Genomic DNA, 56,275 nt, shown 5'->3' with positions numbered 1-56,275 from the left:
CACTTGCATGATAATGCCAACATGTAGATTTCTGGAAGGCAAAGCCATATGTGCAGACAATCCAAGGTTTTTAACTTTATTATAGAACTAATTTATTCTTTCCCATAGACCCAACTTAACTTTCATGGAGATTAATCAAATGGTTATGAAGACTTTGGCTCTCCTTTATTCTTTCCCTGTTGTAAGGGTTAGAGTCTCCCATTTGAAAAAGAAAAAAAAAAAGAAAAACCCTTAGATTTAGCAATTGATTCCATCCTATAAATAGTCCTACTTACGTGCATGCATTGCTCTCGAGTTCACTAGCATCATTAATATCAATTGCGACTAATTGACATGCATACAGAACTTTAAGCGGTAAAAGTTCCAAACATATCGTAAAAACTCGTCGTGCACAGTTAGAATGATTAAAATAAATTGAGAAAAAAATATTGAGTAAATTTTATATACACGGACAGTGTATACACTATCACCATTGGGCTCACGACACGTGTAAAAATTGGATTTCAAATGCTGATGATGTATACACTGTCAGTGTTGAAAAGATTAATCCAAATATATTAGGTTGGTTGTTGACTTTCTGCCTATGATTTAAAAGGGTTGTGATGCATCGATTCTACTCGATGGAAGCAACAGTGAGAAAACTGCAATACCAAATTTAAGTGTTAGGGGATATGATCTTATTGATGCGGCAAAGGCAGCTGTTGAGGGCATTTGCCCCGGTGTGGTCTCCTGTGCTGATATCATTTCAATGGCTGCTAGGGATGCGGTTTCCATGGTAAGAGCAACCAGTGAATAATCAACTGTTCGTTGCTTTATATATATACTAGGTATTCTGCCCTGACGCTATGCGTCAGGTAGGTAGGACTTGGTAATAGAAAAACAAGGGAAGGAAAAAACACTGGCTAGAGAAAAGCTAAGAAGAAGAATGAGGAACGGGAAAAACACACCGGGTAAAGAAGGCGAAGAAAAGAAAAAGTAACAGCTCCCAAAACTCTGAAGCGGTGCGCACTGGATTCAGCACAGAACCAAGAACAGAATGAGAGGAAATTGCTGACCACCAAAATGTTCCCATCTAAGAGGCCCACGCGGACAGAAGTGAATTTCCATCAAAACATTGCCGTCCAATGCCAAAAGACCAAAACACCCCTCAAGTTCACAAAAATCACAGTATAACCGGCCCACCAAACACAGCTTGATCAGAAGATCAATCAGGTGAGAAAGTAAAGACATCACCCTGCAAAACCAGAGACTGCTGCGGACACTATCCACCGCCTACTCACCATTGCAGCCAAAGCAACTACATTTCTGAAGCTACCAACGAAAACTAAAAAGAAGAAGAAAGCTAAAAGAGAAGAAAGGTTCCAGCAAAGCCAACTAAACAGTGAATCACTTCAAAAGCAAAAGAAAATTTTTCAAGTCATTTCTGAAGCTGCCAAAGAAAACTAAGAAGAAGGAGATAGCTAAAAGAGAAGAAAGAAAACTACTGACCGCCCACCGCCCACTAACCAGTAGAAATTATTAACTTCCAAAAGACAAGCAGAACCGGAGCCCGCATGGCAAGAGACCAAGCCTTGTCTGCATCAACGTGTCGCCAAGCTGCCCCGATATCATGCAACCAAAGAAATCATGCAACCAACAAACACCCCCAGAGTTCATGAAAATTACGGAGTAACCGAGCCATTTGCACAAGCGGACAGAAGTGAAATGCCAGCAGAGCCACTGCCACCCATCAACAAAAGACCAAAACGCCCCTCAAGCTCACGCTGTTCACAAACGATTCGTGCTTTATATACGTAAGATATACATATATACTAGTTTTGGGGTGACACGCCAATGCGTGGCACTGCCCAGGTTTGTGTTTAATATGTATATATAATTTTGGTGTTATTTATGAGAAGAGTGTTGTATGGTAATACTGATGCAATGGCGTGACAGGATTTAGTTATTATGGGCAACACATACAAAAGAAAAAATAAAAAACTAATAAATAGAAGAGAACCAGAAAGAAAGAAGAGAAGAAAGCTCCCTATAGCTTAACCGAAAGCGAAAAACAACAGAGTTAAAACTGACATCACAGTCACCCAGCGAACTCGGATCAATCCAGCATTTGCTCAACAATGACCAAACGTACCATGCAGCAGCCAGCTGGACAATGACTCAACGCACCATATACACAATATAGCGCCACGCAATCACCGACAACAGCACCCACTCACATGCACCCGATTCAATAAGCCCCACTAAGAGGCAATGGCTAGGTTTAAGCTTAGCATGTATAATTTTAGGGTTCTGTTTATAATGCAATGCATGTAATGGTATCCATATGGAAATTCATGTGCATGTGGTGCGAACATTTGTCTATAATAATGATATACGTGTTATTGAATCTGGAGTAAATATACTTACAGGGGAGATAATTAATTGTATTAGGTTTGTCATGCCTAAATGGTTTTTTGTTGATAATTTGGAAAGGATTATTTTGTTTTATTTTTTATTGTTCCTTTGATATGTTATAATTTCTTTTATGAGTTATCCTAATTTTTAGGCTCATATAATAACTTAGGTAGTAACTAAGTTAGTATAGTTAAATTCTGATTTTTTTAACAATCAATTGAATTCTAATTATCATCTACTATTAGCTAGTCAATAGTTTTAGTATAGTTAAATTAGTTAAATTTTTCATTTTGAATTCAAAATTTGATTTTATTATAGTTCAATTAGTTAGCTAGTCATCAGTTTTAGTATAGTTACATTAGTTAAATTCTAATTAAATTCTAATTAGCTAGTCAACACTCAATTAAATTCTAATTATCATCTACTATTAGCTAGTCAATAGTTTTAGTTTAGCATAGTTAATTTAGTTAAAATTTTCATTTTGAATTGAAATTTTGATTTTATTATAGTTAAATTAGTTAGCTAGTCAATAGTTAAAGTATAGTTAAATTAGTTAAATTTTTCATTTTGAATTGAAATTTTGATTTTTTTAACACTCTAATTGTAATTAGGAATGATTAGTTCCTTGAATTGGCCAATATTACACCAATAACCGGTCTAATGTGGCTAATATTACACCTATTTGATTTTATATCATATATTTCTAATTGTAATTAGGAAAATTTTGATTTTATTATAGTTAAATTAGTTAGCTAGTCAATAGTTTAAGTATAGTTAAATTAGTTAAAATTTTCATTTTGAATTGAAATTTTGATTTTTTTTAACACTATTCTTGTAATTAGGAACGATTAGTTCCTTGAATTGGCCAATATTACACCAATAACCGGTCTAGTGTGGCTAATATTACACCTATTTGATTTTATATCACATATTTCTAATTGTAATTAGGAACGATTAGTTCCTTGAATTGGCCAATATTACACCAATAACCGGTCTAATGTGGCTCCATTCAATCAGCCAATCACCAACAAATGAAGAATAGTTATTGGCTCCATTCAATTACCAACAAATGAACAATAGTTATTGGTACCACCGTAACCAAAGGGCCCTCAAATTGGTGTAATTTACTGCAATAACCCACTAAGACACCCTAACCAAAGGCCCCTCAAATTGATGAAAAAAGCAAATTATACAATAGTAAAAAATTCAATTTTAGAACGACGCCTAGCTAGCCAATTTGCATGGACAAAGATATCAGAAAAGAATCATATGCAACAGCCATTAAAGAAAAAATCGATTGCACGGAAGAATTTGGGAAGATTCTCTCAATGATAAAAACAACATAATCACTAATATGAAAAAAAAAAAAAACCTATCCCCATGCATGTAACAGATATAGAAGAAAAAATAGCAGACTAACATGCAACAATATATAAAGGTTGTGTATAAGACAAACCAATATCAAATAAATCGAAAACAAAGGAAAGCGCATCAAGGTTCATGCAATAGCAAGTTTACAACAAATTAAGATTTATCAAAGGCCGCGCAATACTAAGTCTGCAAAAATCTGTCCATTATCAAAAAAGATACTGGCTGATATGGTAAAAAGCAAAAAATAATCCCCATGCATGCAAAAATAATATGCAGAAGTAGAAGAGAACTTAAAAGAAAGAAGAAAAGAAAACTCCGTACAACCTAAGCGAAAACAAAAAACAACAAAATTAAAACTGACACCACACTAACACAGGTAACTCGCATCAATCCAGCATTTGAGAAAGAAGAGCAGAATACAAATAAGCCAAAGTCATCTGAGAAAAAGAAGAAATATACAAATGACCCAGAGTCTGAGCAGAGACCAACCAGAGCAAAAGGAAACAACAAAAGCAACTCTGAGTAGGGAAAAAACAGAGCAAGAAGAAAGCAGAACAAAACAAAACAACAAAAGCGACTGCAATTTTAGATAGAGCTCAGAGACCAACCAGAGCAAAAGGGAAGAACAAAAACAACTCTGAGCAGGAAGGAAATAGAGCACCAACAAAGCAGAACAAAAGGAAACAATAAAAACGACTGGAATTTTAGATAGATTTTAGATAGATATATACAAGCCAACGTCCACTACGTCCATTTAGATGGATGCAAGCCAACATCCACTACGTCGAGCCAGCTCAACAATGACCGAACGCAGCATATGCAATGTAGCGCCACGGAAGCACCAATAGCAGGACCCACTAAGAAGACTAAGAGCACAATGCACTAACAGCACTAAGCGCACCGACCGCAGAATAGTCACTGGCCCACCGTAGCAAAGGGCCCTAAAATTGCTGTAAATTACTGCAAGACCGTAACCAAAGAGCCCTCAGAGCACAACCCACCAAGACAGCCTAACCAAAGGCCCCTCAAATTGGTGTAAATTACCGCAATAACCGGACCACAATTGCTACAGTACCTTGAGCTTGGTACTTTTATATCTTGTAAGATATATATACGTAAGATATATATATATATATATATATATATAAATAGAAGGCATAATTTCATTGCCACTAATGGTAGAAAATACATTACTATGCCGCAGAAACTGAAAATCATAAAATACAATAGATCTGAAAAAAAAAAAATCATAAAAATAAAATTCTAAATACATTCTGAATTTGCTGTTCTTGGCAATCAGATTGTGAGTAACTGAACTTATTGTGTCTTTTGAATTTAGACCCTAGATAATGCCTTCCCTTCATTTGTTTATATCCATCTCATTACACTTGAGAAGAATTATTAACATGCCATTAGCTTTATTAGAAGAAATTGTCATTTTACTATAAAATCAATTCATTTGAGAAATTAATGGTAAACCGGCTTCCTTTCATTTCAATTTTTTACATGTCACTAACATCAACCACGAAATTGATTGTGAATGGTTCGATTAAACTATAAAAACATTTTTGAAATCTTATATTTCATAAAGAAACTAAAAACAGTCTTATAATCTGATATTTCATGGTAAGTACTCACGCCTTATATATTATTCTAATGGCAAAATCCTTTTTTTTTTTTAATTTAATGCAAATAGACTTAAAGTTATTCATTATTGGGAAAAAAAATCTTATTTTCCTAGGTGACTATAACTAATCTTAATTCTTGATTGAACCAAGGTGGGCACACCGTGGGAGTTGCTCATTGTTCCCTCTTCCAAGATCGCCTCTACAACTTCCAAAACAGTGGCCAACCAGACAATACCATGAGCCCTTTGCTGCGATCTTTCCTGAGAATCAGGTGACCTCAAAATGCTACAGTTGATAACACAGTCAATCTGGATCAGAACCCTTTGAGCTCTTTAATAGTTGACAACTCCTATTACAAGCAAACAAAATTGAACAGAGGAATTCTGCAAATTGATCAACAACTGGACCTGGAGACGAAGGACATTGTAACTGCAATAGCAACCAGGTTCGATTTCTCCACAAAGTTTGGTCAAGCCATGGTTAAAATGGGTGCTGTTGAAGTCCAAACAGGAAACCAGGGGGAGATTAGGGGTTCTTGCAGGGCAGTTAACAAAAAGGGCAAGGGACAATGACACCAATGGTAATCAAGAAAAAGGAATTAATAATGACGAAAATGGTAACACAGGAAGAAAATGGAGCAGTAAAGAGAATACAAAGCACTAGGAATAGAAACTATTGGTCAAGAACTGATTATCATTAAATGTGAATTTACTTGAACTACATATTAATCTTCATCTCACTATTTGTATGTTGTTAATCATTTGCAGTCCGTAGGGAGTTACAGTTCTTAGGTATCCATCCCACCAATGTGAATTACTTGTGTAATCATAAAATGGAAAAAGAAACAAAGTACTTTTGTCACTATGCTATTCTTTGTTGCCAAATTCATCCTTCACATCTAGAAGGTTAAAAAGAAAGAAAAATGGCATCGTTATTCTAGAAACAAAATAAAAAATTGAAAAATGATACTTAACTTTTCGCTAAGACCACTTCATTCTAATATTTTTACAATATACACAAAGGAGATAGAGTGCCATTAACAACAAGTAAAATCCTATACTAAGCGATATACGATTTAAACGAAAGAAACAAACTAATGGATAATCCACCTCTTTAATTTTATAAATTTTTATATTTGTGTCTATTGTTTGATAATGTCGCACTTTTTATAAGTGAATTCAACAACAATACAAGATTAATAATGTTGTTGTTACGCACTTTATTATGGCACATCACGTGTCAATAATAGGTCGACACAATATGTACAAAGGATCGAGATAGAGTATCATTACCAACTAGTAAAATCCTATACTAAACAGTCTACGATTTAAGGAAAAGAAACAAACTAATAGATTACCCACCTTCTTAATTTTATGAATTTTTATATTTGTGTCTATTGTTTGATGATGCCGCGCTTTTTGTGAGTGAATTCAACAACAAATAGAAGAGTATCACTAACAATGCTGTTGTTACGTACTTTATAATAGCACATTACAAGTCAATAACAGTTCCACAAATTCTACATCATCTATTTTTTTTTTCGGATAAACCATCATGATTTCATTAAATTGTGTTCTAACGGCAGAGGTTATATCATCAAACATACATAGATACTAAAAATCTGAAGATTTGACACTTCAAATTTAATGAATTGAAAAAATTATATGGTAAAAAGCTCCAAAAAAACTCAAACAAAAAAGATAACATACTTTTAGTCCCAAGAATCTCCATACGTCGATCATCTGATTTGTTGATTAATTGTTTCAAATCCAAATATTATGGTAAGATCTATCTAATAGATCTAAAAATTTCCAAATTTGACAACCAAATTTGAAAAAACTCAAATCTAATAAAAAAAATTAAAAAAATTACATAAAAATCCCACTAGTGAGTGAGTTTTCTTTCCAGATTATCTGATGAAAACTACTTGAATAATAGGTCCACAGATTCCGCAATAATACCATATCAACGTTAAGATTGCCTTGGTGCTTATTTTTGCAAGCCTTGCTACATCATCTTCGTATGCCAGCCAGCCGGCTAATTCCTTAAAATATACGTATAAAAAAAAATTATCCGTCAAATGCACGTCTGACTGAGGGGCTTTCTTATTCTATACGGGCCGTGCTGAGTCAGCACGGCCGAATCACAAAAAAATCTATCCGGTCAACATCTAGTTTGGGCTGAGCATTTGTGTCAGCGGACGTGCCCAGTCAGCACGTCCGCTGACACAAAGGTCTCTCGGATAACATTTAAAAAAAAAAAAGTTTTAGGCTTTAGGATTTTTAGAGTTAGGGTACTTTAATTTGGTACTTTAAAATTTGGTACTTTAATTTTCAAATTAACCTGATTAAACTAAATTTTAACCGTAATCCTAAATATACTTCATTTCATTAATATTTAAAATAAATACATTAACCTAACCTCATGATTCATGTCCCTAGATGCCTTTTCCACATGTATTATTATTAAATCATTATTAAATGCATAATAGTTGTTAATTAACGAACGATTCATGTATTCTAATAAACAGGAATTAATTATTATAATCACTTTGTGATTGTGATTGGCATACATAATAATACAACCAATTCGGATAATTATTTTTTCGAGACAACGTTTTTGCATCTATATTTTTATTATATTTTAACTACATTTTTAACTATATTTTGAATAATTATTTTAACTATATTTTTACCTTGCACGCAACATATATGATATCTTACAAAAGTCCTACTACGTACATGAATTATTCATCTACATCAATATCAATCCAAAAATTTTTTTATTAATATTTGCAAATTACTTCATTTTTTTATGCAATCCAAAAATTTCTTATGTTTAGTTAATTAATATATTTTATGCATGTAAAAAGCAATAATTTTAATTAGTTATTTCTAGTATTTCTATATGAATTATATTACATAGTAATTCGCCAAAAATTATACGATTAAACAATAAGTCGTAGTCGACAACACTATATCACTATATACACTAGTTAACTCTTTTTTAACACTTCAATATTGTAAAATTATAAATAAATTATCACACTTTACATTAACTATTAATTAATAAACTATAACAACAACACACAATGCAGAAAACAAGTTTAATTAATGTCATTTGATGACAGTATAATATAACATGTAAATACATAAATAATTAACATAATATAAATAATTAACATAATTATTTAACATGTTTAATTAACATAATATAAATAACTAACATAATTACTTAACATGTTTAATTAACATAATATAAATAATGTAATTAATAAATGCTGTAATAATAATTTAAATTACTAACCTGTATGAATCCGAAGCCAAACTGAAGGAACGAATGCAAGCAGAGGAGGAGCTGCTATGATATACATGAGACAAAGAAAGCGAGAGATTGAGGGACGTGCTGACAGGTTTGTGTCAGGTGCGGACGTGCCCAGTCAGCACATCCGCTGACACAAATGCTCAGCCCAAATTGGATGTTGACCGGGTAGATTTTTTTGTGATCCGGCCGTGCTGGCACATCCGCTGACACAAATGCTCAGCCCAAATTGGATGTTGACCGGGTAGATTTTTTTGTGATCCGGCCGTGCTGAGTCAGCACGGCCTGTATAGAATAAGAAAGTCCCTCCGTCAGACGTGCATTTGACGGATAATTTTTTTTTATACGTATATTTTAAGGAATTAGCCCAGCCACCCCTTGTCCATTTTTTTTTTTCAAAGGAGCCCTCTCGTCCAGTACTTTGTTGCATGCCAACACTTACGTTGAAATTTTTTTTTTAATGTAAATAGGAGAACTCGAATTTAAAATCTTTCATTCACACTCCCTTACTCTCGAACCACCTAATCTAACCCTCCCCTTAGGCCGAATTTTATAGCAAGGAGAAAACGGTAAAGGCAAATCTTTGTTAAATGTTCGGTTTAATGATTTATTACACATAACCTTCTTTAGCTGGCTTAATTCCTACAGTCCTTCCAACTTCAAGGGTACGGGATCGGTACACAGAGAACCGTGAATCTCCACGATCATCATTCTTCAGCAAAGATAATTAAGTCCCAATAAATCATTAAACAAAACCAATTTCTCCAGATTGATGACTTCCGGGAAAACCTGTCCCAGAAACAAATGATTCCTCAACTTCGTCGACTAGAATTACTTATAACATATTAGCATGGGTTAATGCTCCCTAATCCCGTGTACTTTCGTGCAACTAACCATCTTGTTGTCTGTTTACGTGAATGCACGTTCCATACATTATACTAATCAATTGATTCTTTCTTGACTTCATAGAAATGGTTGTGCCAGGCATGCATTCCAACCTACCTACATTTCCTCCACTCACTCTTTAAATAGATGGCATATCTCTGCATCCAAATTCGCAAAGGGAAAAAAAAAACAGGAATTACCAAAAAAGAAAAACTAAGAGCTGAAAAAAAAATGTCGAAAGTTGCCACTGTAGCATTGGCCCTCGGGTTCGTTTTTGTGGCATTCTCCGGCCAATGCTACGGGGCTTCACCACCACTTAAGGTTGGTTTCTACCAAGGAAAATGCAATGGTACGGTTGATGTTGAGGTGATTGTTGGTGGAGTTGTCAAAACATGGTTCTCTAGCGATTCTACAATTACTCCTGCTCTACTAAGGATGCAATTCCATGATTGTTTTGTAACTGTACGAAGTTTCTTCTTCTTTATTTACATTTTTTATCTTTTGGTAAATTTCTCATTAATTATGCTGGCAATTTAGAAAACATTGTGTTGATTGCTGACGTTCTGACTTTGTTTACAAGGGTTGTGATGCATCTCTTCTTCTGGATGGAAGCAACAGTGAGAAAACTGCAGTACCAAATTTAAGTGTTAGGGGATATGGTCTTATTGATGCGGCAAAGGCAGCTGTTGAGGCAATCTGCCCGGGTGTGGTCTCCTGTGCTGATATCATTTCAATGGCTACCAGAGATGCTGTATCCCTGGTAAATAGATATACGTACCCTCTCTCTTTAATTTTTCTATTTCTGAAAAGTTACATACCATGCATAATTCTCAATTAGACAAAACTAGAAAAGATTAACTAGAACCTTTTACCCTCTGTGATTTGATACTTTACCACGTAACATGACCTGGTTTAGCATGAAATCATCTCTCACCAAGCTCAACATAGGCAATATTGATCACTCAATTCAAAATTCCTGTAAATGCAGAGTGGAGGAGGGCGATACATTGTGCACACTGGAAGGAGAGACGGGACAGTTTCGCTTGCAAAGAATGTGAATCTCCCAGCTCCTTCAATATCAGTCTCAAATTCCATCAATGCATTCTCCAAGAAAGGGCTTAGCGTAGTGGACATGGTTTATCTTCTTGGTAATTACTTCACATTTCAAACTGCATGCGAATTCTACTCCACATATATTGGACATGCAAATTATGAAAACTTCTACTACTACTAATTAGTAACAAGACCTTCTTTACTAACATATATAGTAGCAATTTGACACTATCCCTTAAAAAAATGCACAAGCTGCTTATGAGTGTAAATTTATCCCCAAAAAATTTGTATATGGGCTCGAGCAACAAATCTAAAAGTTGATCAGAATAGAAAAATGGAAAGTTTCAGAAGGTTGATTGATTTTTCTTTTTTTTTTGTTTGTTTATATAAAGGTGGCCATACGGTGGGAGTTGCTCATTGTTCCTTCTTCCAAGATCGTCTGTACAATTTCCAAAACAGTGGTCAACCTGATAATACCATGAGCCCATCGCTATTATTTTTCCTGAGAATGAGATGTCCTCAGAATGCAACAATTGATAACACAGCTAATCTTGATCAGAACCCTTTGAGTTCGTCAATTGTTGACAACTCTTATTATCAACAAATAATGTTGCACAGAGGAGTTCTTCAAATTGATCAAGAATTGGCACAGGATCCATCAACCAGGGACATGGTAACTGCAATAGCAAAGGGGGTCGATTTTTCCACTAAGTTTGGCCAAGCCATGATTAAATTGGGTGCTGTCCAAGTCCTCACAGGCACTCAAGGACAAATTAGGAAGTCATGCAGGGCAGTCAATACGATATGACAAAATCGACAAGTTTTTCCAAAAAAAAAAAAAAAAAACTTCCTGCAAAATTTTGTGTTTTTTTTTTCATTTCTAAATTTCATATTGTTCGATCTTGTTTCTTCATCCCAGAATGTGTAATATTTACGATTTTTTCTTATTTTAAAATTGATGGATGATGCATTTCAATTATGTACTTTAACAATGTTTCTGCCCAATACAAACAGCAATAAACTCTTAACTTATATTTACATTTGTTACATTTTCAACTTATTTCCTTTGAAAGCTTCTGCTGTGGTATCGTGGGACAATTAGATATAACTTGCAAAAGTCTGCATTTCAGATTAAGAATATGGCCAACTGTAGCCTTCGACCGACTTCTATAGTTTATGGTTTGAAAATTTTTTCTTCTCAGGCACAAAACAACTACTGCCGAACATTTCTTCGACCACTTTCTACAATTTGTTAGAGTTCTCTTTTTGCAGTTACAATTATTTTTCTAGGTTCAATCCTTCAAAATAAATGTCTTATTTAAGGAAAACCCGTTAAAGGACCACAACAAGAAGAATAAAAAGACTAGTGGATAAGCTCAACATACAGATATTAATTACAAAATTTATTACTCAATTAACATCAACTTGTCACTTCGAGATCAAGAAACGGTAATCCAAAATTAGTCCTTGATATCCATAAAAGGAGCAGATTGAGATTATGCGCTACTCCCTCTGTCTCAAAATTTTGGTTACACTTTGGGAGTCTAATTTTTTACCAACAATATTTTGATTGTGATGTTTGGATTTTTCTTTTCAATCTTATGCCTAAATTTCAAATTTTAAATTTGAATGTAACATGCATTTGACTTAAAGTAGGAACAATACTGGAAAAAATACCAAAAAAAGTTTTTAACTTTCTACGCATGACAAACGTCTTAGAACATTCCAAAATGAAAAGCGGGACAAAAATTTTGGGACGGAGGGAGTACTTTGCAAGACCAAATTGAGACTTTTTCACTTTTGAAGTGACCAAATTAAGATATTTAAGTACTTTGGAGGGCCAAGATGATATTCTGTAGAACCTCGTAGGACCAAAACGAAATTAACCCATAAATCTATTTTACATGCTGTTCTAAATTGTAATGGCCAGCCACCACAATTGGGTCCCCCAAACTCCACCTCATCTCATCTAAAGGGAACTGTTAAATTACATTAAAATTCCTACGCAAAATGTGGTGCCAGTGCCAGTGACATGCTCAGTTTACATATTGTCCAATTGTGCCAAAATCAGATGTCCCTTATCTTGATTCTCCACCATATAATTCTGAATTCAACAATAGCGTACCCTCAGCCACATCCGTATTGTACATAACAAACATTTCGGTACAAAAATGGCATCGTCAGTCTGCTCATACCATGGAATTCTGCTACCTTCATCCACACTTGAGCAACAAAGGCTAATTTTTCCCAGCATGACAAGAAGCACATTGAATATGAGCAGAAAGCAGACAAACATTGGAGGTGGTGGAGGGCACTGTAGGAAGACAAACGTTGCATGTAATGTTAGTCTAGAGGACTTCATTGGAGGCGATCTTCTCAAGTTTGATTTAGGCCAATGGTTGTCAGATGTTGAAGAGCACAAAGCCTTAGCCATCTACCCTCCTCATGAGGGTGGCTATGAGGGTCGCTACCTCAACAGGCTAAGATATCAAGGCTATTATTTCTTGGACCTCACCGCTCGTGGACTTGGTGATCCCGAGACCACTCTCACTAAATTTCACCCTGTTTGTCCGGTAAGCCCTTTTTTTTTTTTCTTTTTAATTTAACACTGATTGGTTGAAAAGAAAATGTATTGTATTGCGCCTTGTTTTAGTTTACAATTTGCTCTTCTTTTTTCTTTTTTATTGTTGACATTTTAATTTAGTGTGGATGAGATTTTAATATAATTGGAATTCTTGGAAATACAATAATGTTGCAGCCCCATGTAGGGAAGCAGCCAATTGCTAGGTGGTATTTCCCACCAGAAGTTGATTATAGGCTCTCGCTACTTCCGCCAAATGCCAAAGGACTTGTGGTTTGGATAATTGAAGCAAAGGTGAACAGAAAATCTTTTGCTCTTGATAGCTAAGACTCCAATTATTTGATGAATTTTCAGTTAAAGTTATTAATTGGCTTGGATCTTCTAGGTTTTGTCAAAGGCTGAACTGCAGTTTCTTGCATTACTTCCTACTTTGAGGCCTAGAGTCAGAGTGATTGCAGAATGTGGAAACTGGTAAACTAATCCACCTTAATCGCTCTGTTTATACCTCCTGATATTCTTTTTTAAGCAAGGCTTTAATCTCCTTTTAAAAGAGAAAGAAATCACAATGTTTTATAGGGACGTTTGTAATCTTTATTCGCTATTAATTGATTAATCTATACATGGTGCAGGAGGAAGTTCATGTGGAAACCTCTCAAGGAAATTGCAGGATTACCAGCACAAGAGGGACCATAATCCCCAGTCAATAGGATGATTACTACTAATATATACTGCAACAGGTTCAATGATCAAAATCAGCATAAGGCCCCATTTTACCTAAAATTGGCCTTTCATGGAACGTTCCAAATTTGGGGGTTCATAGAAAATGGAACATTTTGTAGCGTAAGATAATAGAATGTAACCGTTTATGGAATACCAGTTCAAAAGAGATACGCTGCTGACATTCTTTTCTGGCTTGCATATGCATGCAACTTCGTATGTACGTGTTCATAAATTGTTTTGCTTCATCCAAGATATCCGATTAAGGAAATATACATCGATCAAGAGTTGCATTGGTGACCACCATTTTCTTTAGCTAGCTCATTGGAACCTTTAATACCGTGCGCTTTTATTATAAACTAGCGGCAGTACGTTTATATAATTACCTTTTCTTGAGGGTCTATTGTGAGTTCTTGATTGAACCCGAATGTTTCGGTTCCATGATTATGGGACCATTAGACCTTAAATAATAAATATTGGAGACATTCATACTGGGAAATTAAAAACAGTCGTGTTGTAGTCAAATTCATGACAAATTCTTACGTATAGGATCTGACCTATGAGATATGACAGGATCCCAACATTTATATTGGGAATTTATTTACTATATTTTAGTACTAAGGGGCTGCAAGGACCAAATTCAGCATCGAGTTGAGCTAAAACCTGGGTGTTGCAAGACCACTCTTGAGTTTCTGAATGGTAGGAACATCAGTCTTGAATATCTTTGCGAGAATTCCATCATCAATACCAGTTGCAAACAAAGTTGTAGGAAGTGAAACTTCTCCAGGACTGGCACTACCAAAGAAAGAAACAGCTGATGCTGATGCTCTAGAAAGAGCATTGTACTGATAGTGTACTAGTCCCTTTGGGAACAGAAACACATCCCCAGCTCCAAGGGAGTTTTTGTAGAGCTTGTTAGCGGTATCCACAAGACCAACCTCAACCTTGCCTTTGGTGACAAGAAATAGCTCAGAAGCACGAGGATGAATATGAGTTGGATATGCGCTACGTGGAGGGAAAGTATAAACAGCAAGTGAAACACCTTGGCCATTAAGAGCTGGGAACTCATCCATTGTGACATCGGTTTCTCGTGCGTCTGGACCTCCGTTTCCAGTTGTGTTAAGATGGTAGGTAAAGAAGTGACCGGTGATCTCACTTCCATTCAGATTTGGTGGCACTATGAAATCTGTTAAAATATCCGGATCTCGTGCTATGGCCATCCAAGAATTGGCGAAGATAGCCAGAAGGCTTAGCAGAGTAAACTTGAATGAAAACGAGGCCATTGTGAGCAGGTAACAAGAGACGGTATTAGCAAGTTGATATGGGTTGCACTTGCAGGGACACAACACTTGGCCATCAATTTATAAGTCCATAAGCGCAGACTGCCCTATGGTGGAATTAATTTTCATTCCATTTCCTCTAAAATTGTGCTACAGCTAAAACTAGGTTTCTAGCAAGCCCGTATGCCAGATTAATTTTCACAGCTTGACCGACATTTCCATTTCCTCTAAAATTGTACTCTAGCTAAATCTAGGTTTCCAGCAAGCCTATACACCTTCTGCACAATTTCAGGGTTAGAATTTGTGACTTCTCTACAGATTTTTCTAGATTTTGTAGCACTAGAATAAATAAAATAATTGTTGAATAAGTCTAGTTGTTCGGAGTCATTCCACATTTTTAGTATTTGGTTATTTTTAGTTTGTCGAAATATTCAAAATTTCACAAATATGTTTTGGTTGAAATTTGCTAGGAGATATCTGTGATTGGTTTGCTACTCTACCTCTATAGAAGAGAAAGTTGGTGAATGAAACAGAGAGCCAATTTTTTTGTAGCATTAACAGTTAAAGTGCTGTTTCTTAATTTATACCCTAAATTCCAACAAATTGGTATTCAAAATCTTCAAAGCGATACTAAGAGCCTTTATCTTAAAGGCTCGTGATATTTTGTGAAAGGCATATATGGTGAGGATCTTTTATAGTTAAAACCAAAATGGTGGGAGAAACTTTTGTGTCTAATGCTCTAACTTAGTAGTGAAATTTACCAAATTTGGGTCATAAAATTTTGAAATTATATGGCAATCAATGATCTTTGGGATCCGATAAAGAGAAATTATGTTCTAGCACTATTTGAAGATCTGATAGATACACAAATTAAGGATCATGGAGTTGCAGTTAGATAGAAATTGAAGGCCGGCATTCATACATCATTTTTCGATATCGTTTTCACAAGAATAATGGCTTATGTTATTTATGATTTAGTTGAGAATGAATTGTTCTTAATTAATATAAAAGAAAGAAATTTCACATTGAATTGGCTGGATTTTGACAATTCTGAAGTGGAGTATGTTGAAATTGAGAATTTAGATCTTGAAAAATTTAGGAGGTGATTATTGATAAGTCCAAAAGTATCAAACTAATTCCTAATATTGATCAAGAATATAATTGTGACTTTTTTTCATCTACAGGTATTGAAAAATCCTCAAAAAATTTAGACTATGCTGTGACAATTGAAGAAAAGTCTAAAGATGACGATGATAACAAGGTTTATGAAAAGCCATGCAGAAATTTTAATTTGGGAATTTCATAATAATTATTTCATGTGTTTTACATTTTCTGTTTAGATTCAAATATTATAGAAGGATGTTCCACTTTGAACTTATGAAAATGTTATTTAGCTACGTCAAAGAAACCATCTTTTATTTTGGAGTTTGATGCCAAAAGAAGTATTTTGGTGTAAAGCTGATCACCAGCTTGTACAAAAAAATCGAAAGAAAAAGCTTGTTGCAAGGCAATTGAAAATCTTGAGAGTTTGATAAGACAATTGAAAAACTGCAATATACGTAGCAAAGAGGAATGTTAGAATATGCAACTTCTCTACAAATTTTTTTCTGAATTTTCTAGCACTAGAATAAATAAAATACTTGTTGAATAAATCTTAGTTATTAGGAGTTTTTCTACGTTTGCAGTATTTGGTTGTTTCTCATTTGTAGGAATTGTCAAAATTTTGTTGAAATTGTTTAGGAGATTTGTCAGATGATGATGTTGAGTTGTTAACAAGTACTTTTTTTGTTGAGATTTGTCAGGAAATATTTGTGATTGGTTTGTTATTCTACCTCTATAAAAGGAAAATTGATGAATAAAAAGATGACCTATTTTTTATAGGATAAATGTTGTTGTTTCTTAGTTCATACTTTGAATTCCAACAAATTAGTATTCAAAGTCTACAGCATTAGTGTATTTATTGGCTTTTAGTACTGCTACAAGTCTAAAATTGTTGGAGCTTCCCGCGTAGGCCGAGCTTTTAGAAAAACAACAACATCAGCATTAATTTGATTTTCGTCTTAGTCAAACAATTAATCCAGCATAAACAAGCCAAATGGTTTAATTTTTTTTTTTTTCAATTGAATCTCAAACTGGGAACAGCATTTAAAAATCACTAGTAGTAGCTAATCCATTAAGTGACCTTTGATGAGAAAAAACTATGGGAGAAAAAAATGTAGTAGTACAGCTTCCATTGTCAAGGTTCAATAAAGGGCAGAACCATTCTAGCTCCTACACCTAGGCTGTTTGGATCATTGCAGAACTAAGCAGGGAGAAGAGTAATCTACTCCTTCTATCCACTGAAAGTATCATGCATTTAACATATTTTGAAATATTCAAAAATATTTATCATTTTACTAAAATTAAAGTTACTTTTTATCTTTATTTTCAATTAATGTTATCTCCGTCTTTATGTATATTTCAGAGGGCGACTTGAAAAATAAGTTCACTAACATAGCTAACAAGTTACTATATATTCTTAAAAATTTGAAATCCGAAATGCGACAAATAATTTGAGACGAAAGGGAGCTTGGATTACTGTTTTCCGTAAAAAAATTACGTCATTTTTCGTAATCACATTTTCCTATTACTTTTTTCCCTCACATACATCAAATCACTACAATAATTTTTTCATGAAAAATGCAATCCAAACACAACCAGACTAGTATTTTTCTTGTTATTCTTATTGTTATCTATTACAAGTTTTCTCTGAACCCTAGCCTGTCCTAATTCCTTCTTATTTAGCTTGGTCAAATCAGTATGTCCAACTTTAAATTCATAGCCACCCTATGGCCAGCTACCTTAGTTGAATTGAGGACACCCTATCTCTATATCATAGATGTGAAGAATGGAGAAAGACACATGGCATGGGTTGCTTCCTCGATGCAGAAGAAGTGATGTAGCTTCTAGTAATGTAGGAAGCCAATGAAATAGAGTCAAATAATTTGAAAGAATTATTTAATAGGGAGAAACCAACCTGCCCGGGTAAGCCTGGAAGAGTAGCAGCATAGGACCGGCAACCAATTTTCGTGTGGACCATTTCGCATTTTCTCCTTTTCCTTCCTGCATAGGAAATAAGACATTGTACAATTTCTTTATAAAATGAAACTTATATATTCATTATATGCATTAAGCTTCCAAAATCTTGGAGAATTTTATGTTTCCAAGTTGAACTTATCTTTGATTTTGAACAGTGTTTAGTTTTGATAAATGAAGCAATTTTCTATTACAACAGAAATCAGAAGAAATGGTGGGTTTTTGATAACTTATGCTGTAATGGAAAATCGCTTCATTTCTGTGCTTCATTAGAGTAAAAGATATCATAAGAAACAAAAACTAGCTAGAAACTGAGTAGTTGGCAGCATGAGTGAATGCAAACTGCATGGGTTAATAATTAATGAGATTTTTTAAGTACATAGTAAGGGTTAGTTTTATTTTAAAGGTTTTATATGGTATAATATTAGTGCGTATGTTATATGTGTGCATCTAAATTGATAAATTGGTATAAATTAAACATACTAATGACTTGTATATAGTAATAGTTGCTAACAACCATATCTAATGAAACTTTTTTTTTTTTTTTTTGGTAAGTAAGAATTTGTTAATACCCAAGAACAAACAAGATAGGCATAACCACAAAAGAAATAAAGAAACTTTATTAATAAAGTTGAAAATTTAATTATTGTCTAAAACAAATGAAGAAAGATGGCATAACCACAAAACTGAAAAAACAAACAAAAATGTGACACTCTTACTGTGCCTTAGCTTTTCAGAAAATGACCATTATAGCGAAATTTTCTACAGATAAATGTATTACACCGCCACATGAAAGCGAAAACAGCCAAGGCTTTCAATTGCCAAAAGAAGAGATGAAAGAATATCCAAAGGGCTCTTCTTCCTCGGGTGCATATGATATTATACTCTGCCTTTTTCCCTCCCCATCTAATGCTTGAGTTTGGACTCTCTTTAGTTCCTCTAAACGCCAAAAAACTAGAAGAGTGTTATTATAGTGAGTAGTTAAAGTAGAATTTCCCCCTTTTTTTGATTGTGTTTTTAGGTGGTTTAGTCTAGTCAAATAACGATGTGTATGTTTCAAGGTTAGTTAACAATGCTTGCAGCACTGAAGCTCAGATTCTGGAAACTTGCATATTTTCCACCTCCATGTCTTAGTTTATATATTTAAGGACTCCATGTCCTCCAAATTTCAATCTGAAAATTGGGTGCCGTACCATTTTTCTTTTTCTTGTTTTGTGTAGCTTTTCTGGTAGCACATCCATAGGAGATAAAAAATCTTGTTGATTTTCTGATCAAATATTGCATGGGTTGCTCCTACACCCATTCTTTAGCCACGTATTCCATCTTTTAGATGACAAAGCAAGAAGAACTTTCAATAATGTCTTTCTGTATGGTTAGAGGCTTAAGATTTAATCTCTTGGAGCTTCCAATGTGCTCAGTTTTCACAAACACAAAATCAAGGAAGCTCAAGTCATGCAAAACTAAGTAGAGCATTCTGCTCCCTTGAAGGAAAAGAAAAACCAAATGTAACTTATTTATGCCTTGGCCTCATTAGGAACTCACTTTTGGCCTTTAAAAGCAAAAGGGATGCTCAATTACCACCCTGTTAGGTTGCAAAATTTTGAGGTTTAAGGTTTTATAAATCATAACTCATTATACTTTGGTAAATCATGATATGCAGGAGCATATTCTTTAGGGCAAGTTGATCAGGTATGCTTTAAAAAGCGCTTTTCTACTGCATATGGTCAAATGGTAGTTTCTTAAGAAGAGGAGGAAATTTTAGGGGTTGTCCATCTGGCGAGTGTCAAGCTCATCAGGGTAAATGTGAGGCGACATCTGCCTTGGACAAGGACAGTAATTCCGTCTCAATATTTTGACAAGAAGTTGCAACAAAGAATGGAATCAATGGATTGAAGAATTCGAGATCTGCCTCCGACAAGGACTGTACTTTAGCCTGTTAGTATTTTGACAAGAAGTTGCAACATGGAATCAACGGGTTATGGGGGTGTCTCGAAACAATGGAAATTCTTTCACTCTGCCGTTTGGAGGTCATAACCTTCCAAAGTGCGACAAACATATACTAGTAGCATAACTCTCCGAGTAAAATGCATTTTGTTCCTATCACTTTTAACCAAATTTATAGGAATTTACGCAGCTAGGACGAACACATTCCATTCGTTCATTAAAGTTCCATATATGAGTTACGAGGATTAACACACACAGACACAGCGCCCACCCACTGCCGCATACAGAATACTGGGCCCGAGAATAGAATGATACAAGTAGCACATCTACCCAAAGGCGGAGGAGTAAAAATGTCAATGAAACTGATCAAAAGATGATGATTAAAAATCACTATCTATAGAACAGAATATATTCAACAATCAAATGTCTGTCTCCCCGTCTTTTCAACCCAGCAATTGGGACGCAAATTTAACACAAGGGGGGCAACAGGAGAAGCAGACAAATCCAATTTCAGCAACAAACATCACTGGAGAAACTCGCAAGCAACCATTAAGGGCAGCTTTTATGTATGTCACATAATCACAGCCCACAGCCTCACACCATCATGACCAAAGAAGAAAATGCACAATCCCAAAAAAGAATAAAAAGATCACTAGTCATTAACACAAAGGGAACAATAGGAGAAGAAGACAATCCATTTCAGCAACAGCCATCACTCAAAGGAGGAGAAACTTGCGAATAACTATTAAGGGCTGTAAGAGCCTTCCTCCACTGCCAGGTTCAGGGTCCAATTCCTGTGCTTGATAGTTGGGGTGGCAAGGGGTGGAGGGGGGGGGGGGGGGGGAATTAAAAGCTGCTTTCATGTTCACAGAAAACAGCCCAAAAACCATCATGACAATAAGGAAAACACAGAATTCCTAAAAGGAAAGAGTTTCAGAAGTCATCAACATTGACAATATGCGTTCCATTAAAACACCAGCACCACATAAGATCAAGTCATAGCAGAAAGATTATTATGGGGCAATCTTCATGCAAAGCCATCTTCATGCAAAGCCCATTAAACAAACATTCTAAATCCAAGGTCACCATAGACCCAGAAATAAAGATCCAAGTGACAAGTTAAACAACAAATTTCCAGCAAAAATGTTTTCATCGAAGACTTGGTTGGTACTGCAACTTCAAGGTCATACTTCCGGAGTATCCGAGCGGATGGCTGATAGACAAATGAATAATTGAGTTAGACAACGGAAGAATTATGTCCTGTAAAGAGAAACATAAGACTGAAAAGATAATGACGACTTAAATGCACAATGACATCAATAATTGCAATGCAATGAATTCATTGCAGCTGAACCAAAAGGAATGTCCAATCATCACACAAAACACACACTGCTGGCATACCACATAACACCTAGCATTCAAACCCTTCATCAAGTATAAACTACTTGTGCAAGAGTGTTATGGATTATACGAAGTGCCATCATGAACCAGAAATAAATGTAAGTTTCGTCAAGCCTTAAAAATATCAAAAATCAGGAATAGGAACTTGCTACAGTTGAAAAAGAATGTTGATAATCTGAAATTCAAACATATGGAGACAAGATTATGCATTCTAGGATTGCCAAGGAGCCACAAAGTCGTCCAGCCTTTCAGTTGTACGTCTCAAGATGCATGATTCTGGCACAAGGCTCACAAAAAAGACATCGTTTCAACTTCTTTCTTGCTCTTCACATATAGCTTAAAGATAAAAAAAAATGCTAAACACTTAAAATAAGAAGAGAGAAGCTCTTATGATCTGTATTTCATTTGCTTAAAGCATCATGCTGACCAGTAATCCTACCAGTGTTTAGAACAATGCATACATATCAAGTGTGAGTTGTTCTCAATTAGACCAATCAAACACAAGCTAGAATCAAATTCTCATGTAAAGTTCGCACCTTTGTGCAATTAGACCAATTTAAAAACAAACTAGAACAAATCTCACAGTCGCTTATGCCCTGCAATTGCTACAAGGTGAGCTTGAATTTCCAAAATGGGGGTGACTCAGCATATTATCACCAGAATCAACATCCTTATCCGCGAAGAAAACCTTAAAAAAACCCCTAAATTTAAAAGCCCGTCTCCAATTATCCCAAAAAACCCACCGATCATCCACTAAATTATCTAATTATACCAAAAACCCACTAAATTATCAAACTTGACCCCAAAAAGAACCAAAATAAAAACGAAAATAACAGATATGGACCACAGTAACATTTGATTCAACGAAAAATAACCAACATCGACCCGCACAGGAAACCCTAGATCCAAAGCATCCTGTGAATTAATAACTGAAAAAGAGACAAAAATGAAAAAAGAGCCATGGGATTGGAAAAATTACTGGGCTTCTCAGGCTTGCCATCCACCCATTTGGAAACTGAGAAATGGACCTTCTCTCGGGTCAGAGCTTCGGTCCTACGGGGCTCCTTGAGGCAATTCCTGACCAAATTCGCGCACAAATTCGAATAGGTGATGTATGTCATCCCGGCTGCCCTCCAGAACGGCACCGCTGCATTTGACGCCATGGCCTGCTCTCTCTTTCTCTCTCCTTTCTCAGCTACAGACTCCGATATCCCTTAAAGCGACACCGTTTCTACTGTGGCTTCTTCTTTTTCTCAAACCAGTGAAGGAAATGCGATACTACTGAACTGACTAATACTCAAACTCTACTAAAATGAACCGCTCCAAACACGAGTACCGGATCGGGTCTCTTGCAGCTCGCGTAGGAAAGGGACTCCAAAGTCCGCACGCTATAGGGTATATACTCTCTTTATTTATTTATTTATTTATTTTTGAAACAACACCTAGAGCCGTAAAAAAAGTCCAAAATCCAACCATCCATCCAACTTATCCATTAATTTTAAAGGATAGGTTGGCTCAGTTGGATTATGAATTTTGTTGGATTAGATAAAAACAAATCAACTTATTTATTAGGTGGATTTGATTTTTTATTTGAGCACCCAATATTCAGATTGTTTAAAAATAATTCAAAATAATAAACACAAGATTAAATACACATTTGCCCAACCACTTATATTTAGATATGTGTTAACAATTTATTGACCAATTTGTATTCAAAATTCTCATATATAGTTTTTCAATCAAATTTTTATTTAAAAGAAAAAAGAAACTTGCAATAAAAACTCATGCTTATTTTACCTTTACAATAATAGTTAAACATGCTCAACATTTATAATAATTTATTATGCCTTTCAAGAGTATGTTGTTTTCCTCCCTCCCTTTTATCCTCTTTTTTTTTTTTATTGTTGTTCTCCAATTGCTACTTACTTCTATCTGTTAATATTTTGTATACCTAGAATAGAATTTTAAATTTATTTTAATTGCATTCTTTTACTTTTCTCTAACTTTTTTTATTTTATTGTTAATAATTCCTCATTAATATTATAATACAACAAATTATATGTCTCTTAATTACATTTTCGAGCATAATATAATCTAGCATTCAATAATTTAAATACACATAATATTACATCTTACAATAGAGCATTTATGAATAGTAAAAGTGTTAAATAAGTTTGACAAAAATAAATTTCAATCAATTAGTGGTATTAAAAAGTATAAAGTAAACAATTTTTTTTAGTTAATCTATTTAATGTACAATTTATTGTCTAAAATTCGCAATACAAGCAATATAAAATATTATTCTATTTATGATGTGTTTCCAAGGAGTTTAAAAAGTGAGTGTGGGTTTGTGTATGTGAAAGTGTGTTAGTGTGTGAAAATTATTTATGTATGTGAAAAAAATCCTTTCATATGTGTAAATGTATAAGAGTGTTTATGTATCACAATGTAGTAATTAATATGTTGGGTCATACTTGAGTCGTGAATTTGAGATGACAGAGTCCAAAATCAATTTAATCTAAAGTTAAACGGGTTGGGAATAAACTATTTACGTGAAAATTCAATATCAACCCGCCCAACCCACCCAATTGCCAGTATATATAGAACATTTTGACTAGGACTTGTGATATTAGTATCAGCTATACAAGAATAAAATAGGTAAATAATATTTGCACTTTAAAATAAATCTTTGCATTTCATCTTGTGAACGCAAAAGAAATGCTAAAGCAGAATGCTACGAGTTAGTATTTTTGGAATGTAAATATCGCTTATGTTAAAAGGGTCTATCTAACCCTATGGACAACCGTTAAGATATATTTCATATGTCATATTTTTTAAAATGTAATATTAATTAGGGAAAGTAAATTAACACAAGAGAGGGTAGGTGAGATTAAATTAAAATATATTTCAGGTGTCATTTTTTTAAATGTAATATTAATTAGGGAAAGTAAATAAATACAAGGGAGAGTAGGTAAGAATAAATAAGAAAAGTATATAAATGTAAGGAATGGTAATAATTGTTATTATGTGTATATATATTATAGGTTAGGTGAATGTTAAGTGTGTTAATAAGTGCTCCAACGGCAACTGTTAGAAAAAAATCCATGTTAAAATAAGCATTTGGCTATTGAGTGCCCTCTAAGAATGAAACTAATTTGGAAAAATAATGAGTGCCCTCGAGGCACTCAATTGGTAATAGTGAAACTAATTTGGAAATATATCTAAGTGTAGCAGAACCAATAAATGTGATTATATGCATTCATATGGTACCATGTTAAGTGTAATTTAAATGTCTTGCCAAATGTCTCCGAGGCATTCGGTTAAAAAATCTTTAAAACAAATCATACTATACGTGTATAGATCTTTTCCCACTAAGAAATCCATCTGTAAATAAATAAAACTACTCGTGCTTAGAAATCTGTTTACAAAAGAATCCAGTACCAGGTGAAGGTAAAGTGTAGTAAGCTCGAAACTACTCCGGTTTAATACTTGTTTTCCGAGCAAACAGTGGGTTTGTTTGGTTTTATTTGCTTACATCATCTTTACAATTTCCAATACACCTTTTTATCTTCCCAATATCTTTTTATCTCACATACATCACATCACAAAAAGTGCTACAGTAAAAATATCCCAAATAATCTCAAATAACTTACAATCCAAACAGACCCAGTTAGTAACTACAGTAATAAAGGGGTAGTTGGATTGGATAGTAAAGCAGGAGAGATTGTAAACAAGAGATTTTGAATTAAAAATCTTCCACTTATAAAAAAGATACAATAATAAGGGATAGACCAATTATTTGTTATAGTCAAACACCAAAATTGTAAAATTCCCAGTCCAACATCAAGAAAGTGATTTACTAGTTTCCAAATGAAGCTTTTGACAATTTTCTGAAGTCTTGAGTGCAAAATCTCTAACATCTTCCATTAACCATGTAGTATGCAAGCACTAAGAACCAATGTTGTTAGACCCGAATTGGATCGACCGGTTCGACCAATCTGATCGTGAACCAGCCTTCTTTCGAACTAGTATGTAGTATAAAATAGTTTTTGTAAAAAATCAATTAAAACCATAAAAAACCGGCTTAATTAGTGATCCGATTCAATTTTTTAGGCCAATCTGATCGTGAACCGGCCTTCTTTCGTGCTAGTATGTAGTATAAAACCACTTTTGTAAAAAATCAATTAAAACCATAAAAAACCGGCTTAATTAGTGACCCGATTCAATTTGTTAACCTGGTTCTCAAAAATTTCTTTCTTCTTTTCCCCAAACATAATTTGAATTATCTAAATTGTACACTTTCATTTATTAATAGGAATAAGAAAACGTCATCTATTTAGTGTAAATATCAAAATCACTCGCTTTTCTAAATGATTTTTAAATCAAAATATTTTCATCCTTATGATCTTATTAATTTAGCATAAGTGATTGCAACTTGCATTTTGTTTTAATTTAGTTTTTCAAGTAATTTTGGAGAATGGACATATTTTAACCATGAATTTACATTTTTATATATAATTGTTAGATGTATATTTGATTGAAAGTCTAATATTTTTGGAACATTTTTCATGATTGGCCAAATATAACCAAGAACTTAATTTCAATATTTCTAAAACTTATAAAAATATAAAATAATTATAACATCATGATGATGTCAGCAAATTTTTTAGAATGGTCCGACCGATCCGACCAATTGACCCCCAACCCAATAATTTAGCCGAATCGCTACTCGGTCCGAGTTTAACGACATCGCTAAGAGCAGCATTAGAGTGTCAAACTTCCTTTTGCAAGTCAATGTCAAACATCCCACCTCTTCAAAATAATTTTTTAAAAAACAATAAAGAAAATGTCAAACCCCTGTCAAAAATGGAAAATATTTAAATATCTGTCAGAAACCACTCTATTGACATTATTAATCGTTGCAATAATAACAACATAGTCTGAATACAAATTGGAATTTACCTGTAAAGATTTTTTTTCTTCATTTTTAAATGATTTCCGGTTATCCAAGTATGCATTTTGGCTATAAATAAAGCCGGGCACCCAATCTCTATAGTCTATACTTTGCTCAACTTATTTCATCAAGTCAAACAATCCTTTTCTGCCATCATGGCACTAAGGCCATCTACCAACTTATTCTTAACACTGATGCTCAATTTGCTTGCCATTTTTTCTCCAATGGCAATGGCTAGTGATGCTGATATCTTGACAGATTTTAATCTTCCACCAAATGTATCAAACGTGGATGCTACATTTTTCACGTTTACTGCTGCAAGATCACTTGTAGGAGCACAACCACCGACGGCCCTGAATTTTCTCTTTGCTGACAAAACTAGCTTCCCTGCCCTGGATGGCCAAAGTGTTTCCTTAGCCGTCTTGCGAATGCCTGGAGGTGCTGTCAACCCTCCACACAGCCATCCGCGCGCGACCGAGCTCCTTCTGCTCATTTCTGGCTATTTGGAAGTGGGATTTATAGATTCAACAAATAAGCTCTTCAATCAAACACTAAATGCTGGTGACATGTATGTGTTTCCTAAGGGACTCGTGCATTATCAGTTCAATTATGCACCTGATGTTCCTGCCATTGCTGTTTCTGCCTTTGGAAGTGCAAATCCTGGCCTTGTGTCCATTCCTTCCAATTTGTTCCAAACCGATATTGAGGACAGAATCTTGGCTTGGTCATTCAAAACTGATATCCCTACCATTCAGAGGATCAAGGCTAGCGTTCAGGGTAGCCCCCAAGCATAGAAATTGGCTGAAAACTTCAAGATTTTGCAAACTTATAAAGACAACAAATATTGTCTGAAATTTCTCTTTATATATCTATTGCGGACCATTCACCATGTTGTTGGGGTTATTGCGTCTATATTAGTTGTTTGTATCCCTTTACAGTTTAGAAAGAGAGATTACTCTCTGAAACTTTATCAGGGAGCAGTTTAAATTTATCGAATTTGATGCCAAAAGATTAATCAGATTGGCTTGAAATTTAAAATCAAAACAGATCGAACAATCTATACTATGTCATTAGAGCTCGTAACGGCTGTTCATCTCTGTTGGATCCGGCACGAAACATTCGATACGCCTAAGTCAACCAGGGAGTAAAAATCAAAAAATGGGTCAGCATAATTAATGCAGTGCTTTTCTTTTTCCTACTTTTAAAATAATTTGGATGGTTTCGACATAGAAAAAAGATAGGTTTCAAACACTTGAAAACTTTGCCTCGAAGCACTCTCCCCCTCAAAAAAAAAAAGTTTTTTTTTTTTTTTTCGTTTTCTGGGGTTGTGAAAGTTTGGAAGGAGAGGAGCTAATACAAATATCGTTCAAAATTTTCCATAGAAACTGTAAGCAGTCTGATAATAGAGAAACAATGGATGGTTAATTTAGGATTTTTTAGCTTTTTCTTCTTTATGCGACTGGTGTGGCTATGTCCAGCTGGATCCTTTGAAGTTCCGAGCGCAGCCACAAAGGACTTTCGACCTAGTCAAGTATGAATTGACAATTCATTTGAATTTTAAATTAATGGTCGAGATCAATTCGAACTCGATTAGAACGTTTTCGACCGTCAAATTTATTAACCTCAATCTAGTCAAACGCGTATTGATAATTTATGAGAATTTTAAATTAATGACTGAGTTCAATTCAAATTTGGCTAGAATCTAGAACGATCTCGACTGTCAAATTTATTAACTAGGTTGCATTGCGGGGATCCAAATCCGTCGAGGTAACTCATCATAAATAGCTGAAACAAGTTAGTCAAAGACATTTATGAGGAGATGGAATTTTTTTTTTTCTAAAAGCTCAAAATTTTATTTCATCAGAAAACCAGAAATTTTGTGCATGTTACAGATCTAGAGTGAAAAATAGAATGATCAACAAATCTCCAGCTGAGGCTCAGCTCCCAATTTTTCTTTGCCTTAGCCACTTTTCTCCAGATCTAGAGTAAAAACTAGATTGATCAAATGCCCAATTGAGGCTTAGCCCCCACTTTTTCTTTTCCATAACCATTTTTCTCCAATTGTGCACTGCATGGCAAACATCTTGAGCAATCACAGCTAGGGACAGCTTACTAAGCAAATTTGGAAAAAGATTTGGACTTTGCATAACAGCTCCTCCAAGCTATTTCATCACTCAATCCATTGATCCAACAGCACCACGCAGACACAAAATGTTGACAAAACGACACCAATATATATATATTCTATGTTGGGCAAAATGCTTCAAGGGTCCATAAATTATTTGCGAAATTCAGTTCAGTCGGAAAAAGAAAAAAAATAAAGAAATTAAATTTGGTGCTCGATAAATTAGTCTGTATCACAGCAATCGAATGCAAAACAAGAGACTCAATTTTCAGTTTCCACTAAACCAATTATCTATTTCAATGGCTATTGTCACAGGGCATAAAATTGGTGCAAACAAGTAATATAAGACCAATGATTGTTGAGTCAAGTTGGTAAAAAAAATTTGATGCCCCTTAACTAAGATTTTATGCCTACAATAAAAGTGCATAAAAAATTTGGTTGCCTTTGATGTTGAAAGGGGTACGTACTCATTATTTAATGGACAAAAAAGCACGTAAGGTAAATCCAGCTTAAATATACATACAAAGGTAAAACAACGAACTGGTCTATTCCCTCTATCTCATAAAGAAAAAAAAAAAAAAGTCTACTTCTATTTTCACACAAATATGAGACTTGCAAGGTAATATAGTTAATGCAATAATTTTTTATTTTTTATTTTTTTTTTGTAAATATTCCTCCATTAATACAGGGACTCATATTATTCTATTCAAAGTAGTTGTTCATGTTTCTAAGTCATTATTGGAATTTTTCACTTTTTCAATACTAGATGACTCATTTTTTGTTGATAAAAATATTCGTTAAATACGGATAAATTAATAAATTTATAAATTAATTGCCTGCTTGAAAAGGAAATAGACCTATAATTTGACATAAACACAAAACAAAGGTGAGGCTACATATATGGAATTGGAATGGAGGAAATATTAAAGAAGCAAATGTTTCGAAAGGACTTCTCTTATTGCCATATGTGACATCAGAGAAATCATTTTTTACTTGCACTCATTTCAGAAAAAAATAAAGAACAAATTTTTACATGAATATAAGGATACCGAAGGCGGTTATGGGTCCTTCCTCTGAGTTGGTACTTTTTCTTGTCTCTCTTGAATTTATTCGGCCGCGAATTTTGTTGTTTTGCCGACCCGATTGACATACGTACGTCTGAATACGTCGAATTTCTACATTAAATCCATGATAAGAATTTCCGCGGTTTCCATTTGAGAAATCAATCCACATCAAGCCATCAACAGCAAACATAAATTCGAGTTTCACAAAAACAGCTTAAAGTCGAATGTGTTGTAGTAGTTTGAACTTTTGAATGGTAACAGCAGAGCAGTGCTAATATTATTAATATCTGCTGTATCAACATTATAAAGGGATAATTGCAGAAACCTCCCCTGAGGTTTTTGATACTAGCACTCACCTCTCCTGTGGTTTAAGAAATAACACAGGCCTGCCCTAGGAGGAAATTGGGGCCTATTGCTGACGAAAGATTGTGGGAATTTGCTTTTATATCCTAATTATTTGGAGAAACCTAATGAACGAATTTTGCAAAAGAAACATGTTTCTTGTCAACAAATTAAGTAACTAATTAAGCTACCTGTTAGTTCTACCATGTTGCATAACAAAAATATAACTTGTTGGGGTTGTTTTCACTCTCAAAAATCTTCAATGTTGCCTTTCGACTACAGCTGCAATATTTGTTCTTAATTGTGAAAGATGTTGGGGAGTTTTATGATCCTTCCCTATGGCTCGAAGAAGCCATTCTTTTTGCTGCAACACTTCACCTCAAATTGCCAATCTAAATTCAATGAAAGTAGCTATCTTACCCTCACAAACAGCCACACACATTGATTGCTAATAGAGAGTTTCATGTGTCAAGTTTATCCTTCATAAGCTGTTGCAATAACTTGCAAATCTAGCCATTACTTAGTTTGTGATACTTTAGTTGTTTTATGTGAAGTAAAAGGATTTGCACTTACACCCCTTAAAATTTATTAATTGTTAATTGCTTTGTGGTATTTTGTCATTCCTTTGTCAATATTATTTGGCATGCAGCACAAAGAGCACATTGGCACGACTTTCTCATCTCATTTCTTAAAACAATATTTTAATGGCACTTTTGTCTAGCCTGGGTTGAATATGCATCAGAATTAGTAAGTTCAAGGAAGGCCAGTGCTATTTCTTAAACCATAGGAGAGGTGAATGCAAGTGTCAGAAACTTCAGGGGAGGTTTTTGCAATTTTTCCTATTATAAATATGTATTAATATTAGGGATAATTTCAGATACCTCCCTTGAGGTTTCTGACAGTCTCACTCTCCTCCCTTGTGGTTTCAAAAATATCACAAACCTCCCCTGTCAGAATTTAGGTCTCATTTCTTACATCATCATGGCCAAAAAGACTTAAATACCCTCACAAGTCAACTAATATTTCGTGATTATCAGGACAAATACATTCCAACTCACGTAATTATTTTTTTCTACGCTATATCTAATCTCTCTTTTATATATATACATTGTCAAATAACTAACACCTAACATTATGTATATTTTTTTAATACCTAACAATTCCAAATTTATGCGTACCATTACACTACCTTTTATAGATATACACAGTGAAGTAACTAACATCTAATATAATGTATATATTTGTAAACTGATTGTACCTCATAAATCACCCCGTGTAAGGTGTTTATAAGCAAATTAGTATTAGTCATATAGATAAAATTACATACCCACTGCAGCTTGTAAGAATATGCACAAGTAGGTCAAAGTATCAATAACTATTCCAAATGTATACATACCATTGCACTATGCATATTGTTGCGATGACTAATTGCAATATGCATGTGAACAAATAACTGCATGTTCAACAATTTCTATGCATCGTACTTGATCGATAACACGATGTGCATTATTTCAATCAGATTGTACATTCACTAAGTATTTATATACATGCTACTTATTGAAGTAAACTATCTCTCCACTAAATATTTAATGCACTCTCATAAGCACTAATGGTTGATTTAATATCCCTTTTTTCTAATTTATTTTTTATTTTTATTAGTTTTCATTATTTCACTAATATAACTTGTACACTTACCTCAGGGGCATTTATGGAAACAAAATTTCCTCTCTGTCCTGAAAACACTTTTTTATGTTCACTTTTGACATCATGGGCTGATTTTGTTACAAAATTCTAAACTTCAGGGGAGATTTGTGATATTTTTGAAACTACAGGGGAGGAGAGTGAGACTGTCAGAAACCTCAGGAGAGGTTTCTGAAATTATCCCTTAATATTAAGATAATAGTTGTATCAGAGATGCTGTAATTTCCAAGTTCACAAATGCGACGCAAACGTCTGCGTCTGAGATTTCAAGAAGTGGCGAAAGTGTTCACTTTTCGGGGGGCGACTACATCTAAAATCTAAGAATGAGGTTACGATCAGATTGAAAGATTAATTTATATTAAGACACTGGGAATGGATTATAGCAATCTCAAAGCCAGAATTTTTGTAATCTTGGTAACCTTTTTTCCTTAATATTATAAACTTGTAGGTGTAAGTAGATGACACTCGAAATCCTTGGCCATGAAACTACATGTGATGATAAATGGTAGCTGGTCCATGAATTGGTGACAAAACTATACATCATGAAAGGACTGCAGTTGTCCGAGCCCGCTTAAGTCCAACTCGACAGCTGGGATCAATCCGACAGGACAGGAACCGTAATAGAATGTGAAAATTCTTAGGGTCTGTTTGGATTCTTGTTTTTGGGCTTGTTTTTGAAAAACTGTTTTTCACAATCCAAATGCTACAGTAAATGTGTATTTCAAAAACAACTCCAAAAACACCATATCCAAACAATATATCAAAAACAACTCCAAATACATATTTAATATGTTTATTTCAATTTATATATTTCAATTATGTATAGGATATATATATATTATATTAATTTAAATATATTTATTTATACATATTATAAATATTTTATTTTATATAAAATATATTTTTATATATTTATATAAATATTATATATTATATATATTATAAATGTGTTATTATACATTTATATAAATGTTATATAAATGTGTTATTATACATTTATATATATATTATATAAATGTGTTATTGTATATATTATATATATTATAAATGTGTTATTATAATTTATATAATTGTATTATAAATGCATAAACGTATATAAATATAAAAACATAAAAATTATAAATTATAAATTATAATATACATTTATATAATATTCATTTATAATTTATATATTTATAGTAATATACATTTAAACATTTATATATAAATATATGAATATATTTATTTATAAAAGTATAAATATATTTATTTATAAAAGTATAAATATATTTATTTATAAATATTTAAATATATTTATTTATAAATATTTATAAATGTATTATAAATGCATAAATGTATATAAATATAAAAATATAAAAATTATAAATTATAATTTATACATTTATATAATATTCATTTATCATTTATACATTTATACATTTATAAATATATTTATATTATGTATTATATATAATATAATACATTTATATATTTTTATATAAATATATTTATTTATAAATATTTATAAATATATAATTGTATATTGTTATAAAAATTTAAAAATTATACATTATAAAAATACTCGAAAATATGTTTTAAAAATACATCTAAAAATAATCCATAAAACATCTACAGTAAAAGTTTTTTATATAATTTTTGAAAAACAACCCCAAAAACAGCTAATCCAAACGGACCCTTAGTATTTCATTTTTTTTTAACTTGAGTATCTCGACATTTCGATCAAACTAATTCTCTGAGAGGATGTAGATCTTTGCCCCATGAATGCATAGCGGGATAATACACGAGAATCGATCACGAGACCTGCTGGTAACTACTAGGTTACAGAACCAATCGGACTACCAGGAGTGCTCTTAGTATTTCATTTAAAATTCAAAAAATTATGTAAAACCTTGACATCTGCAAATTAAAACCAGTCAAAGGTTAATGACTCCAATAGACTATTATGGTCAATAGGTTTCAGTTCTATTAAACATTTCATGATAAGTACTTACTAATTTTTGGCCTTTTGAATTTCAACAGATTCTAAAATTAGTAAACTAAGTAACCAAATTATTACTGCTGGTATTCTTAATTAGTTCACAAGTTTGATAAAAGTTAAATATCACTTTTGCCTGTAAGTGTCAGTATGGCAGAACTAAAGCCCTTTGGTTCATTTCCAGACCAAGGATATGGACATCCAACTGATTAAGGAACCAGATCCCATCAAAAACATTTATCTGTCTTAATCAATTGCAGTAAAATTGTACCTAATCTAGTTAAGTTCAGAATATTAATGTTGTCTACATAAACTCTTGCTAGATGAATTAAGAAAAATAAAAACAACAAAAACATGAGGAAAATGCACAGCTTGCATTTAGATAGAGGAATAGTACTGGAATGGACGTGGCATTTAGAATAAATGCAGACCAACAACCTTGGTGGTAAAGATTTAATGTGTTTTCTGATACTGGGCAGACCTTTGAGAAATAGATAGGGAACAAACCTAGTGCTTGATAACTTGTCCAAATTGAGCTCTTACAAACCAGAATTAATCTTATTTTCCGCATATTTCGAACTTGTGGTTCACAATCTAAACTTTTATTTTGAGCAATTTGGATGTGATAATTCACATTCTAAACGTTTACTTTGGCAACAATTTTTAGCAATTTAATTATCGACTCCAATAATTTGAGGGTCCAAAGAAATTGCACTGAAATTCAAACTCTCTGGCCTGAATTCATTCTCACCCTACCCTACGTCTTTGATTGATTTGCAAAGTTAGCTGAAGGTCTCTCTCTGATTGAATTAGAAACGTCATTGCTGGTGTTTTCTTGCTTTCTTTTCTTTCCTTTTTTGTATAGATTGCTACTAACAAAAGCTGCTTGGGCTTCATTCAGCACAAGCTTGTCCGCCATGCTACTAACAATTAATAGCCTCGTGATCCACTTAGGTGCTGATGAGACTTGATTAAGGGCTTTGCATGTAAATAAATCTACTCAAGTCGAACACTCTAGAATTCAAACTTGTTTGATTATTTTAGCAAATATAAAATTTTATTCAATTTTGATTTGTTTATTTATCGAACCGAATTTGAACGAGCTGTTTATCGAATTTAAACATTATCGAATATAAAACATTATTCAAATTTGATTTGACTAGTTAGTGAATCAAATTCAAACGTGTTCTTATCAATCCAAGTTTGATTCGAGTATCGAATACTTTGACTCACCTTTCAATCCTACGTACAACAGGTGGCCCAGAAAAAGGGGCCTCAAGTGTTGGGAAAAATAAAATTTGAATAAAAAAGTGTCTAAATATTAGAGATAATAAATCTAATGGGACTAAGCATCCGCAATGATATTTATATTATACCTGACTTATTATACAAATTACATATTTGTATTTATTACATTCATTGTATTTTAAAACTTTTTAAAATTAAATTTATATTTATAAAATAATAACACTTGAAACCTTCCTTAATGAGTGTCAAATCCAAAATATAAATATGTGTATAGTCATATACTCCTATCCATTTGACACTCATTGGAAAAATCTTCACTTAAACGTACAACAGAACCATAATTTTGTATTGTCATCTAGAACTAATACTATTCCTTTGAATTTGATATTCATTTTGGCTGCTCTACAATTCATTCAGAGAACTAAGTGCCCACATGTTCGGCTCTAAATTCTGTCTCGTGGATCCTTCCTAGGAGTGCCCCTCTCATCGAACATGCAGCAACATCTCTATCATCATCAAGCCTTTTTTTTTTTTTTCATTCCATTCCATTCATCATCACCAAGATTGTGTGACTGTATTAAATACAAGGAAAACAAGCCTGCTTTTGCAGCTGATATTGGGATGGATATGCATGTCCCAAGTCCCAGGTGCCTTATAGAGTATTTATGGATTTCCTTTGAGTTAGGTCGGCATCGTTCTTCGGATTCATCAAGAATTTCTGCAGAATGGTAATGCTCCGTAGGAAAAGTTTGTTAAGTATTTAAAGACTGGAAATGGATATTCAATACAAAAATTCCAATTAAAGAACCCAAAATTAAATAATTAAAGAGATAAATTTAGTACACTATTTTTTTTTAACCCTCCCACCCCGTCCCTATACTTTTCCAATCCCTAACTATCAGGCAGGCTCAATATTTGAATCCTAAATTTAATAGCAGGATAAATTTAGTACAGTCAAACAAATGGGAGAAGAAAAATTTTATCCAAGGTTTCTAAGTTCTGGTACTGATTTTAGTTGTCTGCTGTATTTTACATTATCTAACCCCCACCGTGTCAAAGCCTATAAACTAAAAATGGAATTGGATCAGATTTTATCTAACAAAGATTCCCTCGACCACAAAATGTCACGATCCTAAAAGGTTATCTAACTTTTTTTCTTTTTTTTTTGTCAATGTAAAAGGTTATCTAACGAACAGTGTAAATCTCTTACCGTACCAGTCTCATGTTTTTTTTTTTTTTTTTGGCTAGCAACGATACATTGTATAATCTACTATATTCTAATCTAGGGGAGGGGGAGGCTTGTGTTAGGGACTAGTGGGTATACAGACCCAATTAGACCAAAAGAGTGCTATGGTACTACCTTTAAATTTTTTTTCCTACAGATAAGATTTGAACCGTCACCTACAGCCCAAGAAGGGACTTAAATCCCTCCCTGATGGCCACTGAGCTAAGCTTAATGGTTAAAAATAACATGGAAGCGTGGTCCGTACCAGTCTCATGCCTTGACCTTAGAATGCAATGACCTCCTTTCCTCGTAAACTTTTTTTTTTTGAAAAAAAAAAAAATTCTGCATGGGCTGTTGCTACAGCTTGGTACGTACAAACTGGAAGTTCAATATTTGACCATTTCAAGCACTAACATTTACTATTCATGTCCCACAGATATCCGAGTGGTTGATCAGTGCCATTACGAATTCACCGTAAACTATTAAAATGTCGTAGATTTCTAAAGATTTTTTGACATGCAATTCAAGGCACATTGCATTCTATAGTACCCAAGGAGTAAGGACTCTGCAGAATTTATATAACTGCTGGCTTCATCCATACCAACTACCAACTCAGGCTTGAGGCCCTTCATTTACTATCTGCTTACTACTCTACCAGCACTATTTATAGCGTCCTTTGGCTTCTCCAATTTTTCATACTCAGTTTTATTTGTATCCTCCATCACCATGGCATCCTATCAAGTTATCATAGCTCTCTTCTTCACTTTGGCTCTTGCAAGAATTGAACTTTCCACAAGTAATGTCCTTAGGGGCTCAGTCACCTGTCTAGACTGTGATGGCCACAATGATCTATCTGGTTAGTCTATCAAACATTTGGGCTTTTTAGTTTAAAAAAAAAAAAAGGTTAGCCTGCAATACTTTTGGTATTTTTTGTGCATTTCTCTAGTCAAAACAGTCCGTTCTTGCATGAATTGTCACAGCTACTTATTCTTCACAAAGTGAGATAGAAATATAAATTATATAAATTCTTCTTGTTTTTTTTTAAAAAAAAATTGAGGTTCCAATTCCATTTTTGTTTTTTCTTTTCAGGTATTAAGATAGTAGTGAAGTGCAGCAATGTGAAAATGGTGGATGTGGCTACCACAAAAAAAGATGGTACTTTTGAGACTGAGCTTGCCAAGGGTACTACAACTTCTCCTAATTCACTAAAATGCCTTGCCAAGATCTTAGGAGGTCCAAGCTTGCTCTATACTTCAGGAAAGAAGACAATTTCTAAGGTTGAAAAGGTTGAAGGGCATGACTACTACACAAATACAGAGCCCCTTAACTTCTACAAATCATGCCCTGCAGAGAAGCATGCAGAATGTGCATCTGTTGACTTGGAATTTGGTTCATCCAAGACAGTTGATCTCCCTCTACCAAGGGAATGGGGACTGGCACCATCTAGCTACTACGTTCCTTTCATTCCCATTATTGGAATTCCTTGAAGTTCATGTTTGTAGTATTATGAGCTCCATAAACTAAGCAGTACACATATATATGATATGTGTGTGTTTTTTTGAGTAAAAAGAGAAGACTTGATGTCTTGCTCTTATCATCATCTTAGCTGTGTGTGTGTGTATAATGTACTGATTTTGAGTTGTTGCATTTCTCTGTGTCTCATTTCTACTATACATTTGGCTTGCATTTTAATATCTCTCTCTCTCTCTCTCTCTCTCTCATCATGATTTGATGAACAAAATAATATTTTGCATTTATGAGAAGCTGTCTACTTGTTGCGCATTCTCTCTTGTACCTAATTTTGAAATGACAAAAGAATTTTTGAAATCTCCAAGATGCACTTGTTGGACAAAACTTTTGAACTTCTCTTTATCTGACAAAACTTCTTAATAGCCAAGAGTACTGCTTCCAAAATATTTAAAAGTTTGCTCACGGGAAATAAAGAGACTTTCTGAATGGAGGAAGGTCTTACACCATCCAAGTTGGGGGAGCAATTCTAAAAAGTAAGGATAGAGCAGATATCCTCAGCACTTGAAGATGTGAAAACTTTTATTACTTTTGGAAAATGTTATTAGCACTTAAATGTTATTTATTACTCCATCCAAGATGGGCATACACCTATTATCTACAGACTGAGCAGGATTTTCACTTTGAAATGAAACATGCAAGAAGTCTGTACAGAATATTCTAAAAGTTCTGAAGGAGCACATCTACAAATTCAAAAGTTTTTTTTTTTTTTTTTTGCAAAATAATAACTTTTTTTTTTGTAATATTAAAATTTATAATTGCTGAAATTATGTATAAGTAACATCTTCATGGCTATATTGACACCTCTTGACCAGCATTAAACGAAGGGTTCACAAGATGGTTGTTGTCTGCATTGAATACCACTTACACCCATCTGAGTACGGTTTTATTGTGCAGCCAAGGTATGCTTGATGGCTGCTTGGAGATATCACCATTGGTCATTGCCCAAGTCTTAATAGCAAAAATAAAGTAGGTATCTATGTGCCGTCTCCTACATGACTCCTTTTCGTTTCTTCTTTTATGCATTTCTGTTGTAAAAAAAGAACTTAAGGAAGCCAAAATGATCACACTACAGCTAACATTTTGTTTCCGGCCACTGTTGTTTGGTTCAGCTAATTGATGTATGCATTATTGAAAGCCTCAATAAGTAGTCATTGAATCCTTTTCAAGAGCATGGAACTCTCAAAACATTTCTACTAGAACCACAAACGTATCAGATTCCATTTCGATCCCCTGGCTACAGTTACAAATTTGAAGTTTAGATAGAATATTGGGCCTATGTCTTTTTAAAAATTTTGAGCCAAGAAACTATCATCAAGACATTTATGTAGAATTTTCACTCCTTAATCCATTCCCTCCCCATTTTCTTGTAGTATTGCTTGCTTTTATTATTATTATTTTTTTTTTTTGGTAAAAAGGAAAATTAGCTGATTTTAACGCTAATCACCATCACATGAGTAGGGTATGCTCTCTAATCATAAATCACTTGCAGAAGTTCTTATAGGTTACCCATTTACATAACAGCTGCATTGATAACAGAGTATTACTTGCTTATTGTCAACCACAACTTAATGGTGACGCAGTAATATGTTCCACCAAGAAGTCAGTGACTACCATCCAACACAGTTGTTTTGTACCAGACTCAGAGAATTTTTAACCTTAATCTACACTAGTGTACGCTTATCATTATGATGCATTGATTAGGGAAAAAAAATGAAGCTTCTAATCATCTGATGGTCTAGTCCTTGCTCCAAAGTAATATTAGACAGATAACCCTTGGTCAACACAATAGGGAAAATGAAGGTAAAGTAAGAATTTGTGCATTATCTGGATTTTGCTAATGCCATTAAAAAATTAAACTAACCCATTAATTGCTCCAATAGTGCAGCTAGGAAAAGGTGAGATTTTAAATGCTTCTTGTATAACCTGTCCGAGGAAAACTTTGCTTCGAGCATTTAGGGGTCTCAAACCAACCAAAAATGTGGGGTATATTATAGGCGTCGATCTATTTTCCTATTATATAGGGACAATTTCTCCACCACATATTCTCCACCTATTATATTCTCCACCACATATATATATAAGGAACAATTTCAGAAACCTCCCTTGAGGTTTTTGACAATTTCACTCGGCTTTCTGAGGTTTCAATAATTGCATAGACCTTCCTCGGTATAATCAAATGATTAAAATGTCCTTCACTTAATAGTTAATTCATAAAGGGGCATCTAAAGGCGAAAAATACTTCTTATTATTCTACTTGTCATTTCCTAATTTCAAAAAAATAATTTTCATCAATTTTCTAATTTTCATATCTTCCTCCTTCCCTCCTTTCCTCTTTCATATTTTTTCTCTCTTTTTATCCTACAATTGCTTCTCCCTTTCATCAATTATCACGCTTCATTGTTACCAATCACACCATTATTAATTTTTTACTATCTCCAAAATTTATCTGTATTTTTTGTCTTCCTGTCTCTTTCTTATTATAAAAATTTTAGACCCATATTTTTTTTTCCAATAGTTTTACTCTTTACAAATGTTAGCCCATTGAAGTTACCAAATTAACAAGGTACAAACTATGGATTTTATTGCCAAAATAGGGGAAGATGAAAAAAGTGGTAGTGATATAGGGAAAAAAATGAAATTGAGAGGTGGAACATAAATAAGTGACTATTATGTTTGTTAAGCAAAAAAATATAGCAATTACTCATTGGTTCTCTCTTTTATTTACCTATTCATTGTGGTTTTATTATAAAAATAGAAATTTGTCTCTATTTCTAAAAGTGTTAGAGCAATGATGAATTATATTCTTAGGGACATGGGGGCATTTCTTAGTTTAATATTGGTAGTGGTGGTAGTGAGTTGCATTAAGCAAGAATTAGCCAGTAATAAATTTTGAGATGAGTTGAAGTCACTGGACTTTGTTTGTTTTAGTGAGTATAACACATACAAGAAATTAAAGATTAAAATGTTGTTTTGTTTTATCTTGTTCTCTAAAGAAAGGTATTTTAGGATATTTGTGAAAAATTATAAGCTATTGGATCTATATTATTACATAAACCTTAAAAACAAGAGATGTAGGTGTAATTTTTAAAATTTGAGGGGAGCTCTCTGTAATTGCTGGAAACCTCAAGGGAGGTTTCTGAAATTATCCCTATATGTGTATAATAAGACTACCTCAGAAATTTACTCTAGAGCTTACAATCTATAGCATATAACGTACGCAATTTGCTACCATGTCTTTCTAAAAGCCCATAAAAAAATTGAACCTTCGATGGATATTTTACAATTTTGAAGAGGTGACGAGTCAACGGGGTGATATGTCCCAACTTCCTGCAAACGATAATTCATAATTTCATTGTTTGGGTTAGGACATGTACAATTCATTTTTGGGGGCAATTAAGTATTTTAATAATGTATACACTATCACCATTTGATTCATGACATGTGTATAAAAATTAAATTTTAAATTAAAATTTTACATAATTGTCATTCGTCCAATGTTAATAGTATATACACTGTCATATAGAAAGATTAACCCTATTTATATACGTGAACATACGTTGAATTGGTACATAAACAAATTCCTCACATATAACGTAATCATGTAAGTGTACAGTAAATCAATTAAAAAGGTATAACAATTATACCAACACTTCAATTAGCATCCGTCCCATCATGTCCTTCATGGTTTAAGGTGCAATGGTAGAAAAATTTATAATAAAAATTAGGATTTATCTAATAAGTAGCAACAGAGTATTCGTTAAAATGTAGTTCAAATATAAATATTTTTGAAAACATAAATATAAATAAAAAACTTATAAATGCAAGATAGGAAAATAATTATTAATATGTTCATTCGCATAATAGCTTAGCTTAAATGTGATTCAGAATTTCAGATGCTTTATAAAGTGTCTATTAAGCAGCCGTTAAAAAAATTCATAAAAGTTAATCTCTTAGTACTAAACTGTCCCCCTATTCCAAATTTGACCTGGTGAGGCGGTCAGTAGCGTACGTTTTTTTTTTTGTCAAATCATAAATCTAATCCCAGAACAGTCCTCAAAAGCCGGCAACTCTTGAGGGTGTCCCAAGGACTTATAATCTAACCCAAACCCAACCCCAACCCCGATGTGGGATAATCAACCTCCACAAAGGAGCCTGCCCTTTGGCGCGGATCTTTTCGCCCGTAACTATTCGGACCCTCACTCTCCGTGATAAGCTGACTGTCTTCTCTCAACATTGTTGTTGTTTTTTGGTCAGTAGCGTACGTGGTTGAGAACTAAAATAGCAAAATGTGGCTGGTCTGTTGCCAATTGCCACTAAGTTGTTGAACTGTATGTACGGTAATTTTGCTCCTTTTTATTTTAAAGGGATAATATCAGAAACCTCCTCTAAGTTTTCTCTTAATATCATCTGGTCCCTCTAAAATTTTAAAAAATCACTTACCTTCTTTATTTTTATTATTTGTGTAACAAAATTTTTAAAAATCCTAAACTACTCTTTTACTTGCTATTAAAAAATTTCCTAAACCACTTTGTTTACTTTAAGAAAATCATCACTTAAAAAATAATCTCTAGTAGTACTTCCACATTATAATGCTATAACCCATATAAAAATATAAATTTAAAAAGTCAAAAAGATATTTGTAAAGAAATACACTTGCACCAATTAACTCTATATGCTTAAAACCGATTTCTTATGAATTTTATATTTTTTTCAACTTTTCTCAACTCTTGCACAAACCTTTAAATTGTACTAATTATTATAAAAATCAAATCAAAATATGTAAATAAATCATACCCCACTCTATCACAATCACAAAAAGTAAAAGATAAACAAAATTCAATTTATTATATTTTATAAATAAAATATTACATAGTCATCCAGAAAATGAGTAAGACAGAATGTTGGAGAAAAAAAAAAAGAAGAAAGTGATTTTCTTTTCTTTTTTATTTTTGAGCTCCATTTATTATATATGTGAATTATGTATCGGAATGAGAGTTAATATAGTTTTTTTATAATTATTAGGAGAGGTACGTGATATTTTTAAAATCTCAAAAGTGTCCAGTGATATTAGGAGAAACCTCAAGGGAGATTTCTGATATTATCCCTTTTCCCAATTGGTGATTACATTTATGCCCATTGGGCACATATAATTCTCATAATTTCCCTTAAAATCCAAGTGCAAGACTTCCTCTCCAGTAAGTAAGTCTGACTGATTCCAACTAAAGTTATTGCTATTTCACTAAGCACCCTCTTAATTGGAGGACAACAGCATGTCATCTTCCCACTTTTTCTCTTCATTGCCGCGTTTATACCGTTTCCAAGCTTTATCTCAAATCCCACAACAGATTTTCTCATTTCACTCGGAAACCGTCTTTACCCTGCCTTGTCCCTTTCTTCCCCACACGCTTTTTCCACTGCCTATATAAAAGTCGTGATCCAAAAGTGCCCACCAAAAATTAAAATTCTTGAAACTTTATACTACAACCACTTGCCAGCAACATCATACATGGATGTGCAACAAGAAAAGCAAGAGGGAATGCCCAAAGAAACTATCCCAGGCTTTCGATTTTATCCAACTGAAGATGAGTTAGTTTCTTTCTATCTTCACTACAAGCTTGAAGAAAAGAGAGTAGAAGAACTCAATCGAGTCATCCCAGTTATCAACATTTATGAGTCAGAGCCATGGCAGCTTCCAGGTTCGAATTCTTTGGCTTCTGGCTAGCTTTCATTATCTACTTTCATTTCTTCACGGTTATCGGTATAAATTCGACTAAGTTTTTTTTTTATCTGTTTTCATGAAAAATGTAGAGCTGTCGGGGGAGTTGTGCAGTGGAGATGCAGAGCAATGGTTCTTTTTTGTACCGAGACAAGAAAGAGAAGCTCGAGGTGGACGACCTAGCCGGACCACGGCTTCGGGGTACTGGAAAGCCACTGGCTCTCCTAGTCATGTTTATTCTTCGGATAATAGAGTCATTGGGGTGAAGAAAAGCTTGGTCTTCTACAAAGGAAAAGCTCCAATGGGAAGAAAAACTAAGTGGAAGATGAATGAGTATAGAGCTATTAAGGAAGAATTGTCTACTTCATCCACTCACGTCATTCCTAAGGTACACCCGCTGAAAAAAAATCTGTACCACCTAAAGTCGCAGATATTTATTGGTCATTCTTTTTTCTTTTTTTTTTTCTTTCTTTTTTGGCCACTCCTGATTTCTTTTTCTGGAGCATGTAAAACTTTGCGGCTTGCACCGCATAATGGCAGACCTAAGGTAAATACGTTTGTGATTTTCGTGCAGTTATGCGATTGTTGTAAAAATTTTACTTGCATAAACCAACTCAATGTATAAATACAATAATGATGCATGATTGCACCACCAATCTCAATCATATCCGTCCCCATGAAGAACTATATCTAAGGCAGCTGCTAGACACACAAGCCAAACTTCTTTTTTTATATATATATGCTTGACCTTAGTTTTTTTTAACCCTTTGCTTTTTCTGGTGGGCTGCAGCTAAGGTATGAAGTGAGCTTGTGTAGGGTCTATATCGTATCAGGAAGCTTTCGAGCATTTGATCGAAGGCCAGTAGGGGCAGGTACTTCTAGGGAAGCAGTAGTACGCACCATTAATGAAGCTGATGATAAAGATGTTCGTTCTCAGACTCAGAGGGGAGCGACGATGGACAGAAAAAACTCGGTAGAAATTTCAGCCTCACCAGAGGAGGTTTCGGTTGATCGTGTAGATGGTGAAGGGAAGCATTTGGAGATGGACGGTGAATTAAGAAGGATGTGGGAGTGGGATCAGTTTAATGACCATATGCAGCTTCCCTAAATTGTGAACTAGGTTCTGGATAGGGTTATGAGGAATTGATTTAGACTAATTAATTGTGAGTTTATGGGCTGTAAGATGAGTTCGTTTTGACATTATGTATTTGTTACTAAGAATATTTTGACATTTTGTATTTGTTAACTAGGTTCTAGATAGGATTATGGGGAATTGATTTAGACTAAATTGTGAGTTCAGGGGCTGTAAAGAGTTGGTTTTGAGTTTTTGACATTTTGTATTTGAAACTAAGACTATTTCGAAGGTCATCGTTTTGTGTATAATAATGGAGACAATTTTAAGTGTAAAATTTACTCAGTCGTTCGGTGTATAAAATCTAGGTTGAAATCCAACTGAGACGACCCTGTGAGGAAGGCAAAAGTCAACACACGAGCTCTTGAAATTTGCAAGTTGGAATGATTTATTGCCTAATTAAGTATCATGATGAAATTTGTTATCCTCTATGCCTTTAATCTCTGATCATAAGTCAAAAAGGGCCATTTATTATGACTTTGTAATAATACACCTACATAATTCAAGCCTTACTTTTAAATCCGAATAAAAAATTGAGTTGGATTTTTCCAAAAGACATTAATTAGTTGCACCCATAATGCCCACTTACTGCCCAACCATTTGACCTCATTGAAATGTTCTTCATATCATGCAACAATATCCTCGACCATTTACATAAAATTATTTTATATTTTTTAGTAGAGGAGTGGTGGAACTTAAGAAACGGGAAATATGAAATTAAAACATCTAATATCTGAATTTTTAACCTTTACCATTGATGACTATTTACATAACATGTTAGAGAAAGAAAAGGTAATTATGGAAACACATGTGATTTATGACAACATTTTGTGAGGCTAATCAATAATAAAGGGATTTTCTAACAGGTGACCTGCGTGCACTCGTTAACACATCCATATTTTCACCTAACCGCTATCATATATACACGCACGCTGACAAGTACTACTTTCTCGTGCATTTATACACTTTTCCTGAGTAAACCTCTTGCATTTATACGATTTTTCTAATTAATTTTATATTTCTAAAAATTTAACACTTCAAATACATCTTAACTCGTGCCTACGGGGCATCCGTTAAACAGACCGATGAGGGTCAAAATAACATGTAGACATTAGACTAAAATGAACAAAAACAGTGAGGATCAAATTTTTTATCTTACCCGTCTACCTCACCACCACTTCTTGTTATGATGCGGTTTAGACTTCCTCAACCCATCTATCATTTTCGCACAGCTGAGCACTGAAAAATAGTGAATATATAGTAATTTTCGGCTTTGAGTTGGAAAAACAGCTAAGTAATGGGGCCTAAGCAACAAAATACATCACTTCTATCTTTTTCAGGATGGATCAAGATCAGGTCCAATTGCACGTACTTACCAAGTTAGTTTTTTGTCGCTGTGAACATGCACGCGATTTGACCTGTTCTATTCTTTTGCCTGTCCCCCTTGTGCCGCTGAAGTAATCTGGACTCGTGTGTACCCCGACGACTTTAGCCTCTTCTTAGGTCTTCCTTCACTTATATTATATGATATCGTCTCCGACTTCTCTTGAAAACGGAATCTCAAGACCTTGACTTCGGGTCATGAAAAATTAGGCAACTCGTATTTCGTAGGGTCCCTTTGGCTCTTGATGGGTTGGATTGCTTCATTCTCCCGACAACGAACTTACGTAATCAAGAATGAACATTTTCGTTCTTAAGCGTCATTCTATTTTGGGTTGAAGTACAGAAAAAAGAAATCCCCATAATTCGGTGTATATACACTTTAGTTCCATATGATTTGAAAATCTATGCTTTACCTCCTTATCGTTGTAATCTAAATAGAACCGTTAGATTTTCAGTTAGATTTAATAATGGTTGAACTTGAATAATTGAAGTTTTCAAATAAAATTATTATGAAATTACAAAATCACCATTCAAACTAAGGTTAACATAATGTTCTAAGTAAAATTTGAGGGCAAACTATATTCTTAGAAAATTTTGAGATAAAAATAAAATTTTTTTTTAAAAAAAAAGCTTATATTTGCTTCGTCTTTAATGCTATCACTATGATTAAAAAAAACTCATATTTACTTTGTCTCATAAAAACAGCGCGAATAAATCGCGGTGAAAATACAAATTTTGTTTTATTGCGATGGTAGCAGTCCAACAAATAGCATTGAAGATGAAATAAATATAAGCTTTTTTTCTAAATTTTTTACCTCAAAATTTTCTAAAAGTGTAGTATAAATATAAAGCTTAACCCCAACGTATATTACCCTTCTATTTTTCAGCACCAAAAGTCAAGAATCAATGCTAACAATTGGTTTAGGTGTTTTTTTATACTTATTTAAGGAAGTAAATCAGCTTTGTGGCTGAAAGAGTACTAAAAACGAAATATGTCTATTGGAATGTAGTTTATGAGAGTATGCTTCCGCCTTTTTCATCTTTCTTTGTTTTATTGTTATCTGCAACACTGGTGGTATATATTTGGATTGCAGTTTTTACCAAAATTTTTTTACGCTTTTCATGCATACATTTCTTAATTAACTTTTTATTTTACATATATCAAATTATTACAGTACATTTTTCTATTCAGGGAAAAAAAAAAGAGAAGAAAACTGGAATCCAAACTGGTCACGAAACTGGTCAAGGAGGTTTACTTGCTATCTTCGACAAACAAATGGAGGCAGAATTTTTGTGGCCCCCGGCCAGCTGGATGGACGAATATTCTTGGGACACGGGTGATTCTTAGACTATAAAATTCTTGACTTTTCTGCTGTTCGTTATTATATTTATAGGCTGAGTAAGGTCACTCTCAAAATTGTTAAAGGAAACTTGAGCTGAAACTTCCCAAGTGAAAGAAAAACTACTCACATCGCAGTCTATGTACCCCAAAGAGCAAGAAGCTTCACCAAGCACCACGAGTTTTGAAACTACCAGGCAATGGCAATTCCAATCACCATCCAATACCCCTTCAATGATAATGAATTAAGCAACATTTTTTATTTTTTCCTAAAACTGATGTTTGATCCCTGCGCTAGAATGGAATCACCATCTCTATTTTGTTATTCTTTTCTTCTTTCTTTGGTCCCTCTTTCCATCGTCTTCGTCCTTTCTGCTGTCTAGAAAGTCTGAAGCTTTCCATCACCAATTGTAGTAGCAATTCATGGCATCTCATGCTATTAAAAGCAATGTTTTAAAAACCGGACCGTTAATTGAACCGGTGAAGTGAAAGGGTCGAGGTTCAATCGGTCGGACCGATTCAATCTCGGTTCAATAAATTTTTTATATAAATATATATATGTACAAAATAAGACATGTAATGGATTAATTTAATACATTATATGATGAAAGGTTTACTATTTTTTAATAACTTGAATTTTTTAAAAATAAATTTTTTAAATTATAAGTTAAAACAAATAAATTTCATCTCGATTTCAATTATGTCTAAATCCAATCCAAAAATATCACAATATTTTAAAATTATACAAAATTCACGTCTATGAGAATTTAGATATTGTGAACTTAAATTTTAATTTACGTTTTAGAAATTGCAATTTAAAAAAGGAAGTTTGGAGTTCGAAGGAAGTCAAGAAAATCGAAAATAGAAATGTAAACTTGATAAGAAACAAAAAATGAGATAAAAGTGAGTGGTTGTAGCATTAAATAATTTGGGTTAAAAAAATAATTCTTTTTTAACTTTTTTCAATTTAATGGACAAAAACCAAATTAAAAGATAGAAGAAAACATCAATAAATTAAAAATAAAGAGATTTGATTAAAAGGGAGTGACAAAAAAAAAGAGGATAGAGAGAGAGAGAGAGAGAGAGAGAGAGAGAGTTGAAAATTAAAAAGAAAGAGCCATAAGAGAATGAGATTTTGTAAGAAAAATGGAAAAAAAAATATAAGTGTTTGCTTTATATAAATAAGTTATCAAATAAAACTAATAAGATGTGATGGTGCAACGGTTAATACATTGGTCTTCTATTACAAAGGTCTTGAGTTCAAATCTTGATAGCTGCATTTTGGAAAAAAAAAAAAAAAAAAAGGAAGGTTGAAAACCGGTTCAATCGCAGTTTTTACGGTTCGATCGGTTCTTGACCGGTTTTCTGACAAAGTCAACTATGGCATTGAACCGGACCGGTGCCATGGCCGGTTCGTGGTTCAACCGGCCGATCCGGTCCGATTTTCAAAACATTGACTAAAAGTCTAAAACTTTCTTGATAGCCGCCCATGTCTCTAAACCATCAAAACCCGCAACAATTAACTAAAGATTGTTAGACTAAATATGAGCCAAAATTCGCAAAAAATATCAAAATTAGATCTTCAGTCAATCATAGTTATAAAATCGAACTTCTTTCTCTTTTCCATCTTCCTTTTGACCATGGTCATTTTTTCTCAATTCCATCATGATTTAATCCTTTCAACTTTTCTTGAACACCAGCAAACAAATCTCTCCCCTCTTCTGTTTCTCTCTTGTCTCTACATCTTCTTTGCGAGATATTCTATGAACCTCCAAAGCAAGAATTTAAAAAAGTTTGATAAAGAAGAGGTAATTGAACAGATGAATATTTTGAGGCAGGAGATGAAAAGAATGGCGTTTTTTCTTTCTTAAGCTTGTTTATTGTGTTGGGTTTAATTGGATTTTTTTTTTTTAATTTTGAGATGGGCCACATCAGGAATGAGTATGATAGTGCCCAGTTTACTCTTTAATTGGTTCTATGGGATTGGAAGAACTAAAAGTAAGGTGGTGCTCAAATTACTCTTTAATAGGATCAATGGGATTGGAAGACCTAAAAGTAAGGGGTGCTTGGTTCATCCTCCGGAATTGAAATCGGATACGAAATAAATTATAAAGAATCAATACCAATCAAGACCTCCTGGTTTTTTTGTTTTTTGTTCATTTCTCTCCAACTTCCAGTCATAACCCAAATGATGAAGCAACTTCACCTTCTCGTTTTTTCTTGTCAATTGATACAATGCAAATTGAGAACTTGTCAATGGCTTGGCTAATAGATTTAAAGGATTTTGACTGGGGTGACATTAACACAATCCGACGCAGTTTTTTTTTTTCCTCAAGTTGATGTTGAATCCCTTGAGATCGTGATGGTAAATTTTTGGTACTGTTTTGGACTTGGAGGTGAGGATGTGCAGAGCTTGGTGTGATGGATGAAATTTGGTTTGGGGGCTTAGGGCTAGGATTTTGAGGGTGAGGAAGGAGTGATAATAGTGAGAGGAAAGGTGGAAGTTTTTGAGATGTCATGCATCCTTGTTTGGCAGATAAATTTTTTATCAAGTTTGTCTGCTATAAGTTTTTTAAAAATTTTTAGTTACAGTAATCTTAAAAAACTTTTCCAAATTTTAAACTATACACTTCAAAATATTAAAAACAAAACACACTTCAAAATTTTTTTTAAAAACTTTTACAGTAAATTACAATAAAATTTTAGACAAACACCCAAAAAACTCACTTGCCAAACAAGGTCCATATGGTGTGTGAGGGCAATGAGGGGAAAGTTTTTAGATGCCATAAAAGAGGAGACGAAATCCTATACAAACAACATATGAATTAAGTGACAGAAACAAAATAATGAATAACTCATCTTTTTTATTTTAGCGATTTCATATTTGTGTAGCCCACGTCCTTGATTTTTAGAAATTCTCATTTTTGTGTCTATCGTTTAATAATATTGTGATTTACTATAGTCATTTTTTGTTGGTGAATTCAAAAGACATATTTTATACAAATTATCTTGGAATCAAATTTAGGAATTAACAAAACCCACCAATTTACTCAAGAATTGAGAGTTGCTATTTTAGAATTCATTCCAAAATCTCCAACCCCATACCTATTATCTTTTTTTTTCCCAAACGATATAAGCATTCATTACTTCAACAAAAGCATTACAAATCTAGAGCAAAAGCTCCTACATCATCTTTGGCTAGACTGATTAGCTAACTTGGAAATGAATCCGTCCAAGCTATCTCAGAAACTAAATTTAAGGCAAACTTTGTCAAATGGTGGCACACATTATTCCATTCCTTCTTAATAAAAGAGAAGAGACAAGAACTAAAGTCCTTGCTAAGCACAAGAATGTCAAATAGGACAGCACCTGCTAAATGGTCATTCAAGTTTCCCTCTCTGATTTGATCAATAATTCTCTTGCAGTTTGATTGGATTAGAATATTCCTCCATCCATTCATCTTGGCAAACATAAGCGCTTTTCAAATTGCTCTCGCCTCCTCAACAGCTGGAACACCAATTCTACCTTCACAACCAGCCCAAGCTCCCCTTAACTTCCCTTTCTTGCATCTAGCCACGACTCCCCATCCTATTTTTGCATCATTTTGTTTGACAGTTGCATCAGCATTTAAGCACTTGAAGTTTTCTGGTGGTGGGTCCCATTTCGCATTTCCTTTTTCCACGCCCCTGGACCCTTTTTCATCCTCTCCCTTTTCTGTGTTTACATTATGGAATTCTAGCCATTCTTGTATTGCCTTATTAATTGTCATGCCTGGACATCTCCCTTCCCTATTAAATTGTATTTGGTTCCTGGATTTCCAAATCTACTCCACCAATGCCAAAAGCTATATCTATATTTCTTTAACCCATCCCAGCTAATTGGAGCAGCCTTCCAAATTAGCTCTGCATGCTTACAGAAAAAGAACATGTGTTCAAGAGTTTCTATCCTTTTTTCACAGCAACAACACTTATCATTTCCTTGTCCAACCCTTCTCCTAATTATTTCATTCACTGGCAAGATTCTCTGAAGACATTTCCATACAAAATGTTTTAACTTATGCTTTACGTTCAGGCTTCATAAGAATCTCCACACCCCTGAATTAGCATCATTCCTGCTACTACTCCCTTGTTGCTGACTTTCCCTTCTTCCTTTTCTCTGCAACTCTTTAGCCACCACATAGCCAGTTTTCACAGTATACTCCCCTAATTTAGAGAACATCCATATTAGTCTATCCTTATCACCATACTCACTTATTGGAATATTAGTTATTCTTTGATAGTTTTCCCCATCAAAAATCTCTCTCAGTAATTCCTTATTCCAAGTCCCTTCAGAAATCAACTCATGGACTCTTTGCACATGACAATGTTGAGGTTTTCTCAATCTTATCTTACGATCTTATCTTACCAACTTCCAAATCTAGTAACCACTTATCTTTCCATATATCAATCCGCTGGCCATTCCCCACTCTCTTCCTCACCCCTTCTTCCAATAGCTCTCTTGCACTTAGAATGCTTTTCCATATCTAGGAATCCCCAGCATTAATTTTTATTTTTCAAATGGAAGATCCTCTAAAATACCTCCCCTAACAATCCTGCTAACTAAAAGATTTGGCCTTGTCAAGATCCTCCATAGTTGCTTAGCAGGCATAGTAATATTGAATTGCTGGAGATCTCTAAAATCCAAACCTCTCTTCCCTTTAATCTCAGATAACTTTCTCTACTCCACCCAATGAATTTTCCTATTTTTCTTACTATCACCCCACCAAAACTTTGCCATTTCTTTACAAATATCCATACATAAACCTTTTGGCAGTTTGCAGCAACTCATAGCATAAGCAGGTAGAGCTAAAATCACAGATTTTAAAAGGACCTCTTTACCAGCATTACTCAGTAGTCTCTCCTTCCATCCACACATCCTGTTGATGACACGCTCCCTAATGTAGTTGAAGACTTGTTTTTTTGGTCTTCCTATAACCAATGGAAGGCCAAGATATTTGCTTTGCCTAGCTTCCTTCATGCCTCCCAAGATATCCAATATTTCTACCTTCACTTTATCTCCAGTATTCGTACTAAAAAATACAGATGACTTCTCAGCATTTATAACTTGTCCTAAAGCTTTCCCATACATCTTCCATAGCTTCATCACTTTATCTGCTTCTTCTTTGTTAGCTTTGTAGAAAATCAATGTATTATCTGCAAAAAAGAGGTGAGACAATGTTGGACTATGCTGAGCAATCTTAAGTCCAGAGATTTCCTGACTAGACATAGCTCTCTTAAGTAAACTGAATAATCCCTCATAGACTAGTAAAAATATGTATGGAGATAGATAAAGGATCTTCTTGCCTAATTCCCCTTGTAGGTGTAACCAGACCTCTTTTTTTCCCATTCAAATTAAAGGAGTAAACAACAGATGACATACACTTCAGAATCCAATCTATCCATTTTTTACAAAAACCTATTTTTTCATAATTTTTTGCATAAAAAGCCACTCAACTCTATCATAAGATTTAGACATATCAAGTTTCAAGGCCATAAAAGCATTAGATCCACATCTTTTGTTATTTAAACAGTGAATGAATTCATGAACAATAACAACATTATCAATGATTTGTCTTCCTGAAATAAAAGCAGATTGGTTTTGGCAAATACAAAGCTTGAGTAGAGGCTTTAGTCTGTTGACTAGGATTTTAGATATGATCCTATAGACTACATTACACAAACTAATTGGTCTAAACTGAAACACTAACACAGGGACTATTTTAGGGATAAGAGTAATGATAGTTTCATTGACAACCCTCAATAACTGACCAGAATGAAAGAAACTGGATATGACATTTATCAAGTCATCTTTTATCACATTCCAGAATTGTTGGAAGAAAACAGGAGTTATACCATCAGGCCCCGGGACTTTGTTTGGGTGCAGTGAAAAGATAGCTTTTTTGACTTCCATTTCTGATACAGGTCTAACCAGCATTGCATTCATTTAGTCTGTGATCACTAGGGGAATTCCACTCAGTATTGAGTCAACCAACTGAGAGTTATTAGAACTGAAAAGCTTCTGAAAATAACCATTAATTTCATCCTCAATTTCTTGTTCTGACTCATACCAAGTTCCATCACCCTTCTAAAGACTTGAGATATTATTCCTTCTTTTTCTCTCTGCAACACTTGCATAAAAGTATTTTGTATTCTTATCACATTCCTTCAACCATTTAATTCTCGCTTTCTGCCCCTAAAACACCTCATTTCTCTTATAAGCCTCTTCCAGTTTCTTTTTAAGCTCTCTCACCCTTCCATTCTTATTGGCATACTCATCACCCTGAACTTTTACAAGTTTTTTCTTCAGCTCCTTAATCTCTTTTTTTGCATTAGTATTTCTCTGCCTATTCCAGTTCAAGAGAGCTACTCTATAGCTCTTTATCTTTTGGTGTAGTTTAAAAAATCTTGAGCCATGCTGTTGTTTTCCCTATACCCTGCTAATGAGTTCACCTACTTCTTTATATTTTACGCAGTTCCTGTCAAAGAAAAACCTCCCTTTCTACTTGCTACCCTTTGAATCAGTATCCAACAGCAGCATAGTATAGTCGGAGGCATCATTCTGGATATGCAGGCATTTAGCGTTCTCATTTTCTCTCCTCCATTATCTATTACACAAGACTATCCAATCTTTTCTCAATTTCCTTCCCCTCTTCCCAATGTCCATGTCCATGGAATTCCTTCAAACCCAATGTCAATCCATGGAATTCCCCTCTTCTCAATTTCTCAATCTTTTCTCAATTTGACCATGTCCATGGAATTCCTTCAAACCCAATGTCAATAAGTTGATTATTGTTAACAAAGTCCCTGAATGTTTGAAAACTTCTTTCTGGCCTTCTACTACCTCCCCACTTCTCATCATTAGACAATATATTGTCGCGCCCCATTTTTTCGCGATGGAAAAAAATAAAGAAGAAGGAGGTGTTTATAAAAAGATGTGATTTATTAATAATAAATGAAAAAGGACCTAGAATGGAACTTTGAAAAATGCGACAATTTGGGTCCAAAATTTAGTCTAAAAAGGGTTTTTAAGAAAAAATAGGAGTCGCCACTTGGTATTGAGTTTGGGTGTACCAAGTCACCCAAAAATAAAGTAAAATAAAATAAAACCCTTTTTGACAACTCCAGGTCTTTGAAAACAAGAGAAAATGAGTTCGGGAGTCACGGTTGAAGAAAGGGAAGGCAAAGGTTCAATTGACTCAAACCTAAGGCACCCTTTCAACCTAGTCTAAGCTAGTTGCGAGGTTTAGTCAAAATTTTCCTAATCTAACCCTTAATTTATCACATTTGAATGTTTTCTACATGAATGCAAAAATAAAATATCGAAAGGGACAAAATATTCATTCAAGGGTTTAATTGAACCAATCACATTTATTGCGAAGGCCAAAATGAATCCTTGAAGGTGTCACGAGGATGCAAATGATGAAAAAGGAAATAAAATAAAAGAAAAGAAATTAAATTATATACATATATATAAGTGCTCAAAGAAAAAGGGAATGCCACATAAAGGGTACGGGAGTCGAAAAAACTCGTGACATAATTTTCTTATACATGGATTAATAGGGTATTTAAACTAAAAAGTTATAATCACCCATTTTCCATGTTTGAAAAATAATTATCCTAATATGAACAAGCAAATGTACTAGCTTAAATGAGATGCAATTCTAAATGACATGATTAGCACCTATAGCGGGTAGGGGATAATATAATAGGGAATATCATACAAATGAGAAAAGATCCTAAAAATAAAAACATGCATGAAAATGTAGTGAATAGCACACAAAGATGAATCTAGCGCAAGACAACCTAAATGGTCTAGCGTTGGACTAGCCAATAAGCGTAGGGAGGAGCCACAACTAGCGTTGGACTAGTGTGGTGACGTCATGCATTAACAATTCATAGTGAAGCAAATAAAGCATAAATTAAAACAAATAAACACATAAGAGCACGTAACACATAACACGTAAGCATAATATCTAGATGCCAAAATCCTAAGAAAAGCGGATAAAACACTTAACACATAAGCCACATAAACACGCAACCTATCTATTACATCGGCGAGCGCCTAACTACAATCTACGAGGGAAAAATATAATAAAACAAATCTAATTATCCTATCTATTACATTTTTGAGGTATTTAAATACCTCTCGAATCATTATAAAAACTAACTAAAACATATATAAGAAAATTTGAATGAATATTTAAATCAAATAAATAAAGCATATAAAGATATATAAACACATAGGAACACATAAGAGCACATAAGAGCACGTAATTGACATTGAAATAATAAAATAGGAGTACCTCCCGTTTGAAGTGGTGACTAAATGGAGTCAAATTGTCCTAATTATACTCACAATGAACAAAAGGATCATAGCACCAATTTAATTGAAAAAGAAAATAATAATACAAGTACTAAATTCACACTAATATGTCAGGCGTAAAGAAATTTTAAGCAAATCTAAAAATTCCAAGTTAAGTATATTCAAAAGTAGCATAATTAACTATTAAAGAAAAGAAACAATCATAATAAAGAGAGTCAAAATTTATCAGGGACTGAATTGAGAAAATTTAAAAAAACTTTTGGGGACAAAAATTATATTTTTCCAAAGTTCAGGGGTCAAAATTAAATGAAAGATAAAATTCCAGGACCAAAGTGCAATTAAATTAAGGACCTAGATGAAAGGAATTTAAAATGTTCTGGGCCGTAGTGAAACTACTCCAAAGACCAGGGGCTAAAATGCAAAAATCGGTTTCTGATATTCTTAAGAAATGGGCCACCATGCCATCATTTTATTTCCTTGGGCCGGACACTACCTAAGCCCAACCGAAAGTCCAAGCCAAAACACAAGGC

General features: G+C 33.9%; 7 protein-coding genes and 2 long non-coding RNA genes across 9 annotated transcripts in view; 5 read left to right on the top strand and 4 right to left on the bottom strand.

Moving 5' to 3' along the window:
* Positions 1-647: 647 nt before the first annotated feature.
* Positions 648-4,602, bottom strand: LOC140035285 (uncharacterized). Its single transcript, XR_011839291.1, has 2 exons — positions 4,374-4,602; positions 648-1,763 (listed from the first exon to the last, which is right to left on the bottom strand). It is a non-coding gene; the product is annotated as an uncharacterized lncRNA (long non-coding RNA).
* Positions 4,603-9,830: 5,228 nt separating this feature from the next.
* LOC113741952 (peroxidase 60-like) lies at positions 9,831-11,460 on the top strand. Its single transcript, XM_027269630.2, has 4 exons — positions 9,831-10,061; positions 10,180-10,359; positions 10,588-10,747; positions 11,045-11,460. The coding sequence occupies exons 1-4, from the start codon at positions 9,831-9,833 to the stop codon at positions 11,458-11,460; spliced, it is 987 nt and encodes a 328-aa protein (XP_027125431.2).
* Positions 11,461-12,686: 1,226 nt separating this feature from the next.
* LOC113726459 (NAD(P)H-quinone oxidoreductase subunit N, chloroplastic-like) lies at positions 12,687-14,253 on the top strand. Its single transcript, XM_027250194.2, has 4 exons — positions 12,687-13,225; positions 13,411-13,527; positions 13,619-13,704; positions 13,863-14,253. Exons 1-4 carry the CDS (start codon positions 12,824-12,826, stop codon positions 13,924-13,926), a joined length of 669 nt encoding a protein of 222 aa, XP_027105995.1. The 5' UTR covers positions 12,687-12,823; the 3' UTR covers positions 13,927-14,253.
* Positions 14,254-14,432: 179 nt separating this feature from the next.
* On the bottom strand, positions 14,433-15,309 carry LOC113726536 (putative germin-like protein 9-2). Its single transcript, XM_027250307.2, has one exon. It carries the CDS (start codon positions 15,231-15,233, stop codon positions 14,607-14,609), a length of 627 nt encoding a protein of 208 aa, XP_027106108.1. The 5' UTR covers positions 15,234-15,309; the 3' UTR covers positions 14,433-14,606.
* A 5,889-nt stretch (positions 15,310-21,198) lies between these two features.
* LOC113726556 (ATP synthase subunit epsilon, mitochondrial) lies at positions 21,199-23,016 on the bottom strand. The gene is made up of 2 exons (XM_027250344.2): positions 22,630-23,016; positions 21,199-21,462 (listed from the first exon to the last, which is right to left on the bottom strand). The coding sequence occupies exons 1-2, from the start codon at positions 22,811-22,813 to the stop codon at positions 21,434-21,436; spliced, it is 213 nt and encodes a 70-aa protein (XP_027106145.1). The 5' UTR covers positions 22,814-23,016; the 3' UTR covers positions 21,199-21,433.
* Positions 23,017-26,727: 3,711 nt separating this feature from the next.
* On the top strand, positions 26,728-27,493 carry LOC113741903 (putative germin-like protein 9-2). The gene has a single exon (XM_027269565.2). It carries the CDS (start codon positions 26,760-26,762, stop codon positions 27,396-27,398), a length of 639 nt encoding a protein of 212 aa, XP_027125366.2. The 5' UTR covers positions 26,728-26,759; the 3' UTR covers positions 27,399-27,493.
* A 9,487-nt stretch (positions 27,494-36,980) lies between these two features.
* Positions 36,981-37,931, top strand: LOC113726390 (uncharacterized). Its single transcript, XM_027250085.2, has 2 exons — positions 36,981-37,140; positions 37,374-37,931. The coding sequence occupies exons 1-2, from the start codon at positions 37,011-37,013 to the stop codon at positions 37,769-37,771; spliced, it is 528 nt and encodes a 175-aa protein (XP_027105886.1). The 5' UTR covers positions 36,981-37,010; the 3' UTR covers positions 37,772-37,931.
* Positions 37,932-43,271: 5,340 nt separating this feature from the next.
* LOC113725714 (NAC domain-containing protein 90-like) lies at positions 43,272-44,939 on the top strand. Its single transcript, XM_072075560.1, has 3 exons — positions 43,272-43,510; positions 43,623-43,918; positions 44,321-44,939. Exons 1-3 carry the CDS (start codon positions 43,321-43,323, stop codon positions 44,636-44,638), a joined length of 804 nt encoding a protein of 267 aa, XP_071931661.1. The 5' UTR covers positions 43,272-43,320; the 3' UTR covers positions 44,639-44,939.
* Positions 44,940-50,441: 5,502 nt separating this feature from the next.
* LOC140035274 (uncharacterized) overlaps positions 50,442-56,275 on the bottom strand; it is a 7,265-nt gene continuing 1,431 nt past the window's right edge. The window contains exons 1-2 of the long non-coding RNA XR_011839287.1: positions 53,276-56,275; positions 50,442-52,576 (exon numbers count right to left, since the gene is read on the bottom strand). The exon at positions 53,276-56,275 is cut by the window's right edge and continues 1,431 nt beyond it. This is a non-coding gene — a long non-coding RNA (uncharacterized lncRNA). The remainder of the gene's footprint in view (positions 52,577-53,275) is intronic.

The sequence above is a fragment of the Coffea arabica genome, chromosome 1c (assembly GCF_036785885.1).
Source record: "Coffea arabica cultivar ET-39 chromosome 1c, Coffea Arabica ET-39 HiFi, whole genome shotgun sequence".
NCBI lineage: Eukaryota > Viridiplantae > Streptophyta > Magnoliopsida > Gentianales > Rubiaceae > Coffea > Coffea arabica.
Note: the sequence above shows the minus strand (reverse complement) of the source record. Positions and strands in the feature narration are given on the sequence as shown.

Bases quoted from the DNA above. Each gene is read 5' to 3' on its own strand.
- LOC113741952 (XM_027269630.2), top strand. From the start codon at position 9,831: ATGTCGAAAGTTGCCACTGTAGCATTGGCCCTCGGGTTCGTTTTTGTG. The intron at 10,062-10,179 runs GTACGAAGTTTC...TTTGTTTACAAG, and splicing joins TCCATGATTGTTTTGTAACT to GGTTGTGATGCATCTCTTCT. The intron at 10,360-10,587 runs GTAAATAGATAT...CTGTAAATGCAG, and splicing joins CCAGAGATGCTGTATCCCTG to AGTGGAGGAGGGCGATACAT.
- LOC113726459 (XM_027250194.2), top strand. From the start codon at position 12,824: ATGGCATCGTCAGTCTGCTCATACCATGGAATTCTGCTACCTTCATCC. The intron at 13,226-13,410 runs GTAAGCCCTTTT...ATAATGTTGCAG, and splicing joins AATTTCACCCTGTTTGTCCG to CCCCATGTAGGGAAGCAGCC. The intron at 13,705-13,862 runs GTAAACTAATCC...TACATGGTGCAG, and splicing joins ATTGCAGAATGTGGAAACTG to GAGGAAGTTCATGTGGAAAC.
- LOC113726390 (XM_027250085.2), top strand. From the start codon at position 37,011: ATGGCATCCTATCAAGTTATCATAGCTCTCTTCTTCACTTTGGCTCTT. The intron at 37,141-37,373 runs GTTAGTCTATCA...TTTTCTTTTCAG, and splicing joins TGGCCACAATGATCTATCTG to GTATTAAGATAGTAGTGAAG.
- LOC113726556 (XM_027250344.2), bottom strand. From the start codon at position 22,813: ATGGCGTCAAATGCAGCGGTGCCGTTCTGGAGGGCAGCCGGGATGACA. The intron at 21,463-22,629 runs GTAATTTTTCCA...TTTGTCTATCAG, and splicing joins TGGCAAGCCTGAGAAGCCCA to CCATCCGCTCGGATACTCCG.
- LOC113725714 (XM_072075560.1), top strand. From the start codon at position 43,321: ATGGATGTGCAACAAGAAAAGCAAGAGGGAATGCCCAAAGAAACTATC. The intron at 43,511-43,622 runs GTTCGAATTCTT...TGAAAAATGTAG, and splicing joins AGAGCCATGGCAGCTTCCAG to AGCTGTCGGGGGAGTTGTGC. The intron at 43,919-44,320 runs GTACACCCGCTG...GGTGGGCTGCAG, and splicing joins CCACTCACGTCATTCCTAAG to CTAAGGTATGAAGTGAGCTT.
- LOC113726536 (XM_027250307.2), bottom strand. From the start codon at position 15,233: ATGGCCTCGTTTTCATTCAAGTTTACTCTGCTAAGCCTTCTGGCTATC.
- LOC113741903 (XM_027269565.2), top strand. From the start codon at position 26,760: ATGGCACTAAGGCCATCTACCAACTTATTCTTAACACTGATGCTCAAT.